Raw genomic sequence first — 65,419 nt, forward strand, 5'->3', positions numbered from 1 at the left:
TTGGTCTGAAGGTGGAACCAAAGTAATGTAACCCCCCTTCGCTGAAGCGGAGGTTGACCGATTGGCTGGAATGGTTGAAACTGGCAGCAGGTTAAGCATCCTTGGATGTAGACCTGAGTGTCGTGAGACGTTGGAGGCCAGTACACCATCTGTCGGAGGGTGTGGAGTGTGGCTTTGCAGCTCCAATGGCACCCTACAGGAAAGTAATGGGTGTAGGCTAATGTGACCCCCCCCCCCCCCCCCCCCCTTTGGTCTGTTGAAACAATGCTCAAAGCATGGGAGAGCTGTTTCATGCCAATCTGCACACTGGAGGTGCACACTCTGGCTGTCTTAAGGAGAGGGCCCGTCTGCTAAGAGGAGTGTGTGGCTGTGTTGTGCCTCAGTTAAAAGGGGATCTTCTTGGCACATGCGGTCATACAGCTCTCTACCAGTTAATAATTTCTCTAGCCAGAAAGCTAGAAGCACTTCTGGTATGAACATGGTTTCCAGGTGTACATCTTCCACCACTTTGGGGTTGTGAGGTTTCACACCTGGGTTCTTTAAAGAGTGAGGAAATGATGCATGACTGCATCTGGGAGGAGTTTTCTGGGTTGCTGGGTGCAGCTGTGTCTCAGAGGTGCCCATGACCGGCTCTGACGAGGGCCTGAGAGGCTCTTTGGGCTCCTCTAAGCTGGTAACCTGGTTTGTCACCAAGGATAGTTTGCTACTTACACCCAGTGGTGTTTGCACCTCCGCCTGGACCCAGAGTTGGTCCTGGTGGCAGTCAATAAGTGGAGCCAGCCTGTCCAGCAGGTCCTGGCCACCAAGAAAAAGCTCTGTGTTTAATGTGCACATATAGATGGGGTGCACCAGAGTCATGTCTTTGAGTGTGATGTCCATCTCCACCCAGCTGGTGATGCTTACATCACAAGCTTCAGCCTGAAATGGTTTACTGAGGGAGAGCATGGCTCTACTCACCACCACAAACAAGACCGAGAACATCAGGCTGATCTCTGATCCTGTTTTAAAATGGAACCTCAGTTTGACATGTCCTCCTATACTGGAGAGATAGTATAGGTAACCTGTATGTTCATTTTGGTTCAGTTTACCTAAGAACCTTGGAGAAATGGTTTGTGGTGTTTCTCCTGGAGAGGTCCCAAGGGGTTCTTGGAGATTCCCAGGTTTGTCTCTCCATCTGATCAGGTAGCCTCTGATGGCTGTGGAGACTTGTCCACGCCTAGTCGTGCTGGCGGGGGTTTTGGATCCGGTTTCACCGGATGGTCAGCTGCCTCTAATGATGGTGGAGGTTGGGCGCATGCCTGGCACACTGCTTCTGTCAGAATCTTGCAGAAGGCATCCTCCATCTCTCTCCTCGGGTTCCATCCTGCATGTTGACTCCGACCTTTACCGTCAGGCTTACCTTAGGGCCTCACATGATGGTCAGGTCGTCTGTTCGACCGGAAGTGGTCCAGCAACTTTGACCGTGGTTGGTACTCAGTACCACCCCCCCGGTCCAGCTGACCAAACATAAGTTGTTCCTTTAACCTGTTCTTAACATGGGTTCTGTTTGAAGGCATTTCTCTGCCTTCTAATGCACCACTGTCTTCTTCTGTGTGGACCTGTAAAGCTCTAACCTCACCTTCTGATCCATTAGTAGGGGTTGCACTTGTTTCCCACGCCATCTGAGCGTGTTTACGGATCTCTTGCATGGTGAGGGTTTTTGTTTTACAGTATATAGTAACGTCGTAATGTGCGATTTCATTAAGGTTGTGGAGGAACAGAGATTTAAAAGCATGTTCCTCCTCTATGCCAAGAGCATTACCACCTTGGAAGTAAGCGGTTCTCAGGCACTGGTCATACTCTCTGGGTGCTTCGCTTTTATTTTGCTGGATAACGAAAGCACCAAGTGCTGTGGAGGCCCGGTCCATGTACACAGAATATTCTTCCCTTGAAGCTTCGCAGAGGGTTGAATAATGGTCTCGGACTGCAGGGGGCAGGCTCTCCGTGAAAATATGGACGCTCCTGGATGTTGTCTTCCAGATGAGCTTCAATTTTTCTTGTGCTGATGGGCAGCATAGGTCTAAAAGGCAGCGTTCGACTTCCCTAAGATAATCATCAATGTTTGATTCCTCATTATTAGGGTCAAAACGCTCTATGCCTTGGGCAAGAGACTCAAGTTGGCATGTGCACGATCCACTCACAGGGATTGGTGCTGGCCCATCTGAGTCATCAACTGAAGGTTCATTCCTATTGCATCCCTTGTGTGTCAGGGCATCATGCTTCACCCTTGGGAGAGGCACTGGAGGCTGCGCATGGTACAATGGTGGGCCCTGTGCTCCATGGAATCGGGTCCTGGGCAGCGGTTGAACGATCTGAGTCCCCGTGACGGCTCTCATGTCGCCTTGGCGGAGATGAGGGATTGTAGAGCAGGGTCCTGCAAGTCAAGTGTGAAGGCTGCTCGTCCCTAAAACCTGAAGCATTTACTTCTAGTGAGTCCACCGCCAGGTATTGTTCATGGCTGTCTATTACAGTGGGGTGGGACACTGCACCACTGAATGTAATTTGCCTACTCATTCCTGTTCTGGACTCTGTGGATGTGTGGGCAAAACCACAAGCTTGGGAAGGTTGTCTCTGGAGAGCAGCTTCTATGTTTTCCAGCTCTGAGTGGAAGGTTCTCTCCGGGTGTTGCACGTGTGGCTCACCTTCAGAGGTTTCAACCTGTGAGACAGGATTTATCTCCACCCCCCAGTCCTCCGGGGATGGGGGTGTGTCCTGGCAATGCTCAGCTACCTCCAACCTTCTGGCTGCTTCCAACCTCTCTTCCACTTCTCACAGTTCACACCTAGTTGCCTCTGCTGTCTACAAAGTATTATTCAGCATAAACTGTAGTTTAAAACGCTGTTCCAACCTGACCCTTCACTGATATAAAAGAGTGAGCTGTCCTAACACATCGGCCACCTGTGTGTCTTTTGGTGGGTTCTTAATGACTTGGAGCAATTCCTGTATCCTTGCTTCACAATCCTCAATACCATAATCATTAAGAGCTTTATGCTCCTCTGATGACAATAAAATCAAATCTCTAATTGCTTCCTGTGCCTGCATTTATGTGGGGCCCTCCTCACTCACATCTCCAGCTCCAGTCTGGGATGTTTTCTCCATCTTTGAAAATGCACAACAACAAACAAGGTGTTCAGCTATTAATGACCACTAAAATTACCAGTAGTGACAATTAGCAGTAACACAAACAGACTAAGCTGTTTAGTTTTGAATGATCGCTAAAATCAATTAGCAGCAACACACAAAAACATTTTTTGAAACAAAACCCACATTTTTAAATAAAATTTTAAAAGTGGGATAAATAAACTAAAACATTATAACGCTATTCTTAGGTTCAATTGAATATTATTATTATTATTTAATTTCCCTTTGGGATTAATAAAGTATTTTTGAATTGAATTGAATTGAATTGAATATTAGTGATGCATACTATGGGTTATTTACTTTCTTGCAGGACCTACCAAGTTCGACAACTAAAGTTAGTTATGCGAGTCTGGTTAAAACACGCTTCACACACACAAGAAAACCCAGCAAAAATGCATAAATTTCAGAGCAGAAGTGGCAATGAATGATCAATAACTTGATTTTAGCTCAAGCTATGTCTTTTTGATCATCGGTGATGGGATTATCTGCCTGTGTTAATAAAACTAATCAAATTAGTTAATTTCTGTGGCAGCAACTGTAATTCTCACTAGTGACCACAAGTTGGCACTAAACACCTGTCTACAGCGGAGAAAATCATGTTGCAACTGTAATTCACTCAATGGCCACCTGACCGTGGTGTTGCTTCCTCCCTGACTGGGAGTGTTAGTTACAGCTGTAGTTACACCAACGGACACCAACGGCAGATAGTAGGAGGCCTCCTACTGTGCCAGGAATTTTGGTTGCTCTGGCAACAAGCTGACTGCGCTACAGCTCTAAGCCAGCAGGGGTTGCTTTGACAAGCTGGCAATTTATGTTGAATTTCACCATAAACTACACAAAACGTCCACCTTGCGTCCACAAAAGCACCTTAGAAACTATTATTACTATTAGGAGTATATTATTACTTATCTGCAGTAGAATTGAGCCAATATTAGTCAAGATACATCCTCCAGCTTACAACTGCAAAATTTTACCAAATCTCACAACAGTTTCCAGGATATCACAAATGTGTTACTTCATGCAACAGTGGCATCTGTCATTTTAAGGCCCACCGAGGGACGCCATAATGTAAGGATTATGATTATTGATTAATTAATATTCACCAAGAATTATAATTTAAAATAATAATATTAAAAATATTAATTTCTTAACCAAAAATCATCACTTATGAATAGAAATCAGATATATCCTCTGGTGTTGTGATTATGGGCTCAAAGCTTTTTAATAATTACAGATTATTAACCAAACTGTCACTGTTTTTTCAACCACTTCAGGTGGGGAACTTCGAGCTTGTTTAGACAGATAAATCACTCTTGCACAAAATAAACACAAACGCTTCTCTTAATTATATATATGAAGATTTATTGAAGCCAAATAATCCTAATATATCATTATTCTGGTCCAAAAACCTTCACCTAACTAACAAGCACCGTTCTACACAAAGGGAATAAAAATGACTACCTAACAATAATAAGGAAAATATATATATGCATTTAGTGTCTTAATAATTCTTGCAAGAAGAGGATACAACCAAACCAGTGTCTGAGTCTGCCCTTCTTGCTGTAAACAGGAAAACACAGACTTTTATATAGCCCTTCACAGACTGAGAAAGTAGTTCACAATACAGAGAAAGGGAGATAAAACAGACCTTGAGCATCAGATTTCTAAAAAAGGTCAGCATGATGTGAAGCCCCGGAGAGAAGAGAGGTATCTTCTCTTGGATAAACATTACGTTCATGTCAGAAAGGCCTTGCATTACAGGCATCTCTAAGCTTGGTATGCTGAGCTAACAAAAGTACCTAGTCTGAACTGGACACACATAGTAAACCAGATACCAAACAGGATGACCTATTTGGACTTTTCCACTATCAGTTACTAGCCTGGTGGCCGTACTGCTCTGGGTAGGTCTGGGGTGGGCTCGGGTTTCCTGGGGAGTATCACCCCCAGGCTGGGGTCCTGGCTGGGCCTGCAGGGCTTGATTCCTGGTGGGGATGTTGCTCCGCTGTCCTGGTTGTGGTCTGGTTAGGGGCCAAGTTTGTCTCTCATGGACAGGTAGGGTGGGGCTGCTGGCGTTGGCCGGATGGTTGGGCAGGCTTGGCGGTGTGCTGCTCCACTGGCTGTTGTGTCAGGAGGGGTGCAGCATGTAGGCTGGGGGGGTTGGGTCCCCTTTTTGGGTGTGTTGTCATCGGCATTTGGATCTGCTGAGTGGTAATGGTGTAGCTAAACTGGTTAGTGTTTTTGGCTGGGCTATTGTTGCAGTGGCATGAATCTAGTGTTTTTGTGTGGCTGCGGGGCATGGTGGGGTCCTCCAGCCCGGGTGTGTCCTACCGGCTGGAGATCTCTTGCCAGGTGAGTTTGTCCCGTCTTGGTTTGGGATTGTGGAGTCCATTGTGAGTACGGTGCTCGGTGGTGTCTGGTCTGTTGCACTTGTGGGTGGAGACTGGGGTGGCATTGCACAGGGCCCTTGCCTTGCCATTGTGGTGTGCTGAGTGGTGGAGGGCAGGATGCGGTGGGGGTGCTTGGAGCAGGGCTGTGTGTGGAGCTTGCACATTGTGGATGTGTCTTCATCGTCTTTTCTGGGGTAGAGCTCATCTGTGGGGGTGTGCCCCTGTGTGGAGGGGATTCTTGGCATTTGGAAGCATGTGTTTGATATCTGTGTCCTTGGTGTCCATTGTTGTGTGTCTTTACGTTAAGTGTGTGGGTGTGAGTGTTTTTATGTGTAGGCATGAGAGTGGGAATGGGTCATCTAATGTGGGGCCTATATCCTCCCCCGTCACATTTCCTGCCGGTGGCTGGTATCTCTGCCCGCTGGTGTATTGGTGGTTCTCGGTGTACAGGGCTGGGTGCTTTGGAATGTGCTGGCTCACTCCCGGTGGCTGCTCACTGGGGCCTGGGCTCCCTGGCTCTGTTGGGCCTCTGATTGGGGGGTGATGTGCCCCGGGGTCTTGGGTCTTCGGGTCCATGGCTGGATCTGCTCAATTGTAGACGGCTGCCGGCCAGGCCTTTGGGCTCGTCGCTGCAACTCCCTGGGCTTTCTGCACTGTAGCTGCTGGGTGGTTCCCCTGAGACTCTCCTCTGCTCTTCTCTGGGGGGGTTGCGGTGGTCCTGGCGGTGGTACTTCTAGGGTTCTTGTACTTTGGGGGGCCTTTGGATGTCTATGGCTCAGATCTCTTCCATGTCTGTCTTGGGTCCAGGGAAGTAGGTCTGTGGCTCCTCATACTCACTATTGCATATTTTTATGGAGAAACCTTATATATACAAGCGTGCTCACACTTACACCCAGAGGTGTTTGGATTCAGGTGTTAAGAGATACACAGATGTTCTATATTGAGCCGCAGTTACCACCAAAGACATATTGTATTCATTAGTACCGTGCACATTTTGGTAACAATGCTGTTGTGTACAGGTCCTTCTCAAAATATTAGCATATTGTGATAAAGTTCATTATTTTCCATAATGTCATGATGAAAATTTAACATTCATATATTTTAGATTCATTGCACACTAACTGAAATATTTCAGGTCTTTTATTGTCTTAATACGGATGACTTTGGCATACAGCTCATGAAAACCCAAAATTCCTATCTCACAAATTTAGCATATTTCATCCGACCAATAAAAGAAAAGTGTTTTTAATACAAAAAACGTCAACCTTCAAATAATCATGTACAGTCATGCACTCAATACTTGATCGGGAATCCTTTGGCAGAAATGACTGCTTCAATGCGGCGTGGCATGGAGGCAATCAGCCTGTGGCACTGCTGAGGTCTTATGGAGGCCCAGGATGCTTCGATAGCGGCCTTTAGCTCATCCAGAGTGTTGGGTCTTGAGTCTCTCAACGTTCTCTTCACAATATCCCACAGATTCTCTATTGGGTTCAGGTCAGGAGAGTTGGCAGGCCAATTGAGCACAGTGATACCATGGTCAGTAAACCATTTACCAGTGGTTTTGGCACTGTGAGCAGGTGCCAGGTCGTGCTGAAAAATGAAATCTTCATCTCCGTAAAGCTTTTCAGCAGATGGAAGCATGAAGTGCTCCAAAATCTCCTGATAGCTAGCTGCATTGATCCTGCCCTTGATAAAACACAGTGGACCAACACCAGCAGCTGACACGGCACCCCAGACCATCACTGACTGTGGGTACTTGACACTGGACTTCTGGCATTTTGGCATTTCCTTCTCCCCAGTCTTCCTCCAGACTCTGGCACCTTGATTTCCAAATGACATGCAGAATTTGCTTTCATCCGAAAAAAGTACTTTGGACCACTGAGCAACAGTCCAGTGCTGCTTCTCTGTAGCCCAGGTCAGGCGCTTCTGCCGCTGTTTCTGGTTCAAAAGTGGCTTGACCTGGGGAATGCGGCACCTGTAGCCCATTTCCTGCACACGCCTGTGCACGGTGGCTCTGGATGTTTCTACTCCACACTCAGTCCACTGCTTCCGCAGGTCCCCCAATGTCTGGAATCGGCCCTTCTCCACAATCTTCCTCAGGGTCCGGTCACCCCTTCTCGTTGTGCAGCGTTTTCTGCCACACTTTTTCCTTCCCACAGACTTCCCACTGAGGTGCCTTGATACAGCACTCTGGGAACAGCCTATTCGTTCAGAAATTTCTTTCTGTGTCTTACCCTCTTGCTTGAGGGTGTCAATAGTGGCCTTCTGGACAGCAGTCAGGTCGGCAGTCTTATCCATGATTGGGGTTTTGAGTGATGAACCAGGCTGGGAGTTTTAAAGGCCTCAGGAATCTTTTGCAGGTGTTTAGAGTTAACTCGTTGATTCAGATGATTAGGTTCATAGCTCGTTTAGAGACCCTTTTAATGATATGCTAATTTTGTGAGATAGGAATTTGGGGTTTTCATGAGCTGTATGCCAAAATCACCCGTATTAAGACAATAAAAGACTTGAAATATTTCAGTCAGTGTGCAATGAATCTAAAATATATGAATGTTAAATTTTCATCATGACATTATGGAAAATAATTAACTTTATCACAATATGCTAATATTTTGAGAAGGACCTGTATATGTTTCTGCAGGTGTAGAAGAAGTTTTCTAGTGTCTTGTATTGTGTTAATCTCTCTTTCTTTTCTCATTCTCTTGCTTTTTCCTTTTTGCCAGACCTCTCTCTTTCTTGCGTCTCTGTGTCTATTGCAAATTAAATTATCCCAAAGCACTTTATAATAACGTTCTTTTTATTATACCATGCGGAGCATTATAGCGTTACCGTAACGCTCAACTTGTGAAAGTAAATCTGTTGGGAACTGTTGGGCTGCTTCTTGGCACTCAACAACAAGTGGGACACAATCTTGAAGTGGAATGAAATTTATTGGATGTGTCAAATTTTTTTTACAAATAAAAAACTGAAAAGTGGGGCATACAATATTATTCGGCCCCCTTGCGTTAATACTTTGTAGCGCCACCCTTTGCTGCAAATACAGCTGCGAGTCGCTTGGGGTATGTCTCTATCAGTTTTGCACATCGAGAGACTGAAACTCTTGCCCATTCTTCCTTGCAAAACAGCTCGAGCTCAGTGAGGTTGGATGGAAAGCGTTCGTGAACAGCAGTCTTCAGCTCTTTCCACAGATTCTCAATTGGATTCAGGTCTGGACTTTGACTTGGCCATTCCAACACCTGGATACGATTATTTGTGAACCATTCCATTGTAGATTTGGCTTTATGTTTTGGATCATTTTCTTGTTGGAAGATAAATCTCCGTCCCAGTCTCAGGTCTCTTGCAGACTCCAACAGGTTTTCTTCCAGAATGGTACTGTATTTGGCCCCATCCATCTTCCCATCAATTTTGACCATCTTCCCTGTCCCTCCTGACGAAAAGCAGGCCCAAACCATGATGCTGCCACCACCATGTTTGACAGTGGAGATGGTGTGTTCAGGGTGATGAGCTGTGTTGCTTTTAACATATCGTTTTGCATTGTGGCCAAACAGTTCGATTTTGGTTTCATCTGACCAGAGCACCTTCTTCCACATGTTTGGTGTGTCTCCCAGGTGGCTTGTGGCAAACTTTAAACAAGCCTTTTTATTGATATCTTTGAGAAATGGTTTTCTTCTTCCCACTCTTCCATAAAGCCCAGATTTGTGCACTGTATGACTGATTGTTGTCCTATGGATAGACTCTCCCACCTCATCTGTAGATCTCTGCAGTTCATCCAGAGTGATCATGAGGCTCTTGGCTGCATCTCTGATCAGTCTTCTCCTTGTTCGAGATGAAAGTTTAGAGGGACGGCTGGGTCTTGGTAGATTTACTGTGGTCTGATACTCCTTTCATTTCAATATGATTGCTTGCACAGTGCTCCTTGGGATGTTTAAAGCTTGGGAAATCTTTTTTTATCCAAATCCAGCTTTAAACTTCTCCACAGCAGTATCTCGGACCTGCCTGGTGTGTTCCTTGGTCTTCATGATGCTCTCTGTGCTTTGAACAGAACCCTGAGACTATCACAGAGCAGGTGCATTTATACGGAGACTTGATTACACACAGGTGGATTCTATTTATCATCACCAGTCATTTGGGACAACATTGGATCATTCAGAGATCCTCACTGAACTTCTGGAGTGAGTTTGCTGCACTGAAAATAAAGGGGCCGAATAATATTGCACGCCCACTTTTCAGTTTTTTATTTGTTAAAAAGGTTTGACACATCCAATAAATTTAATTCCCCTTCACGATTGTGTCCCACTTGTTGATTCTTCACAAAACATTTGAATTTTATATCTTTATGTTTGAAGCCTGAAATGTGGCAAGAGGTTGAAAAGTTCAAGGGGGCTGAATACTTTCACAAGGCACTGTATAATTAGTTACAGTAAAAGCTCAGTCAATTGCCTTGTCTAGGAGAAAGAAAGGGTTAAACACTGAAAGACAGGGCCAAGTGTATCATCGGTAGAGGGTGAGCATTAAGTTGTTGCCAGCAGAAGCTTGGACGATGCCCTTCTCCAGAAAGGTCCTAAGCCTATAACAGCATAACTACAGAGATAGCTCAGGATAACCTAAGCCACTCTAACTATAAGCTTTATCAAAAAGGAAAGTTTTAAGCCTAGCCTTAAAAGTAGACAGGGTGTCTGCCTCACGGACTAAAACTGGGAGCTGGTTCCACAGGAGAGGAGCCTGATAACTAAAGGATCTGCCTCCCATTCTACTTCTAGAGACTCTAGGAACCACCAGTAAACCTGCAGTCTGAGAACAAAGTGCTCTGTCAGGAACGTATGGAACAATCAGCTCTCTGATGTATGATGGAGCTAGATCATTAAGGGCTTTATATGTGAGGAGGATAATTTTAAATTCTATTCTGGATTTAACAGGGAGCCAATGAAGGGAAGCTAAAATAGGAGAAATATGATCTCTCTTTTTAATTTTCATCAGAACTCTTGCTGCAGCATTTTGAATCAGCTGAATGTTTTTAACTGCATTTTGTGGACATCCTGATAGTAAAGAATTACAATAGTCCAGCCTTGAAGTAACAAATGCATGGACTAGTTTTTCAGCGTCACTCCTGGACAGGATATTTCTAATTTTGGCAATGTTCCGGAGATGAAAGAAGGAAATCCTAGAAACCTGTTTAATATGGGATTTAAATGACATGTCCTGGTCAAAAATAACACCAAGGTTTTTTATTTTATTATCGGAGGTCAATTTAATGCCATCCAGGTTAAGTGATTGACTAAGCAGTTTCTTTTTTAAAAACTCTGGTCCAAAGAGAACAACTTCTGTCTTGTCTGAATTTAGAAGCAGAAAAGTTAAAGTCATCCAAGTTTTTATGTCTTCAAGACATGCTTGTAGTCTATCTAACTGGTTGGGCTCGTCAGAATTTATGGATAAGTAAAGCTGAGTATCATCAGCGTAACAGTGACAATGTATCCTATGCTGCCTGATAATTTGACCTATTGGAAGCATATATATAATAAAGAGAATTGGCCCAAGTACTGAACCCTGTGGTACTCCACAATTAACCCTGGAGTTTAAAGATGATTTATTATTTAACATGAACAAACTTGAATCTGTCAGACAGATAAGATTTAAACCAGCCTAGCGCTGTTCCCCTGATCCCTACAGCATATTCCAGCCTTTCTAAGAGAATATTGTGATCGACTGTATCAAATGCAGCACTGAGATCTAACAGAACCAGAACAGACACAAGTCCATTATCTGAGGCCATAAGAATATCATTAGTGACTTTCAGCAGAGCTATTTCAGTGTTATGATGAGCTCTGAAGCCTGACTGAAACTCTTCAAACAGGTCATTGCTGTGTAAATGCTCACACATTTGATTAGCAACTATTTTCTCAAGAATTTTAGATAAGAATGGAAGATTGGATATAGGTCTGTAATTCTTCAAGTCATCTTGATCAAGCGAAGGTTTCTTAAGTAAAGGTTTAATTACAGCTACCTTAAAGCCTGTGGTACATATCCATTTACTAAGGATAGGTTAATCATATCTAAAATGGGGCTGATAATCAGAGGGAACATTTCCTTAAATAATTTGGTCATGATTGGGTCTAACATACAAGTTGAAGGTTTAGATGATGCTAATATTTCTGATAACTCAGGAAGCTCCACAGTATCAAAACAGTCCAAACACAAATCAGGTTCTACAGTTCCTTCCAATATTGTCTCACTTGCTGAGGAGGAAGTAATCATCTTCAGGAGTATGTCAAAGATTTTCTTTTTAATAGAATCAATTTTATTTAAGAAGAATCCCATAAAGTCATGGCTGCTAAGAGCTAAGGGAATGGATGGCTCAACAGAGCTATGACTCTGTGTAAATTTAGCAACTGTACTAAAGAGAAACCTAAGATTATTCTTGTTCTCTTCTATTAATGATGATAAATAAGCTGTTCTGTCTTGGCGAAGTGTCTTTTTATACAACAGTAGGCTATTTTTCCAGATTAAGTAGGAATCCTCTAGGTGTGTAGAGTGCAATTTTCTCTCCAATTTTCTAACATTGTGCTTTAAAGTACGCAGCTCTGAATTAAACCAGGGAGCTATAGCCTCCTATGAATAATTACCTTCTTTTTCAAGGGGGCTACCTTGTCTAATGCATCACGCAATGATGAAGTAACACTATGAACAAGAGATAGAACAAAATATCAACAGTAATAAATACTTTTGCCAGGCGCTTGAAATGGCAATGGAAAATAAAGGTTTTGCAAAGCAAAGAAAATCATCTGAAGGCAACCTGCTTTCTTTTATACTGTGATCTTTCAACAGAGGTTGATAACGAAGGAGGAAACGAGGCCTTGCAGATTTTTCAGGGTTTATTACGTTGGTCTAAAAGTAGTCACTGACACTCTGCCCTCAGATCTGATGTGAGCTCATGTCAGGAATGCTAGCACATGGGGGATTCAAACACGTATATACACTCAAACGTGGCTTGCAAACTGGTTGTAGGTTATCTGACATTGTGACCCAAAAACAGATGTGTCTTTATATCCAACATAAAACTGTTTTTTCCAACCTTAATCAGACAACCAAACAACTATAGCTGACTGACTCTAAAGTAAAATCCAATTTAATCCCTTACGCAGCATTGGTAGTCCAAGCCCTGCCAGTTTTCTGTTCAGGTTGGATTGCAGGACATCCTAATTCTTTCTAAAGTATGATGTACAGGTGGAGAAACATGACTTTCTAGCCCATACAAAATTAAATTTAGCAGGGTTACTATTGGAAATGTTGGGCTTGTCTCCTCTTTGACTGACTCCATGAAGACACCAACAGAGTTATGTACTGCAGGTAAGATGTTAACTGCCTATAAACCTTTAACAGACCCTTACTTCAAAACTCTTGAACTATCCCATTATGTGATTCCAAAAAACCCTTAAAACAACAATAATAATTTTTGCGAAAATTAGTGGAAATATGGCTTCAGAAAACCTGTTTTGGATGATAGCTCTTTTTGTAAATTCCTTCTCAGTGATAGACCAAATAGTCCAGCTGTGTGTAATTTAATATTAGCATATATACAGCTGTTCTCTTAAGGCCTCAGAGGATTGTTAGGGAACATTAGTGAACAAACAGCACCATGAAGACCAAGGAACAGCCTAGCCAGACCTAAATCCAGTCAAGTCTGTGGTCAAATTTGAAAATTTACATTCACAGACGCCATCCTTTCAGTCTGTAAGTGTGCAAAACAAGTAGATAAATACCATTTTGGACTAGCGGTTGAGCTGTAGCACAAAGTGTTCCTATGATGCATTGCCTAAGGAGGTTAAAATAGACATTCATGGAGCACGTTTAAGATTTTATTCATAAAACATTTTGAGAATCCTGTATAATTTTTGAGTAGCTTATGAAGCAAGTAATAAAGTCAACCTTTACTACAAGTTGGCTAAGAATAGTAGAGTCTTTTCTTTTGTCCAAAAGCCCACTGTGAATATTTATATGAATTTCATGGTTTTTATATTGTTTCTTTCTTGTTCCTTTATTTTGAAGGGCAGTTTAGGCGGGGTGAGGGGTGGGAGAAATGAGACTAAGTCTCTCAACCCCATTAGATTGCACTCTGTCACCTATGAAATGTCAGCAATGGAACCATAAATTCTAGTAACCTCAGTGACAAATGCTTATGTCAGATGTTAAAAAATTGTCTATGTGGGCCTTATGAAGGACCCCTGTGTGCCATCTCTAAAGAAGGGCCTTTTTATTCCCATGGCTGGTCACAGACCGGTCTGGCCAAGGCATCCTAAAAATAAAGACATGCATATGCAATTCAGAGATGGGTATATTTTTATCATGGAGAAGTTATGCACACACATTTTATGTTGAACCAAATATTTGGAAGAGAAAATAAAAAAGAGCCATTTCATGAGCTTTAGCTTAATGTATTCGATGCTACTTTATAGTGACAAAAGCAAAAAAAAAAAAGAAAAAATCCTCTGGCCCCATTTCTCAGACAGCACTTTGGATGATGTGTGGAATATGTTGGTTAGCAAAGCTGTTTACAGAACAGCCAAGCACACAAATTCATCTTCTCTCCCGGTGAGTTGACATATTGAATATAGTAGCACTTAATCGGTGAGATTTCCCCAAGGAACAAAATGTACAGAGCAAACAGAAACACCAAGGCTCAGTTCATACCTCCCACGATTCACACCAAAGAATCTGTATCCAAAAGCATTTTTGGAACTATAAATGAGGGGGGCTGTGCATGGAGCCGGGCTTACAACACAGAAATCCTGAGCATTGATTTTGTGTCCGCTTTTCATCTCTCCTTACTTTCTTTTTTTTTTTACAGAGAAAACTGAGAGTTTAAAACCAAACCCTATATGAAAAAAATAGATCTGTTTTATTGTAGAACACAATCAAGACCCAAGTGGGGAAAAAATACTGCTTCATCTCAGAGCCCAATTGTTGCTTTGGAACAATAAAATGCAAGTAGTTGAACACATTGAAATGTGCTCTCCATATTCACTTAAACAGCACTGGAAGCCTAGATCAGCAAGGAGTTCAGTCCATTAAAGGTTTTGTACCAGAACTTGTTCATAAGGGATTTCTGTAAAGTCAGTGACTTAAATATCTGGTATTATATGATCAACTAACGTTGACTTTATACTGTATTTTAACTGGGATCAAATTGTATTTAACTGGATCTGAATGTGACTATCTGACTGATCTGAAGTGGGTCCAAAATAATTCATACCCCTGTTGTATTTAGACTTAAAGTAATTTTAAATTTTACCAACATGTTTCAAACCGGCCCAGCCAAACTCCTGATATGAGTCCAATAGAGAGTATGTGGAGGGAGCTAAAGAGTAGGGACAAGGCAAGGAGGACCACAAACCTCAAAGACTTAATACTGAACCTGTAAAAAAATGCTGTTGTGAAAAGTGTCTATGCGTAATTCAGAAATCTGCACCACTATCCCCTCAACTGCCAAGCATGTGTGACATAAATGTCATCACCTGTACCCACCCACTAGGGTCCACCAGAGGTCTCTGCGGACATCTGAGTGTCATCCCGATGTTTGTGACCGCATAGTAGATTCTTGCTCAGAGTCAGAGGGTGGCCAAAACGAACAGCAGATAAAGAAAACAGATAATGAGCACCATAAGAAAAACAACAACAATGATGGTTTAAAAGAAATACAGCAACGAAAGATATGCTGTTTTCCCTGTGTGGATAATTTATCTTTCTGGGAAGTATAAAAAAACACAATGATATTTTGGAAAGAAATTGCTTTAATATTTTTTCCCTTATTTTTATTTCTCCTCCTCTGAATAGTTTGTGCAAACTAGCACATTACTGTCCCCTGTGAGGCTTTAGTGCAAACTGTAAATTTCTGAGTGGACTACAGTGGTTAAGCTGAGCTAAAAAGATAATCATCTTTATTGTTTGTTGCTTTGTGAAGAGGATGTTGAAACAGAGCACATAGTATGGGTTACGTCTTCTGTATATTCCAAAGGAGAAACGTTTTCAATAGTGAGTGAGGATTTTGTTTGCAGAAACTCACATTTTTATGTTGTGATGCAATTAAACCAGTGAATAAAAACATCCTATTGTAAAATTATGGTTGGAGGCCGTTCCTTTCCACATTTTTTTTTAACATTTTGTTCCCCTGTAGTGTGATTTCAATATAGAAAGAGAAACCAATTAAATAAATAAAATAACTACAAAAGTCACAAGCACTCAATAAAGGTTTTTAGTGCAAAGCAATAGTAACTTTCTAAATAAATAAAGTAACCAATACCATTACACAAAAATGAAATTTGGACTTGTTTTTTCATGAACCACCTAATACACAACATCAAAGGAAATCTAACATTATTTCAAATCCACATGATCATTGTAAGATGTACACCCTAATCAATTTTATAACGTCAGTTTTGTCATGAATTGTGGTTTTGGAGTGGGATCCAGGCACAGACAACAGTGTTGAATAAACTGAACGATATTTATTTTACAAAGACAGAGAACTTACAGGAGGTACAAGGAAGACAAGGAAAGTAACCTAAAATACATGCATTTTAGCAGGAAGGTTAAGCAGAGAACAATTAAAGGAGAAAGCCTAAATACTGAAGGATAATGATACTGGATGCCGGTGTGTTTATCAGAGGAAGATGTGGAGCAGCTAAGGCAGAAAGTTAGGAGGGAAGCTGTGGGAGCTGAACAGACATACAAAGAAACACAAAATCAAGAGAAAAACACAAATACCAACCTAAGGCGAATAAAGCAGAATACACAGGGAATGGAACACAGGAATAAACTAAGAAACGGAACACAAGGGAATATAATAATAAGGCAAGAACATAATAAACAACAGGAATAGATGACAGCAAACACAAATGTGGACCAAAACCAAACACCTTAGAACCGTAACAAAGGTATAACATCAAACAAGGTTTTGCCACTAGCAAGTGACAAACAAAGCAAACATATTTTTCTTAAGTCAAGTTAAATGAAAACTCTGATAGCCTTTTAAAGTATTATTTAATTGTGTTTTCTTTGATAAGATCACCTGCTTTCCACTCAGTGTAGTGCAATCAGGAAGACATAAAAAGCAGAGAATTATTTGAAGGTGGACTCGTGGATGAATATTTAAAAAAAAAGTCATGGCTCAAGCCAGATGTTGCATATGCAGTTGATGCCAAATATTTACATCTACATAAACCTTTATACGCACTGTTTAACTTTAACTTTTCTTTTATAACTGTAGTTAGGATTTTCAAAATATCAGAATAATTACAGGGCTGCACAGTGGCGCAGTTGGTAGCACTGTTGCCTTGCAGCACGAAGGTCCTGGGTTTCCTTCCCAGCCGTGGGTCTTTCTGCATGGAGTTTGCATGTTCTCCCCATGCATCATCATAAACTGTAAGCCTTTCTATTCCCCCCGTGAGTTCGCTTCGTTCATCCTGGTTGGTGTTTACATCCCGCCGCAAGCTAACGTGCAGGTCGCACAGCGCATGCTCGCCGACCAGATACTGAGTGTGGAGCGGACCAACCCGGACTCCTTAGTAATCGTCGTTGGCGACTTTAACAAAGGTAATCTGACCCGCGAACTCCCCAAATATAGACAGTTTATAAAATGTCCGACCAGAGAGGACAACATTCTGGATCACTGTTACACCACCATCAGAGACGCTTATCACGCCATCCCACGTGCTGCACTGGGCCAATCCGACCACATCATGGTCCACCTGATTCCTGCATACAGGCAGAAACTAAAGCTCTGCAAACCTGTTATGAGGACGACAAGGAAGTGGAGCAATGAGGCTGTGGAGAATCTCCAGGCGTGTTTAGGCTGTACAGACTGGGATGTGTTCAGGACTACTACCAACAGTCTGGACGAGTACACAGAGGCCGTGACTTCCTACATCAGCTTCTGTGAGGACAGCTGTGTACCATCATGCACCAGGGTGAGTTACAACAACGACAAACCCTGGTTCACAGCTAAACTCAGAAGGTTAAGACTGGATAAGGAAGAGGCCTTCAGGAGTGGGGACAAAGACATATACAGAGAGGCTAAGTACAAGTTTGGCAAGGCAGTGAAAGAGGCCAAACGACTGTACTCTGAGAAGCTCCAAATCCAGTTCTCAGCCAACGACTCTGCATCTGTCTGGAAAGGGCTCAAGCAAATCACCAACTACAAGCCGAAAGCCCCCCACTCCATCAACGACCGACGCCTCGCCAACGACCTGAACGAGTTCTACTGCCGCTTTGAAAGACAAAGGGACAGTCCTGCATCAATCCCCCACGACGCCCCCCAACAGCTGCAGCCACAATCCACCACCCCCACCTCCACAACCTCAAGAGGGGCCTTGGCACCTCCAACCCCCATTCTGAAGTTCCCCCCCACCAGCCCCCTACCCACGCCGAGGATGGCTCTTTCCATCCAGGAGAGGGACGTCAACAAACTCTTCAGGAGACAGAACCCCCGGAAAGCTGCTGGTCCGGATTCTGTCTCACCAGCCAGCCTGAAGCACTGCGCTGATCAGCTGTCTCCAGTCTTCACAGACATTTTTAACACCTCACTGGAGACATGTCATGTGCCAGCCTGCTTCAAGTCCTCCACCATCGTCCCTGTTCCCAAGAAGCCAAGGACCACAGGGCTTAATGACTTCAGACCCGTCGCCCTGACCTCTGTGGTGATGAAGTCCTTTGAGCGCCTTGTGCTCTCACACCTAAAAGACATCACCAACCCCCTCCTGGAGCCCCTGCAGTTTGCCTACAGAGCCAACAGGTCTGTAGACGATGCAGTCAACCTAGCCCTTCACTTCATCCTCCGGAACCTGGACTCCACAGGAACCTACGCCAGGATCCTGTTTGTGGATTTCAGCTCTGCCTTCAATACCATCGTCCCAGTTCTGCTACAGGAGAAGCTCTCCCAGCTGAGTGTGCCCGACTCCACCTGCAGGTGGATCACTGACTTCCTGTCTGACAGGAAGCAGCGCGTGAGGCTGGGGAAGCACGTCTCTGACTCCCTGACCATCAGCACCGGTTCCCCCCAAGGCTGTGTTCTCTCTCCTCTGCTCTTCTCCCTGTACACCAACAGCTGCACCTCCAGTCACCAGTCTGTCAAGCTTCTGAAGTTTGCGGACGACACCACCCTGATCGGACTCATCTCTGATGGTGACGAGTCCGCGTACAGATGGGAGGTGGACCATCTATTGGACTGGTGCAGCCAGAACAACCTTGAGCTCAACGCTCTAAAGACAGTGGAGATGGTTGTGGACTTCAGGCAGAACCCAGCCCCACCTGCCCCCATCACCCTCTGTGACTCCACAATTGACACTGTGGAATCTTTCCGCTTCCTGGGAACCATCATCTCCCAGGATCTCAAGTGGGAGCCAAACATCAGCTCCCTCATCAAGAAAGCCCAGCAGAGGATGTTCTTCCTGCGGCAGCTGAAGAAATTCAACCTGCCAAAGACTATGATGGTGCACTTCTACACAGCCATCATTGAGTCCATCCTCACCTCCTCCATCACCATCTGGTACGCCGCTGCTACAGCCAAGGATAAGGGCAGGCTGCAGCGTGTCATTCGGTCTGCTGAGAAGGTGATTGGCTGCAGTCTACTGTCGCTCCAGGAACTGTACACCTCCAGGACCCTGAAGCGGGCAGGGAAGATTCTGGCTGATCCCTCCCACCCCGGTCACAGACTCTTTGAGACTCTCCCCTCTGGCAGGAGGCTGCGGTCCATCCGGACCAAAACCTCACGCCACAAGAACAGTTTTTTCCCATCTGCCACCAGCCTGGTTAACAAAGCCCGGAAACCACCATGACATTCTCCCTTTCCCCCACACCCCCCCTTTTTTTGCTGACAGGACACCTGTAACCTGTAACTCTATGCGTTACATTAACGCTCAGCATGGACTCCTGCTTTACTTGCACTGCCATACTTGCACAATGATCACCTGCACTGTTGTACCGCTCTTGCATCTTATACTGCTCTATATTTACTCTCACTCACTTAAAACTGTGCACATATATTTATATTATATTGTAGATATGTTTATACTGTTTAATTTGTACTGTATTGCACCGACTACGCCAAAACAAATTCCTTGTATGTCCAAAAACGTACTTGGCAATAAAGCTTTTCTGATTCTGATTCTGATTCTGATGCATGCGTGGGTTCTCACTGGGTACTCAGACATTTTCACAAGGACCTTTGCTTTTGTTCTGAAGCTGGTGTTCACATTTCACACTAAAAAACATAATTTCTGGGACAGAGAACCTTTCCGAGCAATATGATGGCTAGTTGTTGTTTATACTTATATGTTTGAACAGATGAATGTGGTCGATTTAGGCATCTGGAAATGATACTCACTGAACAAATCAGACTAACCGATTCCACAATTTTCTTCCAGATACTAGCTGATTTAATTCTATTTTTCCATGTCACACAACGGATCGTTGTATTTGAGGTGTGCATATATTTAATGCACATGTAGTGGATTAAACAGAGCCTACACAGCCATGAAATCATCATCTGGACTTTTCAAAATTTGTTAAAGGCATAGTGATCTTGCAGACATTTTATATTGGGGAAATTATTATAAAAGATTCTCTATAAAATTCTCTGTCATTATTCTAAAATAAAACAAACTCTGTGCTTAGCTGTGGCATCTTCCTGGAGGATGACATCAGCCAAGCTGCTGCTGCCAACAACTTAATGCTCACCTTATACAGATGATGTACTTGGCCCTGTCTTTCAGTGTTTAACACTGTCTCTCTCCAAGACATAGCTACTGGCCGAGCTTCTACTGTGACTAACTGTATATGCTCTCTTTCATATTCTAGACTTGAAAACTGGCTCAGAGTTAATCTGCTTAGCTGTCTTTCTCTCCTAGATGAAGCCACCAAAGGAACTATAACCATTAATTTTTCACTTTTCTTTCCTATAGAAAGTACACCTGGATCAGTGCTTCTGTGTTCTTTTGTGTTTCTGCTCTGTTCTCTCAAACCCCCAGTCGGTCGTGGCAGATGGCAACTCACATTAAGCCTGGTTCTGCTGGAGGTTTCTTCCTGTTAAAAGGGACTTTTCCTCTCCACTGTCCCTTCATGCATGCCTAGTATGAAGGAAATACTTTTTAACCAATTTGAATAATAAACAGAATTTGCCTGCAGTGTTTGATAGTTAAGATTAATTGGAATGTATGTACTGGACTTGAAATCTGTATGATTCGATTGAACTCTGTAAAGTGCCTTGAGACGACGTGTTGTGAATTGGCGCTATATAAATAAAACTGAATTTAATTTAATTAAAATGTAGCAAATAGAAACTGTTTTCATAACTCACTAAAACAGCAAAGGTTTAGTCTGAAAGTGAGAAAAATGTTATGTGTCTTTATACAGTTTACAGTTATACAGTTGGTTTTCACTGTAACTACATATACAGAGTGAAGTTATGAAAATGTATGTTTATAACAGATAAACAGCTCTATTCATTAAAAAGTAACAATCTTAGAAATGTTGGTCTACTGTATTTCTTTACCTATATAATGGTGTCTTTAAAATCTTTTACTTTAACCAATAAACCTTCAGTAGCAAGGTCAAGCTCAGGTATACTTGCCATACAGTGATGGAAAGATAAATAGCAAGAACTTTACATTATTGTTTTGCATTTCATGTTTCCATTTCTGCATTTGTTCTTTCTTGACATCTGTGATGATGCCATCGTAGTAGTAAAAGGAATGTGGATGTTTGTATGTGTGTGCACGTGTGATACAGGGCTGGTAGTGGAGCGGCTGTTCAGCCTCTGCTCCACGGATGTCATAATTAGGAGCTGGAATTCTGAAAATTCCTGGGAAGTTCAGACGGTCCTCCGAGGCTTTTCATCTGTTGCATCGGCCCTGCCCCCACTTAGCCGCTGGCCTTACGGAAAAATACAACATGTTCCAACACACAGCATCACAGCAATCAATTACCTCTAACTGCAGAACACACATCGTAAACAACAAATATCCCAAAACATCCTACAATTGTAACCTCATGGCACTGAGGTTCACAAGCATCTGTGACATGTTGGATTAATCTCAACCCAACCACTAATTCAAGAGCTGGCTAATTAACCCCAACTATTCTAAATATATCATGTGCTTATTTATACTGCCATCAGAAAACAGTTCCTTCCTTGGGTGTTTTTGTTTTCCAAACATGAAAAAAAGTGCTGACTGCATATGGTACTCCTCAGCAGCACAATGAAAGGCTTTCTCTACAGACAGGTAGTCTGAAATAAGGCTGTTAAATTATTGCTATACCAGTAAATGATGTTTTCTGCAGACATAGGCACCAGAATAGAAAACAATGCTCTGCAATCAGGCTTCGTCGAACAACACTTTTCTGATGAGCTACCGGGGATCATTATAGCATGCCAATTCTTATTCATGCAGGGTTCAATATTTGAATGAGGACCACTGACTAATCAAATAAAGGTTTGGATATTTCTGACTCAGAATCTGATTGCTTGTGTACCAGTGAATCTAAATTAAGAAGTTATGGAATGATCATTTAATGGTGATATTTTAAATTTCTTTGCAATTTGGAAAAACTGTGATTACAATTCTTGAAACACTTTGTTGCTGCTTCTTGTGTTTGCAAAATAACTCTGCTGCTTTTTACAATAAATTTCACCTGTTTTATATTGCTTTCTTGGTGCTGATGCTCCTACACAGCAATGAACAAACAGTCTCAATATGTTGTTTTTATTGTTGTTTAAAATATAATATGTTAAGCTTCTTCTAGGGTGCCACTGTATAACTGGACAACAGGACTACAGATGGCCTTTGGCTAATTCTGGCATGTTACAGGTGTACTGTTGTAGATATGCACTGTCCTAGTAAATAAACAAGAAACAAGGCAGTGATATAAGTTTAATCCAGTTTCTTTTGTATTTATTTATTTTTTTGTTTCCCATCTGAATGTTTAAAACTTTAAGTTATGCCTGGAAGCTGCGTGTTTTTTTTTTTTTTTTTTTTTTTTGTCATGACGATGTAAACAAAGCCCTTACAGGGCAAATGTATTCACATACTTACAACCACAAACTTCCATTTACTTTATATGGATTTTATGTTAAATCTTGTAAATGTTATGTTATAGATCAATGCAGGGCTGTGCATAATTGTTAAGTGGAAGGAAAAGGATTTGAACATTTTTAATAAATAGATTTTAAAAAGTATAAATTAAAAAGTATATATATATTTATTTCCAGAACACTGAGTCAATACTGTGTAAACAATGTTTTGGTGTAAAAACAAAAAAATAGAGCAGCAGGTTCTTTGAAGTCTGGATTCACCATCTCTAGACATGCATAGACTGGTATTTTTGCCCATTTTTCTTACATAATAGTTCAAGCAATGGATGGAGTGTATCTGTAAATGGATCTTCAGGCTTAATATGTGGAGTCCTTTGGTCAGATACTCCCAACTGACTGTGGATGTCTGCAGCTCCTCTAGAGTTACCACGGGCCACTTGGTTGCTTTTCTCAATCGGGCTCTCCTTTCCAGGTCAGTTTAGGAAGACAACCACGTCTTGGTAGCTTTGTAGTTGTGCCATGCTTTTTTCATTTTCTGATTATGGTTTGAACAGTGCTTCCTGAGGTATCCAGAGCTTAGGATATCATTACGCAAACCTAATCTTTTTATAACTTTATCTCTCAGGTATGTTCACTGGTTTTTATAATGCTGTTTGTTCACTGATGTTCTCTAACAAACCTGTTTTCCTCACAGAACAACTGTATTTTATACCAAGTTTAAATTACACATACTTTAGGTGGATTCTACCTTTTGAACAGCAGAAAAAAACACAAAGTGCTTAAACTTACATACATTTGGGGAGTAGGGATATATTTTGTTTGCATTTGTGTGTCATGACATCTTTACAGAATCAGTTCCCATATTACCACCAAGTGAATAAAGATATACATGAAAATACTATCAAATGAGACTACTATATACCCTCATAAATGCATCTAAGCACCAGAGCCATGGTTTTGGCTGTACAATGGGACAATGTATTGTTGCAGTACAAGAATACTGTGAGCCAACTTGTCTTCTAACACAGTCTAATGAGGCAGGAACAAAAGACTATCCAGTCTAACACTCTTTTTGTACGTGCACTTCTCTGAATTTTGTCAATTATCACCCATGTCTTGGCTGACCTGACTCTAAATATGGGTCATGAGCTACACAATCACCTGGTAATTACCAGAGAGTAAACGACCCAAACTAGGGGAGAAGTTTTAATGATTGTCAAGCTGCCACAAAGGACCCTTCATCTCTAATGAGGGGTAAGTGTGTCATATCATCTTGCATGATTGTTGGACCTGATGAGCTTGATAAATATAGATTCCCGGGGTGCTTTATTCTGGGGATTCGGAAAAACTTCCGTGTGATCAAATAAAGGCGTTACCTAGAAACACTCCCTGCACTTGAATGATGATGTAAAAACTGACCTTACATAACAGGCACATTGGCCAGTTCTTGAATCAGATGATTAATTGTCCAGCGGTCTTTTCAGCTGCTATGACACTATGTGCCACCCACAGAGTCCACGCTGGCCTCATGTCTCACCCTCATTAAAGGGGGCCTTTGTGTCCCAGTTGCTCTCGTTTGTCCCAGCTTCTCGATCTACCAGAGGGGTCGACCCCTGTGTCTCCAGCTACGATGACATCACCTCAGCCCTTGTCAAAGCGGCCAAGGTGAGGGCTCTCAGGGGCAGCTACAGCCCATCTCTTTATCACTCAATGACTCCTTTGTCCTGACGAGGCCCAGCTTATATGGACAGTAATGAGAGGGGGCACTTTGTAATCTGCCAGCGCTGTAGCAATATAACTCATACGGAGCAAAGTCTATAATAGCACATTGTTCAAGTCGAGTTAAGTCTGACATGTGGCGCTTTCACACCAGTTGGAATCAGAGCCCAGAGCTGGCCTGCTGAGCTGGGCCAGTAAAACCTCTCTTTTCACGAGTCAGGTGAGTTAACACACCAAGGAGTGTATTAATGTTCGAGGCAGAGAGGAGCCGTGCACCCCCTACTTCACCTCAACCCACCCCACCCCATACATAGCTATGAGACTGCACATTTTTCTGCTACATTATGCACACTCAGGGGCAAAAATGTTCATAAAAACATCTTTAACAGTTCAACTTCTTCTAATTATAAAAAAAAAAAAACTTTTGAAAAGACCCATAAATGCACTGTTGTCTGGCTAGAAGGAGAACATTTCCATCTAAACTGAACATCACACACACACGCACTGTGCATGGAGACCAAGGCTGGGTCAAATTTAGAAGCCAAGATACCGTCTTCAGGTTCCTCGAAGACTGCGGTATTTGATATTTCACAGCTTCTACTTCTCAGAAGCCAACGCTGTTGCCGTCTCATGCTCATTCTCTCATCTGTCTGACTTTTTAAGTTACAGTATGTTTACAGTGAGACCCAGAACTCGGTTGGGATTTACTCCATTGATATTTTTTCTTCACTTTCCAACACGGTTTGAAACTGGTTGTGATTTTGTGATGACCCGCTAAAAACACAGTGGAGACTAAACATCTGTCAAACTTTAGTAATAATTAGCAAATGCAATGGAAGCTATGCACATTACACAACTCCAGTGGCTTATTTTCTACGGACTCAAACCCAGTTTAAAGGCATTTTTGTTTGCCTACACAGAATTTTAGTAATGAAGTAGTGAACATTCTTGTTTTTCAGAGGTAAAGCTCAAGTATGTTTTCATATTAAAAGAATTAAATTCAGGAAGAAATACAAACATGGTCTTGCAATGGTATTCATGCCATTTGAACTTTTAAAAATTATGTGACATTACAGCCATAGACTACAGTGTTATTTTCCTGGCATTTTATGTGATAGACCACACAAAGTAGTTCAAAACTACAAACATGTGGTTGTCCTAAAGAGACAGAGCAGACAAGGAGAGCATTAGCCTGCTTTTAGATGGGAAGCGGTGTGTGCTGCACAGTTTTAAAACCCATTATTGAGTATCTTTTTGCTCGATGAGTGGAGCGCAGGGCACTGCCAAGTACGTCACCTGCACCTTTCGGCTCCAGTGCTCTGTGATGTCAAATGAGCAAGTGAGTACATTTTCACAAAGGCAAAGATGGAGAAGAAGCTTGCAATTTTTAAGAACACATCTAAAATTTGGGGAGTTTTTATATCAATATTAACTAACATAATCATCTTTACTTGTAATGACTTTAGACTGGAGTAGAGGGTTACCTTCTCCCAGCACAATTAGCCTAACCATGCAGCCAGAGCTGGAACGACTTAAATCAAAGCATATTCACAGATAAGAATGTCTCTGTGAAAGTCAAGAGCTAATTTGTGGCCAGACTTCAAAATCTATCCTTATGACTGAACTTGGGCCATTTTGCAAAAAAGAATTAAGAGTAATTTCAGTCATTAGATGTGCAGCGGTAATTGTAGTGAAAGGTGGTTTTACAAAGTCTTAGGGGCTGAATACAAATCATTATAAGTTTTTTAGAGATTGTATTGTATGGCTCTGTTCTGGACTTGGCTTTAAATTTGGTATTAGAATTTCTTTAGTTTGTTGTTGATAGTTATATGAAAAAACTGATACCACTTATACTCATATTTGCACTGCGCAAGATGGAAGAAAGAAACAAATGAAAGTAGTCAAGACATACTTACTGTACATAGCCACTGTTATAGCCACACAATACATATCTCAGAACAAGGTGTGATATTTTGCTAAAAAATCAAACATATCATTTGCAGTGTTACCTTCACTGTTGCCTTTTTAAGTGGGTGAGATGCTAGCGTGGTATTTTTAGAGAAGCTTCATGTGAGGTCACTTGCTAGTTGCTCTACAGCTGCTTTGTACTACAAAGTCTGAACTTGTAACCAAAATTACACCCACATGCTTCCTGTAAAGCGCAATAAGGAGTCTGTAAACTGGTAACATTAATTGCTGAAGCCTCCCTCCAAGAGAAGCATCTCCACTCCCCTCCTACCCCCAATTTACACACAAACACACCAACACACACTCACACACACCCCAGGCTGGCCTCTCTGTTGTGGTTTCATTGGTCCATCACTTGCCAGCTCCCCAGGGGTCCCAACTCAGAACACATGTCTGCTTTCTGTATGTTTACAGTACAGCAGTCAATGAGAAATAACTTTATGACTGTCAAAGCTTTGTTTTTGTGTCAAATAGATAATGCCTTATTGCTTTGTAAACATGATATATATTCTTTTCACCAGTAAATTAAAACCTCAGGAAAAGACCAAAATAAATATAGATAGCTTGTAAAAGCCAACTGTAGGAAGCAAACTGTAACCCTGCTCATTCTTCACGTGAAAATTGTGCTTTGTGTATGTAAATATTTAAGCCATTAAAGGAACAATTCTGATTTTTTGCTGTGGTGTTGTCTGGAGTAGTCATCAAGAGTCAAAATTTTATTGGATACTTGACATTATAGACCTGTCTGATCAACCTCACTTTGGAGTAACATGAATTAGTTCTTGTCAGAGAGCTAGGAACACTATATTACAAAGTTTTACACCACTTTCAGTTTTGCATCAATAAGGTATTTACATTAAAGTTTATAGACCAGGTTAAATAGACACCAATCCATTCATCATATATATACCCACTTATCCTTGTGGGGGTCATGGAGGGCTGGTGCCTATCACGAGCTGTCGGTGAGCAAGAGGTGGGTTCACCTGGGACAGGTCACCAGTCAATCACAGGGCAACACAAAGATACACAGAACAAACAACCATGCTTGCTCAAACTCTCAGCAAAGGGCAATTCAGAGTAACCAATTAACCTAAAGGTCCTGTTTTTGGACTGTGGATGGAAGCCACAGTGCTCAGCAGAGAACCAACACATGCAATGGGATAACATGCAGATACAACCCCGCCAGGATTCGACACAATATTTTTGCTGATCAGCTAAATGTTCCATGTAAAACATGTTGTGTTAAGAGAAACTATTGGTTCACACTGCATTATTTTTCTTTCTGATATTTACTCTGACCAAGCACAGCTCAATATAGTAATATAATTTTTTTTTCATGTTTGAAAATATATATTTTTGACACATGGTAAGATTTGCTATACAAATGCATAATGTTGGAATCAGCTGTGGTTCTTGCATTAATGCCACGCTGGATGAGTCCCTGCTCGGTGAACAAGGGATGATCAAATGCAATCCACATTCCCTAAAAACACAAGTAAAATTACACATAGAGCCAAATAGGAATCTCTAATCACATTCCATCTTCTCTGTCATTGTAAAGCTGTGTTGTATGGTCATATTTCCCCACCATTCCTCCAACAGTCTAAAAACATGAATGTTAGGTTACCTGGTAACTCTAAATTGCCCTTAGGTTGAGAGTGTGTGTGCATGGTTGTTTGTCCTGTGGGTCTGTGTTGTCTGGTGATAGACTGGCAACCTGTCCACGGCCCACGCCTCTCACCTAATGAATGCTGGAGATGGGCACAAGAAACTCCCACTGCACCCTCCACCCCCATGCACAGGTAAGTGAGCAAAATCAATGGGAAGTTGAGCTTCCAGTCAGGAAGCTCTTTAGAGATCTGCTGGTTCTTTAAGATGCCTTTTAATGAAATAATAGGAATTAGGTAAACCTGCAGCACAGTAAGAGCAGCGATGCCCTCAGCAAGAATCAGAAACCCAGGAGAGTGCAGACGATAAACAGAACCAAACCAGGATCATGAGTTTTGTAAAACAGCTTTCAAATATACAGTATAATTTTTTTAGACGGTGGTTGTTTTAACAAGAAAATAAAAAGGGCTCTGTTCTGACTACTCATTATTTTGACTCTCTGGAGACATATCTCTGTTTTTTCCAAACTGAGATTGCTCAGAAAGCTTCATGCTATAGGTAAGATACTGACTGCTGATAACCTCACAGCAAAACCCCTGTTTTAATAAAAGGAACTCAAAAATACATTGAATCACAGAGTAGAGACAAGTGAAATGTCTTCAAATAAAAGTTAGAATCGCAGTGAAATCAAAAAACTAAATTCAACTTTAAGACAACTAGAATGAAGAGTGGTTAAATTGCTGAAAAATGTGGAATAGCATCATCTTGTTGTTATTAGAAAACAAAACTTGACCTAATAATATTGTATGAATGGACTTGAAGTTATACATTTACTAGTGTATGTTTATTTTCTGCAATCTCCATATACATAAAGTATCTCAAAGATCGTATTAAACCTTTTAATTAACATTTTTAACATTTCAGTGGAAGAAGATTTTTAATGTGGCAGTTAGCACTGTAAGAATGGTCTTGTGGGGTTGCATGGCAGCGCAGTTGGTAGCACTGTTGCCTTGCAGCAAGAAGGTCCTGGGTGCAGAAAGAGCCCTGGGGGTCTTCCCGTGCATACGTGGGTTCTTTCTGGGTACTCCGGCTTCCTCCCACAGTCCAAAGACAAGGTTAATTGGGCTCTCTAAATTGCCCTTAGGTGTGAATGATTGTGTGCATGGTTGTTTGTGTGTTGCCCTGTGATGTACTGACAACCTTTCCAGGGTGAAGCCCGCCTCCTGCACATACACTGCTGGAGATAGGCACCAGCTTTCCCACGACACACTATGGAAGAAGCGGTTTAGAAAATGACTGACTGACTGAGTTTGTTGTACAAGCAAAACTGCCACATGAAAGGTCATTCAACCCACATCTAGGTCATTCAACATCCCAATATTCTTAGCAGGGATAGTAAGGCCTGCGTATATGCAAGCATTACAAACATGTAACTTCTGGAAGTTAACCTTGGGTTGAAGGTCTACAGCAGTTGATTCCCATATGATCTGAATGCAGCATCAGAGGGCTGACACACACACTCTATTACAAGCCTGCGGTGTTCTTGATTGGGCCAAATCAAGGGTGTGTGGAGAGCATGGGCAGTGATACCAGACGTCAATTGAACAGGAGATTCCAGCTTGTGGTCGAGGCTCAACTGGATACTAAGCCCATCTCCAGACTGTCACAGTGTGCTACATCCCCCTGTGTGAGCTTGATGGAAAGGGGCTGAATACCCAGGTTAAGATATTGCCAACATTTACCCAAAGATTGTAACATCTTTCTTTCTCTCTTATGGAATTAAAAAGCATCTAAGGATGGCATTTTAAATACAATTTAATATCACAAAGTTGGATTAGATAACCAAATTTTGAAGAAGGCAAGAAGTCTAGCATTTCTATAATAAGAGCATAATAAGAATATTGAAATGTTGAGGTTTTTTTTTTTTTTGCTTTTCTTACCAAAATTCTTGGAATTTCTCAGCTGTGGCTCATTTTGCTGACTAGCAAGCTCAATTAAAACAATTGATACTGCAGCCTCAAGATAATAATTATGTATATTTAGAGCTTGGAGTGATCACCATCTCGGTTAGGTTAGAGCTGGAATCAAGCTCCCGCTGTAGGCTAATTTCAATAATGCTCTAAATATAACTTTGGTTTTGAAGGTTTTCTTCCGACAAACAATGCCAGATTTTCCCATGAAAAGGATTTTATGAAAGTAAATGAAATGTTATGATAAACAGATTTCAAAGTCACAGATCTATGAAATTCAGAGGCCACAGTCAGTCAGAGGCCTTTTTGTTTGTCACACACTAAACCACCAATTGTTTCCCTATGTTCATTTATGGGGCGCCTGAGCAGTGGTGTGGTGCATTTATCTTGGGGGTATGAGTCAGACATAGACTCCGAATCACCTTTCTGCTACTCGTTATTCTGCTGCCGAGTGATGGAGGTTAAAGTGTGGTTAGCACCTGAGAGTTTTAACAGTAAACCACCAGCTGTGGTTTTGGGAGTTTGCATGTCACGCCAATGTTGCTTTCCTTGAGGTATGCCCACAGTCCAAAGACATTTAGTGTTGGGTGTAGAAAAAAAAATCTAGGCTGTCCAAGTACGACAGTGCTTTACAAAAGTCTTCACACCCCTTTTTCTACATTTTGTCAACTTACAATCACAAACTTCTATGTATTTTAGTGGGTTTTTGTGATAGACCAACATAAATGAGTAGTTCATTTGATAAATGAAGGTGAAATTATGTATGGTTCTTATTTCTTTTACTCTTTTACAAGCAGGAATCAGAAGATGTTATGTGTATTTGTGTTCAGCCCCACTGAGACAATATTTTGTAGGACCACCTTTTGCTGCAAATAAAGCTGCAAGTCTTTTGGGGTATGTCTCTTTGCAAAATAGTTTAAGTTCAGACAGATTGGATGGGGACCATCTGTAAGCAGCAAATTTCTAGTCTTGACACAGATCATCTGTGGGACTTGGATTTACTTTTGGACCTTAACTAGCCCATTCTAACAGATAAATATGGTTTGATGTAACGCTATGGCTCTGGCTGTACGTTTAGGACTATTATTCTTCCCACAGATAAACAACTTATTCTCAAGTCTTTTGCAGCATTCAATATGTTAAATTCCAAGAATGTTCTGTATTTAGCTCTATGCATCTTCCCAGCAACTCTGACCTGTTTCAGTGCGGCTGCTGATGAAAAGCATCCCCACAGAATGATGCTGTCACTACAGTTCCACCTTGATACTGTGTGCTCATAGTGATGTGGATTGTTAGTTTTCCACCGCATATAACATTTTCTGCCTAAGGCCAGAATGTTAAAATTGGGTCTAAGCTGACATTCTTCCATTTTTATTGTGTCTCTTGATGGACTTAAGCAAACTGCAAAACGGACTTTTGAAGGCTTTTTGTTCACAATGGCTTTATTTTGCCAATGTTTTAAAACCTACTTTAAATTCCCCACAATGTTATCCCTGACTTTATTACAGTGTTCCTTGGTCTTCATGATGCTGTTTATTCATTAATGTTAACTAACAAACCTCAGAGGCCTTCACAGAACAGCTGTGTTTATACTAAGATTAAATTACTCACAGATGGCCTCTGTTCGCAAATTAAGTGGCATCCAAAGGCGTTTTGCTGTATTGGATTAATTTGGTGGTTTCAGAGTAAAAGCGGCTGACTACAAATGCAGTGGTTGCGAAAACAAAAACATGCTACCTTTTCCCTTGATTCTCTAAATATGCACAGCTTTTTGCTGGTGTCTCACATCTCACATCTGTGCATGTAACATGACAAAGTGTAGAAAAGATGAAGGCATATGAATATGTTTACAAGGCACTATGAATTTGCTTTTCCTATCATGCTGGGTCTTTGGTTACTTAAGAGTGAGGACAGTAGATTGACTTCTCCATTGTGAGGTTGCCGATGTGCAGTGCAGTTATTTAAAAAGTAAACAAACAAAGAAGTTTTGAACTTTTAGTATCAGTGGGCCCCCTTGAGGATGGAGACCTAAGTGCAGTCTCCCATCTGGCACCCTTATGGCAGTCAGAACCTTGGCATAATGAATGGTGCAACAACACACGCCATTCAATGGGAGCTTGCATTGCACCACTGGCTCCTATAGACATACAGAAGCTTTCACCCAAAACGTACCAGTACCTTCAAGTCATTGGAAACATTGAGAAGCCTGAATGGCAGTGTTCCTCCTGCAGAGTCATTAAGTTCGCCACTTTTGTCAATGGCACCATTGATTGTTGCTCAAAAAATGAAAAGAAAAACAACGTTTGCCCTCTGTTCTTAGATCACTCTCTGTAGGGAATAACAGACCTTATAGTCACAGAATAAACGAGCCATTGCGCAAGAGAAATCTTGGAATTTCTCATAAAATGTGAGGAAAAACTGCCTTCTAAATATAAGCTTTCTGTTTTCAGTTAACTGTTATTACAAAGTCTTAAAATAATTATATTTGTTTGACCAGACTGCATGTAAAGCATAATTTCCCTAGAGCTTCTGTCACTGCAAACCTGGCACTGGCTTCACTGAAATCACTGTTTACCGTTGCGGTTTTTTCAGTCACTATCTTATTAGTGATTTAATAGGCTGTAGAGTGTGTGGTCGAGAAGTTGCATGTACTGTTTTCCCCTTCATCCTAAATAAGCTTGTGTCATTGCAAACTATTAAGGTCTCCTACATTTTCTTGCATAATGTCTCTAATGTCTCCAATGAATCCAGGTCTAAAGTTATACAAGATCATATATTTAATCACTGACAGACTTAGTTTTTGAATTACTGCAGATCATGCATGTTGCCGCACAACGTCAGTTTTATTGCAAAAAGGAGAATTTTAAAGTTGACACTCCCCTAAAACCTTGGACGCGGATTTCTTCGACTCTGATTGGCTGCGATACCCCGACCGACAACACCTGCTTAACTCCATCCAAATTGACACCCGGGGCTCCAGAGAAATATAGGCAGCATCCCTTCCAGCTCATGCATTCAGTCCCACACAGCTGCTCCATGACACACCGAGTCGCAGCTGCGCCGATCCAAGGTGAACCCTCGTAAACACACACACTGACACACACTCTCTCTGTCGGATCTTCGCCGGGAACGGAGGCACACTCCCGGAGACGCAATGCTGGTCAAACTGGCCGTGGCGCTGATGGTTTTGTCAGTGCTGGAGCGAGCGGTGGGATCGGATAATATTGATTTTCACGACCTGCCCCCTGAGAAGCCCACCAGCCAGAAAGGACGCCTCTCCCTCCAGAACACAGGTAAAACAGAGGGTGCCCGCAGAGAGACGGTAAGAAGCATTGGGGGGTAGGGGTGGGGGGTTGCCCGGGACACGTGTTTCTGTAGCTGCAAATTAAAGCATGCTGGGAGGCACGTTTGGGCAATTTTGGCTTAAATTCCGTCGTTTCACGTTGAGTGACGTTCCCAAGAAAGGCGATATTTTGTAAATACTTCCAAACGGAAATTCAATACGTTAGTACACTATTAATAGATGGCACAAGGTGATAGGTAATCCATACGGCTGCACATCTAGGTGAGGGCGCGCTCCGGTGGAGGTCCCCGCGCGTGTGCAGCCTAGGTGTTTTAACAGTTATCTCTGAGGAAAATTTCTATTTTTCTTTTGCATGTTCGGAAAAAAAATCACTGTTGGGGGATGTGATCCAGCTGATTAGAGCGCTCTATAATTAAGGTTATTTAAACCACTGTATATAAGTAACTATGTGTAATCTCCAAAAATACACATGGAGCTCAGTCTTAATGTTGCCAGAAAACTGCTGTCCTCCTGCAGCATGAACCATGACATGCAAGGGATCCCGTAAACCCCTGTATCACAGCATCTATGTTATCTTTACTCTTCCTCACTGGGGAAATGGGGATAAACTTCCAGTGCAGGTTTCGCAGCAGCAGAGACTCCCGGCTACGCTGCTGTGTAATTCAATGCACGTTTGCGGCCGAGCTCGTACAATCCAAGCACATTCCCGCGATGCCAAAACAAGCATGCTGACAGCGGCTCACTTTTCCTGCCTACTAAAGTTCAACTCCCTTGACACAACTCATCCCCCCTCTCTCTCTCCTACAGCTGGTCAAACGGAACAGATCATCCGTGTTGACAAGTTTGATTTCTATTAAGTCACCTTTAATCCAGGTCAAGACGTCAGCGATGCGCAGTCTCCTCTAAAAAGTCATCATCAGTCATCAACAGAACCAGTGGCGTTTCGTGCATGGAAGCTGCCTCTCTTTTGTTTTGCTTTTAAAAATGTTTCACAAATCAAAACTGTTTTTAATTTCAGCGAAGGTTGACCACTCTATGATTTGCAATATACATGCAGGTCTCAAAATAAGGGGTTCCTGTTGCAAACAAAGACTTGTAGTCCCCTTTTTTTCCACAAATGTTGTTCATAATTAACAAAATGTAGAACCTGTGCGTTAGAGCCTACGAGGTGCTAAATGGGTGGGGTGGAATTTGTTTAAGAACTTAGTTTAAGAGTTCATTGTGTACCATTCTTGTGCTTGTTGTTCTGCAGTCCAATTCATGGCCATCTTTTCATGCAGTGCCCAATCCCTATCGACTGGGCATCACAGAACAAGCAACAGAAAACCCGTCTGGGCCTAGCTAACTTTTTTTTTTTAACCCCAAGAGCTTGTGCTGCTCCCTATCCCTAACAGACTGATCCCAAAACAAAGGTGAATCTTAGTGGTACAACTAAGATAATGCATGACACACAAAACTGGTTCTGACACAAACTCTGTTTTAAAGATGTTTAGAGCAGTACAGTTCAGATTTGTAGTTTGTTTTTGATTTTGCCTTTGAAATGATCAAGAGGTATTCAGATTCCTTGAAAAGACTAGTTAAATAGTCCTTGCAGTTTAAGCTGACTGGAAACCCAGACTGGAAATCATTTCCCAGCTGTGGTGTTCATATTTTCTCATAGTCACCAGTCAGTCTTCGTTGAAAGGACATCCTAAAACGAATAATAAAAAAAGTTTGAACCTAATTGACACTCTTTTTATCTAACTCCCTGTGCCTCCCCTAACAGAATAGTACCCTGGACAGTGACCCATACTGTAGTTTTAAGGTGCTGATCAAATGTGCATTTCTGGCATCTACTTTACCATGAAAATTGCATTTGAATTATTGCATGCAAATGAAGCTAATGCTTTCATGCATTAATTTCCTATGCCTATATTGCTGCTTGTGCATTCCCCATTGCATTATTGTGACTTTTTCAGTGTGCAACTTTCCTGTCTGCAAAGGCAATACTAAAGTACTTGTTGATGCACATTTATTAAAGAGAACAACATGAACCAAAACGAGTTCATTTGTTGTAAAAAGAATATCTGCAATGCACCATCCTATCTCAATGCCAGACAGTGCAGATGACTGTGGTGCAGAATGACACAGTATATATGTCTCCCACCAAGTGTTCCCCACCCACTGATGCCCATCTTCTCTCAGCATCCTTTTTCCCCTCATAGGCTCGATGTCATGAAGACACAAATTACCGCCCACGTCTGTGCAAATAGTTATACGCCTCATAAGCTTTCTGATTAAATCCAAAGTGAAGTTGTGCCTTCAAGCTGTACTGTCTTCATAGACAGCGCTGCTTTCAGCATGTGTCGTCTCTGCTGTGAACACATGATAAGGTCCCTTGCCTAACCTGTTCTTATTTTCCAGCTGAGATCCAGCACTGCCTGGTGAGTGCTGGGGATGTTGGCTGCGGCGTGTTTGAGTGCTTTGAGAATAACTCCTGCGAGATACGAGGGCTGCAGGAAATCTGCATGACGTTTCTGCACAACGCTGGCAAATTCGACTCTCAGGTACTAAGCTAGTCTGTCTGTTTGCAGACATTTTGCAATTCACTGCTGCACAGTTATGCTCTAAACCCACAAAGTAAATGTTTATTTTTATTTCTAATGTGCAATCTGCAATGCACTTCACATTTAATCTCTTCGGTTTTGATTGGAAGAGAAGTCGCTAACGGAACCAAAGGGCCTGTGCCAGTTGGCCTGGGGCCCAGTTAGCTTACTTGTTATACATAGCGGAGGTTGAAACCCTGCCAAATGAGGCTTGACTAGGGTGTTAATATGCCCATAAGGTCATACACAAGGAATTTACATGTATGAGTGCCAGTTGCATAGATTTTATCAGAACAATTGGACTATTTAACCATTCATCCCAAAATTTATTCTTCAGCACATGCTCTTGAATTGCTAAAACAGGTGCAGTAACTAATCAGTTAGAATGTAACCCCAAAATGGCGAAAAGATTTCAGTACATTTCATTTGGGTAGATTATAATAAATATATCTATGCAGAAATTAGGTAAGCTCAACAACTGAAAGAAACTTAAGGTAATTAGTTAAATTCCAACCAATTTTTAAAGGTACTTACTCAACAAAATTATATTGGATTAGGGTTTTTCTGGAGCCACTTTACATAAGTTAGCTAATACCCCAAATAGATTAGTTTCAAACTATTCTTTGTTATATTGACTTAACCTCTGAACCGACTGAAACAAATTTGTCAATTTATATATATTTTTTATTGAATATAAATACAAAACTGCCTTTCTCAATATACATAAAGAGAGCTCAGATTGATGAATAGGTCTATCAAATAGACCCAAGGATTTAGCATGACTTAGCATGAGAATAATGACTAACAAGCCCTTTCACTGGTTATTTCAGGAAATCGTCTGGCTTGTCCTCCGTGTTTAAATGAAACAAAACAAAACTGCTTTGTTATTTTAAGTCATGCATCAGTGCTTAAATTGTACAAAGTTTAAATCTTAGCAAGTAAAACATTTTTAATTCCCTTCAACTATCGTCAACCACAGCTAAGATGTGCCGTTCACTGGCATAGACTCCCTAAGGGTTAAGGAGTTAAGCCCGCTAGTGAGTGTGACTTTAGTAGTAGCACTGCTAAACTAGAAAGGGCTGGATACAAACCTAAATAATTGCTTTAAAACAGAAACATTTTCAACAAATCTTAAGACAGTTCTTGCATCTTTTTTAAGCTATCATTTTATAAACACGCTGGACAGTAAGCACAACAAATAAGAACATTGGTTAATTGCTAACATGTTTGAAATACCATTACTAGGGTCTGTGGAGAACAGCATAACACAGCCTTTTCCCTCCTACACCTGTTGTTGCACACCGCTGGTGAGCTGGCTGAAAGAAGGCTGCTATACATTTCTCTTTCTGACAACAAATGCAAATTTGGCTTACTGGAAACGTTTCCAGCCTATAAGTAAAAACAGTTAATACATTTTAAAGATAATTTTTTTGAACTACAACAGTTGTATTATTTAGCATCTATAGGGGCAACAGCTGCTTTTTCATTTGAAATAAAGTAAGTTAAATAAAATTGTATATTTTTGTTTTAAACATCATTTAAAACAAAAATGAGAAAACAAGAATGAGTCCCAGATGGGATTGTCCATGGGTTACGCAATAAGCTCATGTTACATGCCTATATAGGTTTCATTCAATACAACCCTTGTGTTGCACCACTTCGAACTGATTTTCTTAATACCCATTTGAGTCCCAGCTAAGACCTACATATGTTACCTAAACAAATTGGCTGAAAAAGGATTTTATTTAATCAAGTCAAGTGGTTTGCGCTTTGTGAACACAGGACAACTTCGTACCCATTCAGCCCGAGTAGAATCCGTATGGGTCACACACACGGGTTGGACAATGAAACTGAAACACCTGTCATTTTAGTGTGGGAGGTTTCATGGCTAAATTGGACCAGCCTGGTAGCCAGTCTTCATTGATTGCACATTGCACCAGTAAGAGCAGTGTGAAAGTTCAATTAGCAGGGTAAGAGCACAGTTTTGCTCAAAATATTGAAATGCACACAACATTATGGGTGACATACCAGAGTTCAAAAGAGGACAAATTGTTGGTGCACGTCTTGCTGGTGCATCTGTGATCAAGACAGCAAGTCTTTGTGATGTATCAAGAGCCACGGTATCCAGGGTAATGTCAGCATACCACCAAGAAGAACGAACCACATCCAACAGGATTAACTGTGGACGCAAGAGGAAGCTGTCTGAAAGGGATGTTCGGGTGCTAACCCGGATTGTATCCAAGAAACATAAAACCACGGCTGCCCAAATCACGGCAGAATTAAATGTGCTCCTCAACTCTCCTGTTTCCACCAGAACTGTCCGTCGGGAGCTCCACAGGGTCAATATACACGGCCGGGCTGCTATAGCCAAACCTTTGGTCACTTATGCCAATGCCAAACGTCGGTTTCAATGGTGCAAGGAGCGCAGATCTTGGGCTGTGGACAATTGTTCTCTGATGAGTCCACCTTTACTGTTTTCCCCACATCCGGGAGAGTTACGGTGTGGAGAAGCCCCAAAGAAGCGTACCACCCAGACTGTTGCATGCCCAGAGTGAAGCATGGGGGTGGATCAGTGATGGTTTGGGCTGCCATATCATAGCATTCCCTTGGCCCAATACTTGTGCTAGATGGGCGCGTCACTGCCAAGGACTACCGAACTATTCTTAAGGACCATGTGCATCCAATGGTTCAAACATTGTTTCCTGAAGTGCCGTGTATCAGGATGACAATGCACCAATACACACAGCAAGACTGGTGAAAGATTGGTTTGATGAACATGAAAGTGAAGTTGAACATCTCCCATGTCCTGCACAGTCACCAGATCTAAATATTATTCAACCACTTTGGGGTGTTTTGGAGGAGCGAGTCAGGAAACGTTTTCCTCCACCAGTATCACGTAGTGACCTGGCCACTATCCTGCAAGAAGAATGGCTTAAAATCCCTCTGACCACTGTGCAGGACTTGTATATGTCATTCCCAAGACGAATTGATGATGTATTGGCCGCAAAAGGAGGCCCTACACCATACTATTAAATTATTGTGGTCTAAAACCAGGTGTTTCAGTTTCATTGTCCAACCCCTGTATATACATGTTGGCTGGGTGATACCAAACCATGCCTCCATGGAGGCAGGTTTCCTTCTTTTTCCGTTAGCTGATGCATTTGTATAAAAGGGACTTTCAGTGACTTTGTCTTGGTATTATGCATACAGGGAAAATCCTTCATCAAGGATGCTCTGAAGTGCATGGCCCATGGTTTACGGCACAAGTTCAGCTGCATCAGCAGAAAGTGTGTGACCATTAAGGAGATGGTGTTCCAGCTCCAGAGGGAGTGCTACATCAAACACAATCTGTGCTCTGCTGCGAAGGAGAATGTGGCAGTCATGGTGGAGATGATTCATTTCCAAGATCTTTTCCCTAAAGGGTAAGCTGCTACGTTTGGTCACTTCTTTTCCTCTGACTCCTAACATTTCTTTTTTCTTTTTAAAGTTATTTCTATTCCTTTCAATACTCTTATCCCAGTTATTCATCTTAATGTGCAAGATCATAATGTATTTTACTTCCAAATGTTAAATCACAGGATTCATGTGAGTAATCCGCCTTTCTCTGCCCAGCCCATACGTGGAGCTGGTGAATATTCTCCTGAACTGCGGCGAGGAAGTCAAAGAAGCACTAACTCGTAGCGTCCGACTGCAGTGCGAGCAGAACTGGGGGGCGCTGTGTGACAGCCTGAGCCTCTGCTCCTCCCTAGTGCCTTCTCCTGCTAGCTCCATCGTCGAACACCACCGCCACCCCTTCCCTTCTCCCCATCTAGAGCCGGAACAACCCCGCCTTCCACGGCAAGGCGACAAAGACAGAGCTGGTAAGGCGGCCCTCAACGCTCACCTCCGTCATCGCAGTCACGGCCCCCGCCGCCACAGTCCAGAAGCAGCAGTGGGGACTGAACAGGAAGATCCCAAGGCCGACATCCGAAGGTGAAAGCTCAAAAGATCTTTGTACCCCTTCCACAACATTTAAAAGCCACATTTGCAGACTTACACACATCCATGCCATCACATGCACACACAGGCCTCTACAAAAACACAAACTCCCAGACAGACTAAGCAGAAGGAAACAAGTCCTGATCTTTCCTTTTCTCTTCCGCTTATCCAGTCATTCCAGCAGTCCCACATGGTAAACTTGCAGGGTAATTGTGGTGTAGACTTTAGGCCACAGTTTGTTTTTTTTATCTTTTTTTTTGTTTTTAATGAATGACAGTTGTTACCACAACTATTTCAACTGTTAAGGCAATTTTGTCTCTAATATAGGATTTCTCAAATCATTACTTACTGTAAGATTTGATTATATATGTATTATTTATTTTATTCTTTATGCAATGTTGAAATATCAAAATGTACATAGAAATAAACTTATCTATATTTATATGACCATGTATAAATATAGCTACAATATGCAAAACTGAGATACTATTGATGACAAAGTATACAATGTGCTGTATGTTATTCTCTTTACAGTATTGCACCAATCACACATGGAAGTTTAGATATGTAATATACACCATTTGCTGTTTCAGAGTTGGAATGTGTATTATTCCCTTATAGATACTTGATGATTAAACAGAAATTGTACAGGTTTCGTCCAGTTCTGGCACATATTAATCTTAGTGCATGATGCCCATAAAGTTGACAAACTTGTGCATTTTTTTCAAAAGTGAATGTGCACTCTAAAGAGGTTATAGTTAGCTCAACATATAATAATGACTCATCTGCATAGAGAGATATAAAAGCTGACTTGTATCTCATTGAGTCAGAATAAAGCAAGACTCTACGGCCTGAGAATATTTGGGTTAACTCTGACATGTGTCTTATTTTCATCCAAAAAATGTGTTGCATCACGTTCTTTGATTGTTAATGGAGCTTCAGAAACTGTCTCAGAAATATTTCAGTCACTTGTATAGTTTCTTGCTAAGGTATTTACATTTAGTTAAGTCACAACCACAAACTGATATATTTTATTAGGATTTTATGTGGTAGACCAACAGAAAGTACTGCATAACTGTGAAGTGAGAAGAAAAAACATAGTTTTTCTTACAAATTAGAATTTGAAAAATGTGGCATGCATTTGTATTCAGCCTGGCTGAACCTTCTGTTTGCAATTACATCAGCAGGTCTTTTGAAGTATATTTCTACCAGCTTTGCACATCCAGTGAATTAAATTTCTGCAAATTCTTTGCCAAATAGCTCAAGATTGATCAGATTGACTGGATAGTCTCTGAAAACAACAATGTTAAAGTCTCTCAACATATTCTTACTTTAGCTCTGGGTATTTTATTTACAGTGATTATCCTAGAAGGTGAACCTATGCCTTGGTCTCAGGTCTTTTGCAGCCTCTGACTGATTTTCTTCCAGGATTGCCCTGTAATAGCTCCATCCATCTACCCATCAACTTGATCAGGATTAGCCCCCCTGTCCTTACTGAGAAAAAGCTTCCACATAGTATGATACTCCCTCCACCATGTTTCAAGTGGGGATGGTGTTTTCAGAGTAATGTGAACTGTTGGTGTTCCGCCACACGTTGCGTTTTGCAGGTAGGTATGGAAAAATATAGCCTTTTGGTCTTCCTGTGGCTTTCTTTCAAGTTGCCATCCTTCTATATATGCTCTGCTTGCAGAGTACACAGCTAATAGTTGTTTTTGTGACAGATTTTCCCACCTGAGCTCTAAATCTCACCAGCTCCACAACTTTATTTCTCCCTTTACAATTATGTACTTCTTTATGTTGGTTGATTGCATAAAAGCCCATTGTATTATAATAAAGTTAATGGCTGCAATTTTAAAAAAAGGTGAAAGAAAGGTGTATTAATGCTCTTGAGCAAGGCACTGTATAACTTCAGCTTGTCAATAACTAGTCAATGAATTATTCGGGGCAATCCATTTTTTGTCAGCTATCAGTGAAGTGCAGCCAAGGGAAGATGTTTAGTTTGAAATGTAAAAATCATAAAACATCACCGTGCCTAAACTGGTTAATGTCCACAGTGACCGCTTCTCTGTGATTTACGTGAATGGATATTTGCTTTGTCGTAAAAAGATTTAATGTTGAGTTATTTTTATAATGGTGTTGAGCCACAAAAGTCTTAGATTTTGCACTTTGAATGATTGTCGGTTTGTGTTGGGAAAGGTTAGCCAAGAGGTCTGCATTAACAGAGTAGTCACCCTCTAATCAAAGGCTATATTTTATCTAAGCGGCCTGGTTTCCTTATCAAGCACACTGCCGAGTCATGCATCACAGCATAGCTCCTTAGCACCAGATTTAGCCCCTTTCTGCGCTCGGGCCGCCCTACTCCCTCTGGCATTCCATAGGGCAGGAAACAGGCTTGACAGTAACCTTCCAGATCCCTTGCTGTCTCTAAATTAGCCCCTATTCCTCTCTGGACTCTGGGTCAGACATGAAGGCCTGTTATTTTAGCCGTCAGAGCCACGGCAGCACAGCGAGGACCCAGGAAGTAGGCTTAGTTCACACACAGGGGCTCTGACGTTGTTATTGTGAATGTTATATTTACCGAGGCCACCAGATAATTCCTCTGGGCCGTGGCCAAGAGCCAGCAACATGGGGAAGGCAGGGAGGAATGAAAGCAAGAGGGAGAGGGATGCAGTAAACATCTTTTTTTATGTGTTGATTTACTCTGTCTTAACTTTCCCTTTTACTCTTCTTCTCTTCCTCCTTAAGATCAAAAACACAGTGTCATGCTTCAGCTCTAGAAGCTCAGTATTTGTGCACAATGCACCTCATGGTGAGGAGGGCTTGGTGCAAAACGCAAACACAACCTCATTCGGATTTTGTGGCTCAGTCAATGATTTTTCTATTTTCTCTTTACATGCTTATATTTATATCCATTTTATCCCCTATGGACATTTAAAGACTGTAATACCTAAGGCTTTCAGGCTGTTGTTGTTTCTTTTAGTGTTTTTTAAGTGATTGTGGAAAGTTGGGATTGCTGTGATAATCCCAACACAGGACATAAGCTAATCCTTTTGAGAATGTACTGTATGTGTTTTAAAGTGACAATCTGTTCAGCTCTCTGTCATTAGGTTTTAAATACGGCTGTTTGTATTGATGTGTAGTGGCTTGAATGGCATTTCTTGTATGTGCTTTGAGGAAAATAAAACTACCCATGTCCCTGTAATTCTGGTGATCTGCTGCCACTTCACGTTGCTCTCCTCTGTTCTAGCACAAGGTGAAAAACAAAAACAGATGAATATTTTTGAGTTGGTATTACACAAGGCCCAGTGTGACTCTGTCAGTATTCTTGGCTACTTCTCAGCTGTATTGTTTTTTCAATAAAATATTTTGTGTCATAAAACCACTTGTGTTTTCTGCAATGTTATTTTCTAGTTTCAAAATGTCCATCTAGTTCCGAGCAGGACAGCAGTGAAGTGCCCTGATGTCTCAGGTGTACCCTCAGGTTAAAGGACACCAAATTCTCAGAGGATTTGCTGCCTCCTTTTTCTGACAGCGAAACACGGGCCTTGTTTCAGGTTTCACCGACTGGAAATATCCTCCCTTTTGGGAGGCCTAAACATTTACGTCACCAGCTCTGGACTGCATGCAATGTGTGAGATGGGTTTTGAATGTCAGTTTTTATGAGTTGCCCCAACAGTGTACATTGCTTCACCAAACATTTAGACAGGGTTCTTATGTGAAAGGTGGCCCAGCTGCTTTTTTGCAGCCTCGTTGGTATTCTTGGGTTAGAGTATAGAGTTTTCCTCATGAGGCATATTTAGATCTTCGTAACACAGATCCTGCCCTCTTTTTTCACTTTGTCTGCACTCTGACAGAGAGGGTACATACCATGCCATAGCATACTAAACAGTTTCTGTAGAAGCAGTACCTCTACAGTTCAGTACGTCTCTACCTATCTTAATTTACACACTGTTGCAAGCCAACGTTTAGCGTGCAGTCATTGTAAATAACCACTAGGTGGCGGAATTTCCTCTGAAACCCGCATGGGCATAAGTGGTGGAAGCAGGTGTTTGATTTTTAATACGAAGATGTCAAAATTAAACCACAAATTCTTTGAGAGACCATAATAAAGGTCAAATAGTTCATGGTCCAGATTTAATTTGAAATGTGACCTTACAGAAGATTGTCTCGTTTTATGGGTTTACAGATGGCATATAAGACAAATTAAAAAGAAAAAGAGATGTGATTGCACCAGCTTTTAAGCTCTGGCATATTATGGTGTGTAATACAGTATCTTTCAACACTATACATACCCTTTGAACTTTTCTGACATTTTGTCACGTAACAACAACAACCTTCAATACATTTTATTCTTCGTACACCAACAGAAAGTAGTGCATAATTGTGAATTGGAAGGAAAATAATGGTTTTCAAACAAAAATTAGATGATTCACTCTGCCTCTTTTAATCTGTCACCTTTAAATAATCTAAAGTCACATAATTGGTAAATTAAGTCCATATGTGTGTTGTCCAATCTCAGTATAGACAGAACTGTTCTGTGAAGGCATCATGAATTGTGTAAGAGGAACAAAGCCATTGTTTACCTATCATCTGAAATATAAACGAGTATGGCACAACTGCAAACCAACCAAGCTGGCTATCCTTGGACAGGTGGATGAAGCTAAATACAGGTAAATTGTGGAAACAAATCTATTAGAGGTTGCAAAAAACTGGCAACTGGGGATGTCATTTCAACTTGGGTGAAATGACATCCCCTAACCATGCAGCCAGAGCTACAGTGGAATGGGCTAGAGTAAAGCACAATCATGCGTTAGAACGGTCCAGTCAAAGTCCAGACCTAAATCTAATCAAATATCTGTGGCAGGTTTGAAAGGCATTGTTTATAGATGTTTCACATCCAATCTGACTGACCTTAAGCTAATTTGGCAAGAATAATGAGCAAAGATTTCAGTCCTAATAAAATCCCAACGAAATACATTGATTGTTGTAAAATGACAAAAATTTAAATAATTCAAGGGATAAGAATTTTCAAGCTAGAGTTTTTTCAAGGATTTTTAGTGGGTGTATTTTAAGTGAAAAAGCAAAAAAAAAAGCACCAAGGCCACATTGTGGTGCAGCACACATTCTGTCTAGACCACAGAGTGTGTATGAAGGAAACTTGTGCTGCGTCACTCTCTGCTTCTTACAACAACACTTGAGTCTGAGACAGATGACCTCGTGGCAAAACAAAAGTCCACTGCCTCAAACTGAAATCTCCCAGCTCGCACTTGGAAGACAGTGACGCAGCTTTTCCGATATAGTGAAGACTAACAAAGAAGGGGCTGGACTGCAGAGAGGAGGCTGTGTGTCAGAGCAGAGAAACCTGAGACAGCTGGCCCTGGGCACTCTGTGAACGTCTGCCGTGTCCTCCACGGCTAACTAATGAATTAATGACTGGCTGCCTAAGTTACATGGATGAATCATTTAGGATTCATTTGGGGGTGAATGCATGCTCTGCACTTTTGTCTACTGTTGGGCCTTCTGAACACATTTATATAATAATAGATGTCCTTTATGTAAGGCAGAAAGCTTGTGCAAAAAATATTTATTTTGCTGCATAGAGACCTACCCTACCTTCACTGGGGAATAGCGTGTCGAGCTTTTAGAGACAAAATATGCTGGCACAGCTCAAAAGGCTGATGGCATACAAATGCATACGCCTTCAAACACAAATACCCCCATGTCGAAGCTCTCTCACTCCTTTGGAAGGTCGGAGACTATTAAACCTGCAACACCTAGACTGGCAGAATGGTAATTCAAGGGGGAAACCAGATGCTGAAGACACACTGTTGTGTTGCTAAACCACCCTAACAGGCCCTGCAGAGAGTCGGGCGGGCTGGTGCCTGCTACTGCTACTCAAGGTTACAAATGAAGGGCGGGTCTGCCTAGGGGAACTCACGATGCCGCAAAGATTAGAGAAGTGAAACCAAGCAATTTCTCTTTCATTGCCCTACAATCAATCTATCTATCTATCTATCTTCTATCTATCTATCTATCTATCTATCTATCTATCTATCTATCTATCTATCTATCTATCTATCTATCTATCTATCTATCTATCTATCTATCTATCTATCTATCTATCTATCTATCTATCTATCTATCTATCTATCTATCTATCTATCTATCTATCTTAGGTCAGTGTGAGTCTCACTTTGGAATATAACCCAGCTTGGGGTGGAGAAAAAAAAACATTTGTTTACTCAAATCATTTCATCTGCATTTGCAAATACTACAACATGGTTTTGAAATCTATTGGCTGTGAGTGTATCAAAACTGCTAAATTTTGCTTATTTATTCATGTTTTACATGTATCAAGATTTTTTTTAATAATCGTTTAAATAGGTCTTGAGTAAATCCAGCCCAAACGTCTAGAACTATCGAGTTTCAAACCAAGTATATTTTAATCTTAAGTGCTAAACCACTCTTTTTGTCTGCATACAACCCTTTTTGTAACAAGTTGACTCTGAAAGAGCTATCAGCTGATAACTCAACTTATTTCTGTATGGTTTGTTGAGCGTTGAAACTTGGCAATTTGCAAAAAACTAAAGAAATTCATAACAAGACAGGCCTACAAAAATCTAAATAAAAAAAGTTGACTAAGCCACTCTGACATTGAGTTCATATTAAGATTTTAGGGTATTTTCTTTTGGCAGTTGAAAAAAACCCATCAAAAACAAAACAGTGGCATAACTCTTTAGTTGATTCTATGTTCTGTGTGTCAGGTTTTCAACTTATATATCTTAGGTAATAATTTAATGGGTGCCTATTAAGTGTCATGTTACTAGCTTGTTTTGTAACCTGTCTCAAAATGAACTTTGTTATTACTGGTGCAATAAAAACTGTGTTTTGAACGCAATTGTAACGTGCCTAGCTATAACAATCATACTCCTAAAAACGTTTTTTACATTTTTGACACGATACAACTACATGCAGCTTTGCTACATATGTCTACATTGAGATTTAATGTGACAGAGCCACACAAAGACTGCAGAGTTGTAAAGTGAAGGGAAAATTATATATACCGGTAGTTTAAAAAAATCTTTTGCAAATAATAATCCAAAATGTGTGGCTTGCATTTATATTCAGCACCCTTTAATGTGGTAGCCCTAATAATATTAGCCCCAATAATGTCTGCTTTCAGAAGTTAGATATTGACTAAATAGAGTCTACCTGTATGTAATTTAATCTCGGTTCAAATACAGGTGTTCTTTGAAGGCCTCAAAGGTTTGCTGGAGAACATACAGGGGTTGGACAATGAAACTGAAACACCTGTCATTTTAATGTGGGAGGTTTCATGGCTAAATTGGACCAGCCTGGTAGCCAGTCTTCATTGATTGCACATTACACCAGTAAGAGCAGTGTGAAAGTTCAATTAGCAGGGTAAGACCACAGTTTTGCTCAAAATATTGAAATGCACACAACATTATGGGTGACATACCAGAGTTCAAAAGAGGACAAATTGTTGGTGCACGTCTTGCTGGCGCATCTGTGACCAAGACAGCAAGTCTTTGTGATGTATCAAGAGCCACGGTATCCATGGTAATGTCAGCATACCACCAAGAAGGACGAACCACATCTAACAGGATTAACTGTGGACGCAAGAGGAAACTGTCTGAAAGGGATGTTCGGGTGCTAACCCGGATTGTATCCAAGAAACATAAAACCACGGCTGCCCAAATCACGGCAGAATTAAATGTGCACCTCAACTCTCCTGTTTCCACCAGAACTGTCCGTCAGGAGCTCCACAGGGTCAATATACACGGCCGGGCTGCTATAGCCAAACCTTTGGTCACTCATGCCAATGCCAAACATCGGTTTCAATGGTGCAAGGAGCGCAAATCTTGGGCTGTGGACAATGTGAAACATGTATTGTTCTCTGATGAGTCCACCTTTACTGTTTTCCCCACATCCAGGAGAGTTACGGTGTGGAAAAGCCCCAAAGAAGCGTACCACCCAGACTGTTGCATGCCCAGAGTGAAGCATGGGGGTGGATCAGTGATGATTTGGGCTGCCATATCATGGCATTCCCTTGGCCCAATACTTGTGCTAGATGGGCGCGTCACTGCCAAGGACTACCGAACCATTCTTGAGGACCATGTGCATCCAATGGTTCAAACATTGTATCCTGAAGGCGGTGCCATGTATCAGGATGACAATGCACCAATACACACAGCAAGACTGGTGAAAGATTGGTTTGATGAACATGAAACTGAAGTTGAACATCTCCCATGGCCTGCACAGTCACCAGATCTAAATATTATTGAGCCACTTTGGGGTGTTTTGGAGGAGCGAGTCAGAAAACGTTTTCCTCCACCAGTATCACGTAGTGACCTGGCCACTATCCTGCAAGAAGAATGGCTTAAATCCCTCTGACCACTGTGCAGGACTTGTATATGTCATTCCCAAGACGAATTGATGCTGTATTGGCTGCTAAAGGAGGCCCGACACCATACTAATAAATTATTGTGGTCTAAAACCAGGTGTTTCAGTTTCATTGTCCAACCTCTGTAAGTTAAAGACATCATCATGAAGACCAAAGACACAGTTTAGAGATAAAAAGACAAAGGCCAGAAGAAAGTCTATACCCAAACTGGTTTTGGCCTACACCCATAACCCGTTGAGGCAGAAAACGAACATGGTACATCACCCTGAATACACAACTTTCTTGTTGAAACATGGTGGTTGCAGCATTATGCTGTGGATATGCTCATTTTCAGCAGCGACAGGAAAGCTGGTCAAAGCTGGTAGGAAGATGCTGTTCTGAGGTATTTTTATCCTTTTTTAGTCTATCTTTCCTACATTTATTGATTTCAAGTCTTCCTTATTTGGAAAAAATACAACTGCTATTCATTGAAAATAGCCGATGTGGGCGTGCGCCCACAACAATTATCCAATCATACGGCAGATTACAGATGATGTGGGCGGGGCGAAGAGGGGACCTGCTTCCACTGAGTGGCTGAGGAGAGGGAGCTGGAGGCGGGGAATGAAGACGGAAGTGTCTCCCCACTGGCCCAGCTGTCATCTAGAAGAGAGAGAGGAGACCATTTACACCGGCTGCTTAGGAAACCCAGAAAAAGGGAAAACGCTAAAATATGGCAACATCTTAACGATAAGGTCATGGCGGCGAACTGAAGGTAGATATATCCGAAAGAACGCAGTTTTTAAATGGTTGCTGATACGGTGGAGCGGCGGTTGAGGCCTCGCTGCGTTGCTTGGATATGTAAAAAAAATGATGACAAGGTTTGGTAAGTCTGTGTGACATTGAAGGTACAGGACACGAAGCAGACGAGGTCGTTTAAAGAGCCACGCACCGTTTCTAAACTTGCCACTGATAAGGTTGTCGTGCACATTGGCGAAGTGTCGAGAGGCGTTAAAGCGGCTGATGTCGTGTATTGCCTTCAGGGTGGGTTGCAAATACGCTATAACGTCTGCTGGGTTATCGGCTATTATCCTAGCTTAGCGGCTTGGTGAAGGGAACTACCCAGGAGACGTCACCAACATCTTTTCTGTATTTTAACAGTTGTTTTTGAAGGGGTCATTGCGGTAAAAGCGACATTAGGCGGTGTTTGTACGTGCTGTTCGCCTGAGTGAGGTTTAAAATGGACTCTGCGTGATTAAAAGGGCGCATGAGCAGCTGTTAGCTTTGCTGCTAGCAGCCGACGACCTTTGGAGACGTCAGTAGGAGCAGAGCAGGCGTCCAGCAGCCTGACTTGGTCAGGCTGGGTGTTTTCCGTGTCTGCCTGCCTGCCGTGGTGTTGAATTTCATCCAGGCCTCCCATGGCCAAGCCAGTCAATGATTTAATCTCATTGATTGCATCACAAGACCAGGCAGGCTGCAGCAAAGGCACATTCTCTGCGTCTGGTGTGGTTCATTTGTCTTAACAGTAATCAAATTAACATAATGTTCATGTAATCTGGCCTGTGTCTGCCTATCTTCTACCCACATTTTAGGATAAAGAAGACCGTGAAAGCTGAAAATCTACCGGGTGTCCTAAATGGGGGACTACGGCTTTGGAGTTCTGGTGAAGAACAGCAGTGGTAACAAATCTGCTTTTCCTGTTAGGATTCCTCCTCACCTCCAACCACAGCACCTTCAGCACTCCTCCAACCCCCCCAGCCCTCCTTCCTTTGTAAGCAACGCCTGCTCCTCCAATGGGGGCAGTGCTTGGCTCTTTCCTTCTGTAGCCCAGCACGGTAACATGCAAGATGAGATTCTGGAGTCAGACAAGTCTAATTCCTTGGACCTCCAAGACATGCAGGAGAAGTCTCAAGTCCAGGCCCCGCCCCAGACTTTGTCTCCAGGCCAGCAGGAGGTTGGAGGAGGCCTAACAGAGCTTGACGGAGCCCATCCCGAAGATAGCTCATTGGAGAAGGGTTCCCTGGAGAGTAGCACTGGAAAGGAGAAGTTAAGAATCGAGTCCCCGGTGTTAAGCAGCTTCGACTACCAGGACAACCTGGGAATGGCTACAAGCTGTGCACAGTCCACTTCTTCCCCATCTTCACTGACCAGCTTTAACAACTGGTCCCCTGCTGTTGCATCTAACCATTCTCCTGTGGTTGGGGAAGATGTTGGCGCGTTCTTCGGTCCTGCTGGCTCCAACACAAACGGCCCACCACTACTGTTCCAGAACTTCTCTCACCACGCCGGCCCTGGCTTCGGCGTAGGAGGTAGTTTCTCACCACAGATTGGACCAGTCACCCAGCACCACCCACCCACACCCCATCCTCATGGTCAAGGGGTTCCGCAGCAGCACCGCCGCTCCCCAGCTAGTCCTCATCAACCCCAACCTTCCTTCCCACCACATCCTCATCGTGCCGGACCTTTTCCCCAGCTGCCCCATCTCACTCCTACTCAAAGCAAACCCCCCTCTCCATGGGGAAGCTACCAGAGTCTGTCCACTCCAACGTCCACCTCGTGGAGCCAAGGTGGCTACAGTGGCTGGGGAGGCACACAAGGGGTTCGCGAGTACCGACGAGGCGTCGGGGGAGGGCTGACTAGCCTCAACTCCTATTCCCCTTTGAAGAAATCCTTCCCCAACAACCAGGTAGCGGAGTACTTAGATCAAAGTACTGAATACTATCAGATATTTACACTAATAAGAATGTCTTGGCAAATTAACATTAGATTTGGCAATTTACTCTGCAGATTCCCTCACAGAAGTTCCCCAGAAATACCTCTGGCATCAATCACAAGGGCTGGGTGGAGGAGAGCATGAGCCGCAATGACGGCGTCTACTCCTTCCAGGTTGGCAGAAAGATAGCTTAATGTATATTAGGTGGATTTAAGAAATGGTGTAGAAGGAATTAGAGTTAGAAATTCTTATGTGAACTGTGTATGCATCATAAGTAGTTTTCAGGGGTAAATGTTAATCCTGCGTAGCCTGCTCGGCTGTGTCGAATGCAACAAACAAGCCTTCTTAGCAAAACAGGATACGTGACAGCTCAGCCATTTAAATGAATGAATAGAAACTTGTTGTGGTATGCTTGTGTTCTTAGGCCTTATCTGGATCATTTGGTTAAATGAGAGGAGTCTTATCATCTGCTCTGATCACATGTGCTTCCTCTTGTCCTGATTTAAGAAGTCTTGTGCTCCTCTGCTGCTTTGGGTGCCTTCAACTCTCATATAATCAGCAGTACCATTTTGCCTGTTTATGAACATAAGAGGTTCATTAATAGGATTTTAATTTTTATTCACCTTTTCACGTAGGATATTTTTCAGTATGGTATTATAAGATACAATGAATAGATGTATTTTTTTTCCTCCCATCACTGTACTGTCACTGGTGTTTTTGTGGTGTACCATGTCAGATGTTGTAGACTTGTACCTGAGGTGGGAAGCACTATGTTTAAATGTTGTGGTTCTCTCTTCCAGCAGGAGAGAACGCGGTCTTTTGATGGTTTCAACATGCACTCTCTGGAGAGCTCCCTGATTGACATAATGAGGGCTGAACAGGATTCTTTGAAAGGTTGGTTCCTACACTTATATCTGTAGCAGATGATTGTTTTCATTGGACCTGGCTGTAGACCAGGGTTGAGGTTCTTACATGTAGCTGAAAAAAGTAGTTTGGCTGTTGAGTGGATTTCATTTTGTCTTTTGCTTAATGCAGTTAGAAGCTGTGTTTTTGAGTTGTAGCTTGAATCCTATTGAAACCAACAAAAATTAGTCTTTAAATTTAGATAGTGAGTCTTACGATGTATTCGCATAGTCAGAGAAATGAAATCGTTTCTCTAAAAAGATGTATAAATACATCCTAAGGGATAATTTAATCGATTAAAGAATTACAGTCTGAGATTTGAGTTTTATTTTTGTAGTTTTAACGGTTAATTAAACTAAAAATGCATATCTTATTTTATGCTTTAAAAATGAAAATTATTTTTCAAGACTGTAAAACCATTTTCTGGAATGAAACGTTCATATTTATGAAAAACAAAAGAACATGTAGTTTGCAGCCTTAAGTCTAAACAAAAAAGACTTCCTTGCATCACTTGTTTTATTCTGTTGTGGAAATTTCATGCAAATATATGGCATGAAAAAAATGCAAATAACTATTTATTATCGCCATGCAACTACATTCTTTTATTGCTGAACCAGCTGTAGCCAAATGTGAGTTTTTCAATAAGAATAGGTTGCAGAGAGGGTTATAATGAATGTTACAGTTTTTTCCAGTGTCTAGATGGACTGCTCATGATCTGGGATCTAATTGTGCAATAAGACCCAAAGACATTAAAACTGTGAAGTATTTATTGCAAGTCATGTCATCATGCAATTCACAAACATTAACACATATAGCTTGTTTTCCTGATGTCAAGCAGCACTAATGGCTACAAAGATTATAAAGCAGTAGTACAACAGGATGGACACAGGTCGACCAATGTCTATGAACAATTCATCTTCTTAGCTGCAGGTACTTAATGGCTCCACTTCAGTTAATTCCAGCTTCTTCTAAAGGCAGTCTAAGAACCACCAGATACTTGGACATAATTCGGTAATTAAATTGCTACCACCTTTATGGAGCAATACTTATTTTCTACAATCTACTCGTGGTCTACTGTAAGAAAATGTGTTGAGCTTAATAAGTGCTTACCAGTTGGACGTAGTTCATAGTTTCTCTGGTTTGATAAGGAGCTGTAATGTGCCATGTTTAATAAGAGACAACTGGTCAATACAGGGCTCAGAATCACAAACGGTGGAAATGTATTGTAAAATAAAACAAAATAAATTATTATGCAAGTATTAAGTAGATGGATGTAAAGCGGTTCGTTTGCAGATGCAAATGAAAGTAGGAAGAAATAAAATGGCAGTACATGGGTCTGAAATGGAGGTACAAATTGGCAAACAGGTAATTGACAAAATGTATCAGTCCAAATTCATTTAACTCAGTTTAGGGCTGCACAATATTAGGGATGACACATAATTGTGACAGTATTGCAGGGGTGATATCGATTAGGGTTTTTTAAAGTTTTTCTGTCGCTTTACTTTCCTTTCTGTCATCACAGTAATTCCATCCAAATGTTCTATTAGCTCTGGGCATCAAGGATAGTAAGAGACCGTCTGACAGACTGAGTATATTATTAAGTGCATGGTCCAAAAACAACCAAATATAGCATTTAAGCAGTTTGTGTGATTTGAGATATTGGGCACACATTACGATTGCAATTCAATGTATTAAGCAGCCGAAGTCCAGTTTTGACCAGAACCACTTCTGAGGTTTCAAATGTGGTTTTTCAGTGTTTGTTTTTTGTCCTTTTTTTAGGACGCTACACCTTCCCACATCAGGGTGGAGATGTGCCTCTACCTTTGAATGGTATGTAACATTATATGCACTACTAAAGCCAAGTCGGGTTGATATTAGGGTCTGTCGCGTGCAAACAGAAATCTTAGCTTTATGTATTTTTAATATGATTATCTTTTTCACATTTTAATATTAACATTTGATTTTGTGAGCTCATAAAACAGAAGAAGGAAACCTTACTTCTGGATGTGACCTGGCCATTTTTAACCTAAAACAAGTTGGAGAATATCTTTCCCTTTGCTAGATTTAAAGAAAACAACAAAAAACCAGTATGTTGTAATATTATTTTGGTAATAAACTTTCAAAGTTTTTGACCAAGGTGAACAAAAAGTCCAATCAAATTACATGGTGATAAAATGGGGATTGCCACTTCCAGTTTAAAAGCAAACAAAAAGTGCTTTTAATAAAGCTTTATTATTTTTAAAATGGCTGAATTCATATTAGATGTTGCTTTGAGAGGAATTTGTTGAGCAATACATTTCAAGCCCTGTGTGGTGTTTTTTTTATTATTTTTTATTTATTTTGAAAACTGCTTTTTTGGTGTCTGGTGTTAAAATTTTATTTCAAAAGTGTTTTGTGTTGTTTTACATGCAGCAAGAAGTTATGGCAGAAGACGAGGTAAAGCTAATGAATGTGTTTTGTTACCCCTGATTAAAGCGATGTCCCCTGTTTCTGTTTTTTAGCTTCTGTGTTTGTCTACCAGACTTTGAGTTGCATCATTTTCTCTTTAAAATGATGCCAGGGAGCCTCCTTTTTTCTTCTTACCAAGAATTCAGTTTTATAAAACTAAATTATCAGTTCTAACATTCTGTCTTTTTACCTAATCAAAAAAAGGAATACCTTATTTTCCGCACTATAAGGCGCACTTAAAAACCATTAATTTTCTCAAAAAATGACAGTGCGCCTTGTAATCCGGAGCGCCTTATATATGGATCAATTGGTTAATTGGTTGATCCATACTGGTTGTACATGGCGCTCTGTCAAAATGTTTCAGTACGACTGGTAAACTACAAAGCCGCACCGCTTGCAGCATTACGGCTACCGTAGTCAGGGGCGTCGCCGAAGTAATAGCGGTAAACACCTGTACTGTGCTTACTCCTAGTCCAACACCACTTGTGTGTGTATAACGTTTGAATGTACTGTTGCAGGAATTGCCTGAACTATATGTGATTAGAAGCTCAGTGTGTGGGGTGTATGTTTCGTGTGTGTGTATGGAAGATGTTGACATTACTCCTCCGGACAGAGGTGGCGCTGTGTGCTGCTGTAGCTGAGAATCAAGAGTGAAGGAGTGACGTCGGTATTATTGTGTGTGTGGGGTGGGTAGAGACGGCGACCAGAGCAGCGGTGTATGAGTCTGTAAGCTCTGTGTTTTTACGTGCTGCAAAGTCATTAAAAAGAACCTCGAATCTCGTCAACAACTCAGTGTTTTGATGCTGTTTCTTCATGCTCAACTCAGCAACGTATGAGTGAGGGAGTTAACCCCGAGGAAACTAGTAACTTCGGCCCTGAAGAAAGCGTCTCCTCTGTGTCATCAGACTACGGTCAGGGGACAGAAACAGGAAAGGTTAACAGTACTAACGTTTGATTTAGTGCATCAAACTGTTTCTTTTACGTTTTTACTGAATCAGGGAAATGTTCCCTTTCACGTTTTAACTAACGTTTGATTTCATCTTCATAGACTCCAATGCATTCCTAACGTGCGGTTGGCTCTATTCAATAGAATTCTATGTAGAGGAGACCTTACCATGAGAGTGAATGGAGTTATCAGAACGCTGGTTTGTAGTGTATTAATAAAGTTTGACTGACATATCTGACTGTTTTGTTGACATTCTCTTTAGCACAGCTCCATCTAGTGGATGCATAACGCAACTCCAGTCAAACGTTTGACTGCAGTAGCTTCTATTCTATGCGCCTTATAATCCGGTGCGCCCTATATATGAAAAAAGTTCTATAATAGGCCATTCATTGAAGGTGCGCCTTATAATCCGGTGCGCCTTATAGTGCGGAAAATACGGTAATTTGAAATAAAACATTTGGGTATAAACCCATTGTCTGCTTCTGCTTGTTCCTTGATTTCATTATTTTTATTCAGTCCAAGCTTTGCTCTACATTTCCCTTTCTTATTGTTAAAATCATATGAATTCTGTTTAACCTCAGTTGTGTCTAGCCAGTATTTTTTTTTCATCCAAATAATTTTCTGTCAGGCCATTCGTCTCTGTTTCCCATGGAGGATGAGCGCTCTTTTGGAGAGGATGAGTCCGGTGACCAGGGGCTCGCTGGCCTTGGTTCTGCCCACTGTTTTCCACACCTCAACGGTGAACGTGTGGAGCGTTATTCCCGCAAGGTGTTTGTCGGAGGGCTGCCCCCAGACATAGACGAAGGTAATTAGTTACGCTGCTGATTGAATTAGTTTAGCTGACCATCTCAGTAAAAATTGCCAGATTTTCTGGTGATTATTTCTGACTTTGAGTTTTATTTTCTCAGATGAAATCACTGCCAGTTTTCGCCGATTTGGCCATCTCTTTGTAGATTGGCCTCACAAGGCAGAGAGCAAGTCTTATTTTCCACCAAAAGGTGAGTGGAGTTTTTCTAACTTAAAATAATTGTACATTTCAGGCCTACTCATGTTTCTGGCTGTCCCAACTTTTTCTAGGATATGCATTCCTGCTGTTTCAAGATGAGAGTTCTGTCCAGGCACTGATTGACGCCTGCATTCAGGAGGACGGCAAACTTTACTTATGTGTCTCCAGTCCCACCATCAAAGACAAGCCTGTAAGTGTTGTACTTTGTTCTACTCCGGATGGATGGATATACACACTTTGCCAAGACCTTAAACACGTTATCAGGATGTACCTGGGCTTTCTGGTTTGCTGCTAGATTGTAACCTTAAAGGAATCTTGACTTACATTTGTTTGTTTCCTCAACGGTTCAATTTTGCATTAATATACTTGACCACAGCAGTCGGTTAACAGCAATCTTCCTGAGCAATAACCTTTTGTGGCTCACCGTGTTGTGGAAGGTATCAGTGACTGTCTCCTAGATATATCAGCAGTCTTCCTAATGACAATGCAGAGCAAAAAAGGACATTTTTGTATAAGTTCTATATAATTCTTTCTTTTCAAATTGGTTTGTGTGATATTTTAATTATCAGCCACACTGAGCTTTTGGTCATAAACAGCTGTAAGCCCTAACCTTCAAAATGACCAGAAATGAACACTTGAAATATGTTATGTGATGAATATTTAAGTATCACCTTTTAAAGTGAATAATTCAACAAATTTGGTTTTGATGATGGACTAATGTATTTAGCTGCAGCTTTATTTATTCGTTATTTATTTTTTAAATGGCTTTTACAGGTCCAGATTCGGCCCTGGAACCTTAATGATAGCGACTTTGTAATGGATGGCTCTCAGCCGTTGGACCCAAGGAAGACTATCTTTGTAGGAGGTGTACCTCGTCCCCTGCGTGCAGGTAAATGACCAGTCTTAAAATCCTTGCCTTTCAGTAGGTTTAGGTCAAAGGTTTTTATCATTTAGTTTTATTTTGTCTTTTCCAGTTGAACTCGCCATGATCATGGATCGTCTCTATGGGGGAGTGTGTTATGCTGGGATTGATACAGATCCTGAACTCAAGTATCCGAAAGGCGCAGGGAGAGTGGCCTTCTCCAATCAGCAAAGCTACATTGCAGCCATCAGTGCCCGATTTGTTCAACTGCAACATGGGGAGATTGATAAACGGGTCAGTTGATCTGTCTCCCTGTTGAGCCAAAAAAATAGTTTATATCTGCCTTCTCTTCAAGGTGCAGCTTGTGCCTCCATTTTGACAGTTTTCTCTGCCCACTCCCCTTCAGGTGGAAGTGAAGCCATATGTCCTGGATGACCAGCTGTGCGATGAGTGCCAGGGCACGCGCTGTGGGGGGAAGTTCGCTCCTTTCTTCTGCGCCAACGTGACCTGCCTGCAGTACTACTGCGAGTACTGCTGGGCGGCTATCCACTCCAGGGCCGGACGCGAGTTCCACAAGCCGCTGGTGAAGGAGGGAGGGGACCGACCGCGACACATCTCCTTTCGTTGGAACTAAGGCTAGAGGGAGGGAGCAACGCATGATCAGGGGAGGGAGTGCGAGAAATTAGGGAAGGGGTATAGGCTGTAGTACGAAAAATTAATGCACTTTTCTTTTAAGTTAAAAAAAACAAACTAATTTATTTTTATTTTTTTATTTGGCCATCTAAAAGGAGTTAATAGAAAAAAGACGAATCCTATTTATGTTTTGACATTAGGTGTGCATGAGCATATGGGTGCATTAGAATTGAATTTAGATGTTTTGGGGGTTTTTTCTACCTGAGTATACTTTTGTTTTCTTATTTGGCAAAGCTGCTTACATTTGTTGTTGAAAGTAACATAAGATTTGACTGAGGTTGATCATGCCTGAATCAGTATACAAACTGTGGAAGTTGAGTTAACGAAAAGGTGCATTTTCCTTTCGTTGTGCTTACAGAATTTAAGAACTGTACCATTTACCAAAGGTTGAGTGCAAATGGTTGGAACCCTGTTTCGGGTAGATCGATTATTTCCTTTTTCCAAGTAGAGTAGTGAATAACCTCTGGTCACGGTAAAAAGTCGCAAAACAAAATCCTCCCTCGAGTTTGGCACACGTTTAGATTGTTGGCATGAACGTCTAGGTCTTGGTTTAAAAGTTAACACTTGTAACCAGAAAGAGCAAACCAAAGAACGGCCTAAATCTGTAGTCCAAACAGTCATGGATCTGGGGGTTTATATGTCGGGGTGGTCCTCTTGTTAAACGGAGGACAGGCTGGAGTTTCAGTTTGTAGTTTTCAGCTGGTAAAGACAACGGCCCTCAGGGCTCAGGTATTGGCAGTAGTATTCACTTTATATCGTCAGGGATCTTAGCACTGGAAGCTAACATGCTAATGTAGTACTAACTTATGGGAACGCACAGTCCAGTCTCCCTGAGCTGTCCTCATGGTGTACCACTGCACGCTCTACCGTGACTGGAGCTCTCTATCACAAGTGTTGTGGTTGGATTATGGTAGTAGCTTGAATTTGCTGTCACAGAGATAAAGATATTATTTTATACATGGCCTGCTGATTTTTGTACAGTGTTTTATAGCTGATTATTTTGTCATGAACATATATACATTTATTATGCACTACTTTTTCTAAATATTTTTTTCAATTGTCATTTTAGGCACATTTTTCACAAATGGGAGAACTCCTTTTGCAATACCTCATTTTTTTCACTTTGTGGAAAAATAATTTTGTACCTTTGTTACTAAGAGATCTGCATTTATGGTAAATTTAATTTAAAGAAAGTGATTAATATAATTTTTCAATTAGCTTTTATATATTTAAGTGCTGGTAAATCAGAAAATTGTCTGTTGCATTGGTGTAATTCTGTAGATAAAAGGAAAAAAAAAGTAAACAGAAAAAATAAGGCTTTTCATAAGCCTCACATATACAGTTCTCTCTCCTAATAAACATTATTACAGGATCCTAAGGCATGTCAAGAACTTTCTAAACTGATTTTGATAGTATTGAGTATAATCGGATATTTTTCTCCTTGGTGTAGTCCGTAAGAGTCTCATAAAAGTAAATGTATTGGCTTCGAACAATGTAAAATCTTCCCTTTCACCACCAGAGTGGATATCATGTTTTACAGTCTTTAGATCATCTTTCTGAAACTGCCTGTTAGTTCTACTTATTCTCAGCATGCATAACAGATAACACGGCTAGTGAATGATGCAGGACCTAATGTAATGCACTAGATCTCCTTTTTTCTTTAAAAAAAAAAAAAAAAAGAAATCTCATTGAGATTGCCTCTCTTGTAGCCTCTCTCTACACGATGGAGTCTGCCTTCCTTTACACAGAAATGTTTATGCAAAATACACCGTGACAACACTTTGGATGTGTTTTTGTAATGTATTGGACACTCAGTAGGACATAGGTGAGGAGACATGATCACTTGACCCCCCTCCCCCCTCCTCCTTTGTGATGTGGCATGCTTGGGGACATAACCTGAATGTTATTTAATGTTGCAAGTTAACTTTGAGCCATTACGTGCAATAGTTCTTCTTTCCAGAAACAGTTCTCCGCATTGTACGTCATTCAATCATATAAATCATGCAGTCTTTTACACTTTTTTTTTTTTTTTTTTTTCCTATTGTTCATGCTGGTGTCTGTGAAAAGAAAAAAATAATTTATACCTAAATTTATTTTGTAAACATTAGATTTGTGCTTCTTTACTTATTTTGCTACTACCATGCTACTGTGATTGAAAACATTATGTATATACAAGGTTGATGATGTATTTGGCATTTGCTATATTTTCAACATAATTTGATCTGAACCTTTATGTTTTTATTTTGGGGTGAAGTGATAAACTTTTGTCTAGATTTTTGAATTGCTGTAACATGCTTCACATTTTTCACATGGAAAAAAAAAAAAGAACATTGATTTATGTCTTAGTATGGTTTTGATTGCTAAACTTCAATAGTTTTTAATTGAATGCTGGGAAGGTTATATTTATTAACTTTTTTTTACTAAGTCTTTTCACCTTTATATGTAAGTTCCAATTTTTATATTTTCTTCCTGATTCATTTTCGCTACAATACAGACGCAAGTTTTTATAGTTGGTTTGTAGTATTGAAGTAAAAGACCTAAAGTCATAAATTTATTTGCTGCCAACTGTAACTGTATGCATACATTTGAAGTATTTGTAATGTGAGATGTGGAATGAATAAAACAGCTGTGAGGAAAATAATTATTCTAATTTTAATAACTTTTAGGAATTCAATTCATTTTCTCCCTTTTGGATCTGATGAGGACTGTGAACATCTGGTGGGATAAATCTGGTATCTGTAGGTTGAGGCTTATTTAGGCCTGAATTAATGATATTTAGCTCAAACCTTCAATTTTTTCTGTAATTTTTCAGTTAAATAAGGAAAACTGTCATGAAATATTTTACTGTGCTTTCTTTGGTGATTTATACACAAGGTGTAAAAATCAGATGTTTTTGTTTTTTTTGGATATAAAACTGGGTAGTGGATCATGGATTTGTAGTTTGTGCCCGCAGCTCTAAAACCCTTAAATAAAATCCAATGGACCAGCGGCCTGCAGAAGTCACCTAAGTAGAAAATGGAGTTGATCTGTAATTTAATTTCAGTATAAATCCAGATGTTCTGTAAAAACATCAGAGGGTCTGTAAGAGCATTAATGAACAAAAGCCACATCATGAAGACCAGGAACACAACAGACAGATCAGGGAGGAAGTTGTGGAGAGGTTTAAAGCAGAGTTATGTTGTAGATTATAGAACGTTATATACAGGTCCTTCTCAAAATATTAGCATATTGTGATAAAGTTCATTATTTTCCATAATGTCATGATGAAAATTTAACATTCATATATTTTAGATTCATTGCACACTAACTGAAATATTTCAGGTCTTTTATTGTCTTAATGCGGATGATTGTGGCATACAGCTCATGAAAACCCAAAATTCCTATCTCACAAAATTAGCATATTTCATCCGACCGATAAAAGAAAAGTGTTTTTAATACAAAAAACGTCAACCTTCAAATAATCATGTACAGTTATGCACTCAATACTTGGTCGGGAATCCTTTTGCAGAAATGACTGCTTCAATGCGGCGTGGCATGGAGGCAATCAGCCTGTGGCACTGCTGAGGTCTATGGAGGCCCAGGATGCTTCGATAGCGGCCTTTAGCTCATCCAGAGTGTTGGGTCTTGAGTCTCTCAACGTTCTCTTCACAATATCCCACAGATTCTCTATGGGGTTCAGGTCAGGAGAGTTGGCAGGCCAATTGAGCACAGTGATACCATGGTCAGTAAACCATTTACCAGTGGTTTTGGCACTGTAAGCAGGTGCCAGGTCGTGCTGAAAAATGAAATCTTCATTTCCATAAACCTTTTCAGCAGATGGAAGCATGAAGTGCTCCAAAATCTCCTGATAGCTAGCTGCATTGACCCTGCCCTTGATAAAACACAGTGGACCAACACCAGCAGCTGACACGGCACCCCAGACCATCACTGACTGTGGGTACTTGACACTGGACTTCTGGCATTTTGGCATTTCCTTCTCCCCAGTCTTCCTCCAGACTCTGGCACCTTGATTTCTGAATGACATGCAGAATTTGCTTTCATCCGAAAAAAGTACTTTGGACAACTGAGCAACAGTCCAGTGCTGCTTCTCTGTAGCCCAGGTCTGGGGAATGCGGCACCTGTAGCCCATTTCCTGCACACACCTGTGCACGGTGGCTCTGGATGTTTCTACTCCAGACTCAGTCCACTGCTTCCGCAGGTCCCCCAAGGTCTGGAATCGGCCCTTCTCCACAATCTTCCTCAGGGTCCAGTCACCTCTTCTCGTTGTGCAGCGTTTTCTGCCACACTTTTTCCTTCCTACAGACTTCCCACTGAGGTGCCTTGATACAGCACTCTGGGAACAGCCTATTCGTTCAGAAATGTCTTTCTGTGTCTTACCCTCTTGCTTGAGGGTGTCAATAGTGGCCTTCTGGACAGCAGTCAGGTCGGCAGTCTTACCCATGATTGGGGTTTTGAGTGATGAACCAGGCTGGGAGTTTTAAAGGCCTCAGGAATCTTTTGCAGGTGTTTAGAGTTAACTCGTTGATTCAGATGATTAGGTTCATAGCTCGTTTAGAGACCCTTTTAATGATATGCTAATTTTGTGAGATAGGAATTTTGGGTTTTCATGAGCTGTATGCCAAAATCATCTGTATTAAGACAATAAAAGACCTGAAATATTTCAGTTAGTGTGCAATGAATCTAAAATATATGAATGTTAAATTTTCATCATGACATTCTGGAAAATAATGAACTTTATCACAATATGCTAATATTTTGAGAAGGACCAGTATGTTATAGAAAATAGTTCTTAAAACTTCGAGAGAAGTCTTCATCTGAAAATGGAAAGAGTGTGGCACATCTGCAACTCTACAAAAGGTAGGGCCACCCACCTAAATTGAAAGGCAAGGAGAGCATTAATCATAGAAGCAGCCAGTGGTTTTGGATAACTCTGGAGGAACTGCAGAGATTCACCGCTAAGTGGGAGAACCTGTTGACATCCTCACTATGGGTACCATTCAGATCTGTCCTTTTTAAAGAAACCCATAAGAAGTCCCGTTTGAAAGTTTACTGTGAGCCATGTACAGAACTCTGCAAACATGTGGAAGAAGGTTCTCTGATCAGATGAGACCAAAACTGAATTTTTTGGCCTACATGCAAAACTATTTGTGGAGGAAAACTCAGCATGAGGCCTCATGCTGAGAGGACGCTTTTCTTCATCTGGGGCAGGGAATCTGTCTGAGAAAATGGGAGGATGGATGGAGTTAAATAAAGGGCTTTACAAGACAAAAGCCTGTTCGAGGCTGCAAAAGACCTTAGCCTGGGTCAGAGGTTCACCTTCCAGATGGACACCAACCCTAAACATGTAACCTAAGAAAGTTGCACTTGCATTACAGATATTTATATAAATATCTTTTGGGCTGACAGTGCCACCTGGTGGTTTAGTGCGGTGACACACCTTGTCACTCAGCTGTGTTCAGTATGCAGTCTGACAGAAAGGATGCTGCCAGTTAGAACCGCGTTTGGGTCTCAGCTGAGCTCCAGTCAAACAACCGAACTCAGACCGGACCAGTTTGTGTCCTACCATTCTGAGAGTGATAAGCGCGGAGAGAAGCGGAATAAAAACAGACCTGAAAAAGCAGGGAAGCCACTTTTAAAAGTCAAATTACCAAAACTTAGAAGCCGCGCTTTGACTGCAAAGGGCACCAAGGATGTAAAAACACCGACCAAACGGACAAGCAAAACCAAATCTACTATAAACGAAGAGAGACAAACGGAGTGTAATATTCCTTTTAAATTCTCTGAAAGTTAACTAGCAAGCTAGGATGTGTTAGCTAGGTGACAAACATCATTGTTAGAGGTAAATAAGAAACATTAAATCAGGGAAATTAGCATTAGCTTAGCCAAATATCAACTAAAATAAATTAAACGTGGTAATTAATATTGTTTTAGAGAAATTAAAAACTATGCTCCCAGCTAAGACTTACAAATAGCAGTATAGATAACTATACTGCTATTTGTTTATGTCACTATAAGGGGTCTAGTTTCTGTCAGTCGGTGAAACGTTGAGAATTTGGCTTTTTTATGATAACTAATGGCAATTTGTACTATTAAAACTTTAGGCAATAGGGTGATCTTTAAGTTAATTCCTTCCCTCTTAATGTAAAGCTTACAAAAACAAGAATAAAATAAAATGACATTATTCAATATGTATTTATTGTTTAACTTTCACAAGAAAAGCCTCATAAATGTTTCTTTTTTTTATTGTAACGTTTCTCTCAGCAGGTGCCAACACTGCTTCTGCTCTTGTCGATGGGGACGTCTTCTTTTTCACCCAAAGATCGAGCACCCAGCCAACAAATGAAAAGAAAATGGTAATAGGCTTTATACAAAGTATGTGAGTTGACAACTATCAATCAATCAATGTAACAACAGCCAGCAAATCACACCACAAATAGACCATGTATGTATACCAGGTATTACAAGGTAAGATAATCAATGTAACAATATAAAAATGTTGCTAATTTAAAACACTACACAATGTACTTAAAGCAAAAAAAATATTAGGTAAAAAACAAAAATCAAATGACATTTTATATTTGATGAAATCTAGAATAGTTTAAAAACTAGACTGAGATGGATAAAATTAATAACTTTAGCATCAAAGTTTTGTTATTGGACTTCCATGCTAGTCACGGATTTTAAATAATGAACACAATGTTCAAGCATAAGGGTGTCCATCAGTGCACTTGGCACCAGGATACCCTAGGCAGGAGATCAATGATCGGCTTTGTTGTCGTATCGTCAGACCTTCAGCCGTATGTTTTGGACACTCGTGTGAAGAGAGGTGCTGAGCTGTCCACTGATCACCACCTGGTGGTGAGTTGGATCCGCTGGAGGACAGACTTGGCAGGCCCAACCGCATAGTGAGGGTCTGCTGGGAATGTCTGGCAGAGCCCTCGGCCAGGGACGTATTCAACTCCTACCTCCGGGAGAGCTTTGACCAGATTCCGAGGGATGTTAGAGACATAGAGCCCTAGTGGACCATGTTAACCGCATCTATTGTCGATGCTGCTGCCCGTAGCTGCGGCCGAACCCGGTGGTGGACACCGGCAGTAAAGGACGCTGTCAAGCTGAAGAAGGAGTCCTATTGGCTGTGGTTGGCTTGTGGGACTCCCGAGGCGGCTGACGGGTACCGTGAGGCCAAGCGTGCCGCGGCCCGGGCTGTGACAAAGACAAAAACCCGGGCCTGGGAGGAGTTCAATGAGGCCATGGAGAAGGACTACCGGTTGGCCTCAAAGCGATTCTGGCAAACCGTCCGGCGCCTCAGGAGGGGGAAGCAGTGCTTCGCCAACACTGTTTACAGTGGGGGTGGGAGGCTGCTGACCTCGACTGGGGACATTATCGGCCGGTGGAAGGAATACTTCCAGGATCTCCTCAATCCTGCCATCATGCATTCCTTGGTGGAAACAGAGGCTGGGGACTCAGGATTGGACTCTTTCATCACCCAGGCTGAAGTCACCGAGGTGGTTAAAAAGCTCCGCGGTGGCAGGGCTTCGGGGTTGGATGAGATCCACCCTGAGTACCTCAAGTCTCTGGATGTTGTAGGGCTGTCATGGTTGACACGCCTCTTCAACATTGTGTGGCAGTCGGGGACAGTGCCTCTGGACTGGCAGACTGGGGTGGTGG

The 65,419-nt window shown here is 41.4% G+C and overlaps 2 protein-coding genes across 7 annotated transcripts; both read left to right on the forward strand.

Moving 5' to 3' along the window:
- The first annotated feature begins 32,852 nt into the window (after positions 1–32,852).
- Positions 32,853–43,158, forward strand: stc2a (stanniocalcin 2a). Its single transcript, XM_047354458.1, has 4 exons — positions 32,853–33,205; positions 35,620–35,762; positions 39,012–39,223; positions 39,414–43,158. The coding sequence occupies exons 1-4, from the start codon at positions 33,067–33,069 to the stop codon at positions 39,775–39,777; spliced, it is 858 nt and encodes a 285-aa protein (XP_047210414.1). The 5' UTR covers positions 32,853–33,066; the 3' UTR covers positions 39,778–43,158.
- A 5,640-nt stretch (positions 43,159–48,798) lies between these two features.
- LOC124860452 (cytoplasmic polyadenylation element-binding protein 4-like) lies at positions 48,799–60,392 on the forward strand. Of its 6 annotated transcripts, none has more exons than XM_047353792.1 (12): positions 48,799–48,955; positions 49,773–50,866; positions 50,968–51,066; positions 51,694–51,787; positions 53,576–53,626; positions 54,209–54,232; positions 55,819–55,995; positions 56,099–56,188; positions 56,268–56,386; positions 56,971–57,085; positions 57,171–57,352; positions 57,465–60,392. In XM_047353792.1, exons 2-12 carry the CDS (start codon positions 49,817–49,819, stop codon positions 57,690–57,692), a joined length of 2,229 nt encoding a protein of 742 aa, XP_047209748.1. In that variant the 5' UTR covers positions 48,799–48,955; positions 49,773–49,816; the 3' UTR covers positions 57,693–60,392. The 6 variants fall into 6 exon arrangements, with proteins under 6 accessions (XP_047209748.1, XP_047209751.1, XP_047209752.1 ...); XM_047353795.1 differs by having other exon boundaries at positions 51,697–51,787; XM_047353793.1 differs by having other exon boundaries at positions 48,936–49,066.
- The last annotated feature ends 5,027 nt before the right edge of the window (positions 60,393–65,419 follow it).

This window comes from Girardinichthys multiradiatus, chromosome 23, assembly GCF_021462225.1.
Source record: "Girardinichthys multiradiatus isolate DD_20200921_A chromosome 23, DD_fGirMul_XY1, whole genome shotgun sequence".
NCBI classification, from domain to species: Eukaryota; Metazoa; Chordata; class Actinopteri; order Cyprinodontiformes; family Goodeidae; genus Girardinichthys; species Girardinichthys multiradiatus.

What these genes read in the sequence shown, in the direction of transcription:
- stc2a (XM_047354458.1), top strand. Translation starts at nt 33,067, where the DNA reads ATGCTGGTCAAACTGGCCGTGGCGCTGATGGTTTTGTCAGTGCTGGAG. An exon ending in CCTCTCCCTCCAGAACACAG is followed by an intron (nt 33,206 to 35,619) that starts GTAAAACAGAGG and finishes CTTATTTTCCAG; the next exon opens with CTGAGATCCAGCACTGCCTG. An exon ending in CTGGCAAATTCGACTCTCAG is followed by an intron (nt 35,763 to 39,011) that starts GTACTAAGCTAG and finishes TTATGCATACAG; the next exon opens with GGAAAATCCTTCATCAAGGA.
- LOC124860452 (XM_047353792.1), top strand. Translation starts at nt 49,817, where the DNA reads ATGGGGGACTACGGCTTTGGAGTTCTGGTGAAGAACAGCAGTGGTAAC. An exon ending in AAGTTATGGCAGAAGACGAG is followed by an intron (nt 54,233 to 55,818) that starts GTAAAGCTAATG and finishes ATTTTCTGTCAG; the next exon opens with GCCATTCGTCTCTGTTTCCC. An exon ending in CCACCATCAAAGACAAGCCT is followed by an intron (nt 56,387 to 56,970) that starts GTAAGTGTTGTA and finishes TGGCTTTTACAG; the next exon opens with GTCCAGATTCGGCCCTGGAA.